The sequence below is a fragment of the Rhopalosiphum maidis genome, chromosome 3, assembly GCF_003676215.2.
Source record: "Rhopalosiphum maidis isolate BTI-1 chromosome 3, ASM367621v3, whole genome shotgun sequence".
Classification (NCBI taxonomy): Eukaryota; Metazoa; Arthropoda; class Insecta; order Hemiptera; family Aphididae; genus Rhopalosiphum; species Rhopalosiphum maidis.
Window position 1 is genome coordinate 42,672,435 of NC_040879.1, and position 72,089 is coordinate 42,744,523.

Below are 72,089 nucleotides of genomic sequence, written 5' to 3' on the forward strand. Positions count from 1 at the left end.
ACTTATTACCAAATATTATATTGAAGCAATTTTGGCTAGTGGTTTTCACTTTATTTATAAACTTTGATGATTATCAAAATCACTTGAACATGATTAACAACCATTAAAAAATATATGTATTATTGCTGCAGCAAAATATTTCAGTCTGGGTAATAATAATGATTACAGTAATTTAACTGGTATTGTAGACAATTTTGATAGTATTGTTATATTTTTAAATGAATCAGACAATAAGCACAAGCATACACATCATTTTAAATGCCATTATTTTTTTTCAATGACAAGAACAGGTATTTTTCTATGCTAGACCGTTATCCTATTGTAAACAAATTATTTATTCACTGATTTTATATATTTACCAACATGTTCTTATTAATTATTGATGCATGGCACTTGTAATTTGTTATTTTAAAAATGTAGTTTTTATATTTTGAAATATTGATAACATTAATCACAGAGTCTAAAACTTTGAAAATTAAATACACAGCTCCTTATTACTGTGTCAAAAATACATAGCTACAATTTTGTTTTCATCATTCAAAACTTAATTTAAAGACAAATTTTTTGCTATTGTATTACACCTTTAATAATTTCCCTAAAACCATGTTTTACCTTAAGAAAATTAGTAGGTTTTTTTTTGTTTGTGAGTTTTTAAATATGTTATTTTTTTAGTTTTGCACATTGTAAATAGTAGATCTAATTAAAAAATCTGTTAGGTAAGCAGTTATTTTAAGAAATCAATCATAATCTTTTAAGATATCTTTAATTAACATGTGTACTTAAAAAGCGTGAATAGTGTTTTGTTAGTGAAATGTATTAAAGTGTAAATTAGATAAAGTCAACTAACTAATGCATTTTGGTTGACCAGTTTTTATTTAAATTTAAAACTGTAAAAAAAATTGATAATATATCAAATCATTAACAAAAATATGGATGTAATACTTCATGTCAAATTTTAATTGTTCAAAAGCTGCCTGACATGTATACAGTATCTTTAAAAACAACATTTATAACAAAAATAAAAATGCAGCAATAAACATTGAATATCCACCAAAAAAATTGTTTTTATTGTGGATACAAATTGCAGATAATAGTAAAGAGATAATTCATTTTTGTATCTTTAAAAATAAATATCTCTATCTCTTGTAAGTATTGTACACACTTTTTTAATTGTTTAATGTCTAAAATTAAAACATTTTTCAAAAAGTAAATTATTCCTTGGCTGCTTTGGAGTTTAACTTAGTCACTAAAATTTTAGCCCCAGAAAATGTTTGTTTCTTCAACAAATTCATCATTGTTGTTGACATCAATGATTTTATATTTTCTAAAGCCAACTTGACTTCGGATTCAATCATTCTGAAATATTTTAATATATAATAAATATAAATTGCTTATATTATTAATTTATTATGTTATTACTCACGCAATAAGTAAAAAACAGGCACGGTTACATTGAACCCATGATTTTAATGTGTCAGTAGTAATTATAGATGACAATATTTCAGAAAATGTAGCTAAAAAAAAAAAAAATAATAATTATATATTGTTTAAAAAAAAAATTAACTATAAAATGTGTCATACTTTCGTTATTTTCCACTAAACTCTTATCATGACCTATTATCTTCCTTAATACCATATGAAGACCAGAGTGTTCATACACAGGAACTTTTACATCTTTATCTTCTACTTTATTGTTAGGATCAATTAAATAGTTTGCTATAGATGTCATTGCTTCTTTCAATTTTTCTCCTAAATAAACAAATAAAAATTGAAAGTTAATTATTAAATTAAAAAATAATAATAATTATCTTTGATCAAATAAAACAAAAACCCTTATACAAATATCTATAGATGAGAATTGCATTAAAAGAATTTGAGTGTCAACATTATATACAATGGTAGATCATGTCTTGACAGCAAATGTGCACGTTTATTATTATTATTATTGTAAAGTATAGACTAATGTATAATCACAAATATATATATATAATAATAGTAGTTGTCACCACTCTGAAACTAAATTACTTTTAATTGTAACAAATACTTTTAAAATATTCATGAATTGTTTGGTACTTAACTGACTTTTTTTTATGGTTTTTTAAATTTAAAATGTTATACAGCCATATTTAACAGATAAAAAGGCATTATTGAAGTGAAAACGTAAAAAAATTAATAATTGTTTAAAATAAATATTTTAAACTTTCAAAACATCAAAATTTAATGTTTATAACTATACTTATTATTTCAAAATTCAAATCGGACTTAATTTATATTAGATACCATCATGTTATTATGCAATATTAATAGGATAATTAAGTAAACATTGAAAAATGATGGCCAACATCAGCGTTTGATATTATGAAATAGTTATCTATTTTGAGTTTTATATCTGTACATGTACAAAATAAATAGATCTACTAATTACTAGACTTAAATAAATGACAACAATTGGTTGTAATAAAAGCCATAAATACATGGATGTAAAAATAAAAACTAATCAACTATTCAAAATTTAATAATTAACTGTATGCAATTACCCATTTAGCCACACTTATTAAATTTAATAAATCATTGCATTCAATGCTTACATCAAAAAATGTTTTGTATATTCTTCAAGTATAATAATAGTATAATGTGCATATTATGTATTCGTACTATGGTTATGTGATCAGGTTGGAAGATACACTATTCCAAGGCTGGGCAAGTTAACAATTTTTTTAACTCGTTAAGTTAAGTAATTTTGAAAATAATAAAGTTAAATTAAGTTAAAAGTTGCTCATATTTTTTTGCTAACTCGTTAAGTTGAAAATTAACTTTAAAAAAAAAATAACTTAACTTAAAGTTCAAAATTTTCTAATATGCAAAAATAAAAAATTCCATACATAATATTGTTTATTAGATAGTTTTTCTTTACTCTCATGAAAATTACCAGGGAAATTTAAAATGATACATCAAAGATCAACTAGCTATCCATAAAACCTGATTTTCTAAAGTAAATCCTAAAATTTTGAATTATTCTTCAGACAAAAATTAACTTAATTTAGAGTTTTGAATAAAATTAACTTGAAGTTAACACATTAATCTTAAAATAAAGTAACTTATTAAGTTAAAAATTAATTTAGAAAAAAAAGTAACGAGTTAATTAACTTAATTTTAATTTTTAATTCATTAATACCCAGCCTTGCACTATTCAACTAAATGGTAAACTGCGTGTCATAGACGGTGTATTGGTTAACTAGTAGCGCTAGTAGTCATTGGCCTGCTTTTGATATGTATATCATAGTAAATTATTGATTTTAATTTTCAACAATTTTTATAATTTTAAATTTACTTGAATAATAATTAATAATCAATTGGTTATAAAAATGACTAATATATTTTATTTTAAAGCTTGAAGTTATGTTTATAAAGAAAACAATAAGTTAATTTAATTCAAGTGTTGTAACAAGGTACTTCGTTTTCCTAGAGCAGTACATATTTTATGAGAATCCTAACTAAAAAACTTTTTTCATAGAAAATTATATAATTATAATATCATAAAAAAATTTCATTTATTGAAATAAACTTTTTGATTATATAAAATATGTTATTGTTGATCCCATATATTTTTAATTAAAATATAATTGATTAGTAATTATGGAATATTTAGTCATTGCAGTGATCTTTATCATTTTTTAAAATAACTTTTCTGCACATGTAATTGTAATGATTGACAAAGTTTGAGAAGAATGTTCGATTTATAACATTTCTATGATTTCTTTAATATATATATTTATAATATGTTCAGAAAAATAATATTTAATAAAGTTTTAATGATTATACTTTATATATTTATTTTCAAAAGCTTGCAGCTAATTTATTAAGTTAGTACTATACATTTGAAAGTAAATATCATAACAAAAGATTTTTATAACTACTCCATTTTAATCTTTATACTTAACAAATTTATTATTAATTAAATTTAAATTTGAACATAATATGCTAAAAACTAAATTATTCATAACAAAAAATCTTTATGACACTAAGTCAAAACCTTGTTAAAATAAGCCAAAATAAGGTTAATTTTGTAACCAGATTGTACAACTTACAACACAGAACTTTAAAATAATTAATTATATATTATTCAATAATTAATATTTGTAAATAATAATTATAAAAAGAAAAAATATTCAACGAGTATCAATGAATTGCTCTACATTTCATGAGTAGACAGTAGAATTAATGACTAACTGTGCTAGTAGTATACTTACCTAGAATAATCACTAGTACGAGCTATGTTACATAACTTGAGTAGATAACCATGCATGATTTATAAAAATATACAATTTACATTTATTTGATTACTTAATAAATGAAGTAAAAAATTACCACTGCCTGATTTTAGGATTCCTAATAACACCATTGCAATTGACCCACTACTTAACCAAAAGTTTGGATTATCTTGTATGTGCTGTAGAAAACGGTCGGAAACTGCATTTAAGAGTTCTTTTACTCGCACATCATCATCTTTTTTGCTGTTAATATTAAAAATAAAACAAAATTAAAATACCGAGTTAGAAGACAATATTAAAAGAATTTTTTTTAAATTCTAAATACAGTGGATTCTGCCTAAAGTGGGCACTGGTTAATATTAGCAAAATGGACTAAATGGTCTGGCCTTAATACAAATAATTAATACAACTAATTTCGGTTTTTATTGGCAACCGTTTAATGTGAGTAAACAGGACTGATCCTGACGTGCCCACATTAAGCGGAATTCACTGTATAAACACATAAATTAGTTAATTTCCAAACATATTAAGAAGTAAAATGAAATACAGTTACAATGTTTTTAGTGAAGAAAAATATTTTTTTAAATAGAAGAAGAGATGAAATTAGATTGTATTAATTGTAAAAAATGATACTATAATAATTGTTGTACCGAATTAATGTAAAATAGTATTAAACTAAATTGTTTAATTTATTTACTTTTTAAAAACTGCATTGCATTAATTTTCATTAATTTTCTATGATTGTAAATAAATATTAATAATAAACACATAAAAAGAATTACATTATAATAAGACATAAAAAAAAATGCCGAATTATATAATAAAATCTAATTATTAAATATAATTATAAATAAATAAATGTATAGTCCCTAAATTATGTAGTTTTGTGTTAGGCAAATATTTATATAAAAAATAATTAGTATAAGTTTAATTCATTGAATCTAAGATAAAAAGACTCTAAACTCATGTATATTGATATCATCTTACAAACATACAACATAGCAAAATTGTGTCTAATAGAACTAATTGTGTATTGTTAGTTTAAATATTAGAGTAAAATGACCTACTATCAAAATTAATAACATCTGTGCTTAAGTATTAGCTTTTTTTAAATGTTTTAATTTTTAAGCATGATATGAGCATTATAAATATTATAAGTAAAAAATGCTCATTTCTAGCTTAAAAATTAAAATATAAAAAAAAGCCAATGCTTAAGTACTATGATATTTTTACCTTTAACTTTAATAATAGATTAATTCACTATAATACTTAAAAAATATATCATATTACTATAAGAAAATATAATTTTTATCCCCACAATAAATGTTAACATTAGCAATCAAACTTAATATGGATGCACTTTGTACAGGCAACAAAGTGCACGGGCAGTTATTAATAAAATATTACCATTCTTTCATTGGTTCTCCTTTTTTTAATAGTTCAATATCCCGAGGATGAAAGTATGAAGAATCTCTCCAAGCTACCAATGATAATATAACCCTGCGGCCATATTCATCAGTTGCAATTGTATCAATATTATTTAAAATTTCAGGAATAATTGTCTGAAACCATAAAGTAGTTGTATTTAGTTTAAGTGTTTAAATCATTTCATAAATATTATTTTAAGACTGAAAAGAAATATCAGATTTTACCTTTTTTACTAGCACTGTGTCATCAACAGAATCGAAAAGAGCTAATAAAATTAAATATCCATATTCTGATGTAGCCAAATCACGTGTAGACGCAGTAGTCTTGATTTGTTTCAATATGACCTTTTTTTCCTAAAAATAATATTGCAATTTATAATCTAAGAAAAATTATTTTTTTAAATTTATTTTACCTTAGAGTTTGCAGACCATATAATGTACATAGCAAGAAGACAACCACTTTTTGATGTATAAAATAGTTCTATTGGAAATTCTTTAAGTGAAGTGAATAGTTCATCACAGTCCTTTCCAGAAGTATATAAAATGTATTCATATATTAAATTATGAACTAATGTTGTCTGCATAGAAGTCTTTTGTCTAAAATTACATACCACGCAATATTAATATACAGTTATATTAGATCTATCGAGGGTATTAAATTTAAATCAATTAATTCAATAATAATTATAGAAATATTAGTTTAATGCTAAATATTAATTAATTAATATGTTAAAAGTTAGGTTAAGTTCAACTTATTAAATTAACATTTAATGTTCTATTTAATTTAAGTTTAACACATTTGCCTTCACATAAATTAAAAATCAATATATAATTTGTTTCCAATTTAATTTAATAATTATGAATTATAAATATAATGAATTTTCATAGTATTCAATTAAAAAATTGTTTATTACAGTTTATAATTATAAATTTCTAAAATACAGTTTTTTTGAAAAAGGTTATATTTATATTAATTGATTAATAATACTATCTCAAGACTAATTCTTTGAATTAATTACTAATATAGGGGAAACATTAATCACCTCGATAAAGACTTTAATACCAATATGCTCACAAATAATATTCATAACACTAAGGTAATAATTAAAAATACGATTATCGTGAATTGTATAGAATTTAAAGTACCTATATATTATAATATAATGTTGTGTTATATATTTTTCTAGTTTTTTCATTTTGTAATCATTATATTACAGCAGTATTATTTATTATTCACTACTTAGTTCTTATTGTGAACAACTATTAAGCTACTCATTGTTAGGTATTTTGAATAAACTATAGTAGTTGTTTGTTTCAACATTTACTCTAAAAAAAATGTGAATAAATTGAATAGATCACACATAATGTGATTGTATTATTATCTATAAATTACATGTTTATAATGCAAAATAAATATTTGAGTTATTTATTAATTTTTTATATTTTATAAATGTTAAAGAATAAAATAAAATAATTTTCCAACTCTAGTCTAAAATATGAGTTTTATGAATAAATTTTTTTTAAATATATACAATATATGTTCACATTCATTATGTAGATATAAAATAACTGCAATTATCATTTTGCAACTTAATGCGATTTTTTTTTTTTATATTATCTTAATTTATTAACTAATATTAAATCAAAGGTATTTGTTAACTTAATTTATGTATTCAAAATGTTTATTAATTATATTGAAAAAATAATACAGTCATGCTAGCATAACAAAATTAAAAACTTCTAATCTTGCCTAGCTTTGAATCCTACTAGTGTTCGTTCCTGGCTGTTTTCTACAAACATATACCTATTTTACTGCCAGACCAAATATTTTAGTTTAATATAACTTCTGAAAACATTTGATTTATTTTTCATTTAACTACTTTTTTAATTTGTCAACATATGATAGGTATTTTATGAAATAATTTTGTTAAATTTTTGATAATAATTACTTTAAAACAAATTTCTTAATGTGATCTTTTGTCTTTGCAAGTATAATGTCCTTTGTGTTGGGCGAATTTTTCAATACTTCAGCAAATGATAATACATTGGGTGATTCGCATAAGATACTAGATGCACCGTATAACTCATGCATCATTGTATTCTGCTGTTCTGGTGTTGCATAAGTCGTGTAAATCAAATCCATGATCTTAGCAGAGTTCTGATAAATCATTTTTTCAAAATTAAAATATGTTTACAGCATTTATTTGTTACATGTATACTTACTGTATGTAATGTATATGTATAGACTTTTCCTTTCAAGGAATTAATTATAATTTTACGTTGTTCTGCATCACCTTGTTTCAACATATTTTTTACACATAAGCAAGCATACTTAGAAAGTAACATTTTAGGAACATGTTTTATTAGTTCATTTATGACTTGTGAACGAATCTCTGGTGTTCCTAGTTTCAACATCCATTGAACTATACGAGCAGTGTCATGTGAAAAAACCATCTATAAAATCATAAATAAACTTCTATGGAATCTAATACTTAAATTTAAAAAATATTGATCTTACTGTTTCTAAATGGGATTTGGAGAATTTAAAAAGTTCATTCAATAAGGTTTCTTTTTCATCTTTAGGACAATCATCACGACGCACACTTTCCCAGAGCTTCTTAGCTTTCACAACAGCTTCATAAAATGGACATTTTTGTGTTTTACGTTTAAGTCGAAGTTCTTGTTTTTCCTTTTTAAACTCTTTCCAATTAGGTTTTTCAGTAGGCTTATCATCTACAAGGAATAATAATAAAACAATTACAAATTTAAAAAATAACACTAAAATACACTCACCATTTTTAGTATTTGATTTTCCTTTAATTTTCTTGGATGATTTATTCTCTTTGTCAGTTTTAGGTACTTTTTTCTTATTTGCTTGAGTTTTTATTTGTACAGGATTATCAACATTATCTAATTCTTCAAATCCCGGGTCAATTGTTTCAGCATCTTCAGATGTTAATGATTTAGTATAGTCAATTGTATCTTCAGTATTAAGTTTTTGCTTTTTTTCAATATTTTTTTTTGTTGACAAAGTTCGTTTCATTGTCATTTTTTTTTTTGAGACTAAAAAATAATAAATTTATCAAATCTATCTTAAAGGTAATAAATATTTTACTTTTTGTCAATTTCATACCTTAACAAATATAAAATAAGTAGAGAACAAATTTTATTATAGTACAAAACTCAATATAAACCTCTGTTTATTAGTACCTCGAGAAGAATCCATTTTACTCTATTATTGTTAAGTGTTTGACCTATTAACAAGTGTAAAAATATGAATCTAAGACACCTTGCAAGCCTTTTTGATATTTTAATTTTGATAAAAGTTATTATAACAAAATATAAAATACCACCCTAAATCTTATCTTTAAATTTATTTTACTCTAATATTAAAAATAACAAAGTAAAATGGATTCTTCTCGACACAACACTTTCTATGTTATGCGCTAGTAAAATGGAGTCAACATACGTAGGAACAATATCCTTATAGTTTAAACTGCAATAAAAACTTAAAAATTTTATTTTCCCCATTAGGGAAAAAAATGTTGTCAATTTGTTTTCCATTTACTGATTCTCAACATAATAATAATATGTTTCATATTTACTGAATCCAATGGAGTAAATTTAATGACAAAAGTTTTGTCATTTAAGTAAAACCTTAATTATAGATATAAGCTTATTTTAATTGAAATAATCAAAATTGTGCACACTTAATGCACAAATCAAATATAAAAATATGTATTTATAACAAAAAATATTATTTTATTATAAGCAATAAGCTACTGATTGTATCATAAACGGCAACTATAAAAAGTGCCAACAATATAATACTATATTACTATAATAGGAAGATCTAAGATACTAGCAATGAAAACTTTATTTTTATTTTTTAATGATAATTAAATAATAATAATAATAGTAATACAATTGTGGATTCATCACTATTAGATGTGCAATTATTTTTAGTGGAAAATGATTGTAAGTGCATTTTAAGGAACTAGAATATTCTAAAATATTATCTATTAAAATTTCCAATTATAAATAATTAAAAATTGTTTCAATTAAATAACGTTTCTTGGACAATAAATTATAAATTTTGCTAATTAACTGTTTAGTAAATAAGTTATAGTTCAAGTGAAAAAAAATATATTTATAGGTTCTATAGGAGTTCCATGTATATTAGTTGTGGGAATGGGACATTTTAGTGAAATGGCAATTCAACAATGTCTGTTTCGGCTTCATGACAATGTAATTGTATTAACTATAAATAATTATAATATTTTGATTTATTTATGATATAAAATGAATGTAGTATTTATTATATTATATAATACAATTTTACATTATATTAGTTTTTTTTATTATTAATTTTCTTATTTGTATAAGTATTTATTAGATCAAAGATTCCGATTTAAGTTTATAAAAAGATGCAATTGCATTAAATGATAGTTTAGAATATTATAAAAACAATTTAGTTTAAGTAAATTAAATTTATTCCAATTGCTTCAATTCAAACTACCTATTAAGGAATTGATTTAACTTTAAATGTCAGTTCCATATTTAATAAAGTAATAAACCATAAATATTGACTTAAACAGAAAAATTTTCAGAAAAAAGAACTATTCAAACCTGTTAAAAAATGAGATCTTAGTATTTAAAAAAAAGTTATACTTTCTATTGTTACTACTGCGTGCTTTAACAATTTAAACTTACCAAGTAACAATAAATAAACATGTTATTTTCTATTTTATTGAAATTATAATGAATATAATTCTAACAATTCACAATTGTAAATAAAACTAAAACTAAGCATACAATAATAATATACATATGTATAATAAATTAATAATTAATCATTCTTCTTGTATACATAGTACATAGTTAATACAAGAAAACAAAGAAGTTAATATAAATAAACAAATAAAGTTGATTCTCGGTAACACTTTAGAAATATATAAGTGGTTTTAACAAATTCAAATCGCGCTTGATAAATCAAGTCTATTAAAAAAATTACAGTTCTATGTAATACAAATACATTACAAAAACATAATTTAGAAATTTATGTAGATGAATTTGGTGGAAAGCGAAAAGTGTTAATTGAAATTTTAAACTGTAAAATGAGAAGTACCTAATCACATTTTTATTGAGATAATTGAACTTGTAATTTGTAATGCATACAAAACTGAAAACACTCAGATAAATTGTATTAGATTACTTGGATATGTTACCAATTCAAACCATCTTTAACCAGTAGTTTATGTTAAGATAAAACGGACAAACGTCAAACAACAACATAGAAAAGTATTCAGCTACATACTAAATACGCGATCGATTCCGCTGTACACATATTAAATGCAAGACTCAATCTAAAGAATATTTCAACAAACAGCGAAGAGAAAAAACAGCACAGAAAAAATGGCCAAATACGGTCATGAGAGTACTGGGACGAGTTCATGACAGTATGCAACAGTGCCTTGAGCCTTCCACAAACTATCAATATTTCAATGGTGAGGTCATGCCTATACAGATCGTAAACATCTACAAATATCTTCAAGCATAACATTTTAAAACCTGTAGTTTATCAGAATTTAAAGTTAACGAATTCACCAATGAACGTAAATTCATACGGTTCTTACCTGAAAATCGAAGCGTAATTTGGTTTGCAATCTGACGATGAAAAGTGATGAAAAGAACGGCAAGTACAAGGAATCCAGTATTACAGTAACAAAATTGTTTATTCTTACGAATAAATAGAGCCGACCATGTGGATATGGATAATGTAGATAAAGTAGAAAACACGGACCATAACGTGTTTTGTGACGTTTTGTCGTTTCGTTTTTTGTGTTTATCATAAAAACGGTCTGATAAGAAACCGTGATAACTGATTCGGTATACCGGTGACCATTACCAATCGTATTGGTCGCATATACGTGGTCGAACTTCGTTTGTTCTGTGGTTTGTCGATTTCTACAAAATGTGTTATTATTATTATTAACAAATACGTCACTTCATGTACCTACTAACACAACTCGTTATCATAGCAAACGCACCGAGTCATTCCGGATTTGTGGACTGCCTATTGCTTGGCCATTTTAATTTTTAACAAAATGCTACTTGCTATTAAACCGTAATACTTATATAACAACGTACGACATTCGAACGATTAAACGCCATTATATTACCATAATAAATTATTACACTAGTTCAGTGAGAAAGATTAAAGATTGCGAATAATCCATCGTGTAAGGTATGTTGAATTCGATTTTATACGTGTTTACGTGCAGTGTAAATGACACTCCGTTATGTTATTAGTATTTCTTAATTTTATCGCGTCTCTGTTGTCACGTTAGTACTTTTCGAAAATATTTCGGTTTTCCGAGTATCTTTTTCCTTAGATGTAAACAATATATTAAAACATTAATCTGAAGTTATTGTTAAACGTAGTCTATAAGGTGTAGCCAGTTTAATGTTTGTGTCATAAGTCTTAGTCATATTATTTTGATGCTATTAAATATACCAGATCCTCGCGTCCACAGACGTCTTAACAGGGTCGGTGAGGAAATATTCAAGCTAATGTATGAGTACGGCTTTAATGGATAAGAAGACTTTTTGGTATTTTTCTGTTATTCCGACTACTGGCCGATGCTGCGACTACTGCTGGTCTAATTCTATTATATATTATCTAGACTATACATATTGATGACCGTCGTCTTCGGTCAATCTCTGTCGTCAGCACTATTAAATGATAATATTAGTTGTATCTAACTGACGTTCAAATTTATTATTTTAGTTATAATCTGGTATTTATTATTATGAATCTTTGAAATTTACCGAATAATGAAAAAGATGTTGAATTCTTTCAAGAGAAGGGTTTATTTACCATAAATTTAAAAATGGTCATAAATAAAATTATATTTCGTGAAGTTTTTTTGAAATGTTATATTAAGCCATGTCAACATAAAAGAAATATGCGTATTGGTAATTGGATTGAAAACAGTTGTTTGTCTTTTTTCACAATACTTACTTTGTTTTATATATTGCTGGAGTACAAAAATGACATCTATTAAATTTTGTAAACAACATTTGGTTTGAATATGAATCATGCTATAGTGAAACCTCTATTAACGGACACAATTTCTTGTCCTGGCATAGTCCCGTTGACAATAATGAATAATGCTTCTCTGAATAACAAACGCAGACAGGTTTAGGTATAGTCCGAAGTGTTAAATATATCTAAATAACAGATAGCTATCTAAGAAATACATACTTATTTTAGGTTTATTGTCATTAGTTACTCAACTCCAGTCTAATTTTGTATAATATATTTTGGTACATCTCAATTTCTACATAACTTGAATAAATTAATGATAAATCTAAGTAAAATATTTTTTAAAAAGTCAATAAAATTTAAATTCTCAAAGACAAATACATATATATTATTTTATTAATTTTTTCCCAATTGCGGACACCTTTCAATAGTGGTCAATTTTATTGGTCTTGTGAATGTCTGCTATTCAATGGTTTTATTGTATTATATTAATTATATAAATGAAAAATTCATGTTGGTCAAGACTTAGAGCAGGTAGTCGAGATAATGGAATTGAGACTTGTGGTATTTGGGATAACAGAAATGTATTGAACTTTTTGTATAGATAAATGACCCATCCTGTTTGACACTAATGATTTAGTTAATTTTCTGAGTAATATGCAATAATGATATTAGTTAGTATACTTTAGGTTCTATAGACGTCGTTTTCTATGGGTTAACAGAACCTATAAATTATGTAGATGCACTTTACCTTAGTAATATATTTTATCACAATTATAAATTACAGTTAAAATTTTTGGAAATAAATCAATGTTAGATTATAAATAGAAGTGTTAAAATTACTGTAGAGTATTATTGCAGAAGGTGTCATTCAACTAAACTGGTAAAATATACAGACATAATATGACGTAATCTTTAGTGAAAAATTTAATAACCTATAGACTATAGTTTTCATTGCAAAAAATGTTTAATATCTTTAGATTCTTTATGGCAGGGTTAGCAAATTTATGGCTAATACCAAAAACCTAATATATTTATTTTTCACCTTTTTTTATCATGTTTATAACTTACTTTTTAATGATTCAGCAATATTTTTACGGATGTTTTGACATTTTAAAATAAAAATAAGAAATGAATCATGAATATTGTTAACTTATACAGTGAAATTTCTATATAACGAAGTCGAATAAGCCACAAAAAGAATTCGAAATATGGAATTCGTTAAATAGAATTACGTATTTACTAACAATAAAGGTCATAGTTCTTAAAAATATTTTGTTAGACAATACATTTTGTAAAATGGAAGTTTCTCTATATTAGATTTATAGTAGGTAGTATCTGGATTACTAACCTAAGTGTTAATATACTATGTAAGTGCTTAACAAATATAATATCTAATATATTATTTGTATTAACTTTTACAAGATGGAAGACAAAAAAAAGTTGGCTCTACTTATTGTAAACCATTTGAAAACCCAACTAAGCAATGGGAGCTTCACTGATGAATCATTGGAAAGTATGGAAGTAGCAGTTCAGTGCATTGAGTCAGCTTATAATTTAAATCCAACCGAATCAGATGCCGTTGACGTTAAGTTGGAAAACATTGTGAAAGATTATTTTAAAGCTAAAGAACATAAGGTAAATAATTGATTATTAATTGTTTATGTATACATGAGATAAAATTTACATAGTTCATTAATTAAAACATTGTCTTAAATTATATTTATCACATCACTAATATATATTATTTATATAATATAGCTTATGTCTGTATGCAATTAAAATATTAATTTAGTGGATTATATCATGGTTATATTAATTTAAATATTTCTCATATTTTTATAAACTATATAATTTGAATTATTTATATTTAATTGTTCAAATATGTTAATTGAACTATATTATTTTATTTTAGGCAAACATTAAGGCAGAAATAAGTCAATCTCATAAAGATGAAGCTGAAAACTATAAGAAGTATGGAAATGATTTCATGAAAATTCAAGATAATGACAAGGCTATAGATGCTTACACTATGTATGTTAAAATAATAAAATATTATAATAAATTTCTTGGTTAATATTTTAATAATAGAAAGTAATTTGTAACTTAAAAATATTAATATTCATAAATAAAATGTTATTTTTCATTTTTAATGATGAGTGGGGATGTCTGGTGTAATTATTTAGTCTATTATTAATATATTATACTTTTTTTTTTAATATAACATGCTTCATTGAGTATGTCTATATCTTAGAAATAATCACAAAAATGCCAAAAAATTATTTTTTATTTTTTATTTGTGTATTATACTAAAATGAAAAGTAAATTAATTGTTTGTCACGATTAATATACTTTAATATAGAATAAAAAAAATGTTTTATTATTTATAATATAATAGGTAATAATCATTTGGCCGTTAATACAATTTTATGAAAAATGTTTCTATTAATTGAGAGAACCTGCGCTCTCTTCTATGTTGACTATCTAGTCTGATACCAGGACCCCCCGAGGGTGCAGTAAAGGTTAAATATTATCTAATACATATTGTTTAAAATTTGTTTTATTTCAGTACATAATTAATTTACAAATTTAAAGTAAATAATGAAATATAATATAAAATATAAATAATTAAAGTCTACTCGATATTTTTTATGTACAAATAATAATTTAATACTTTTTAACTATAATTCAAATAAAAGTATACTATTTAAAACATAAATTTTTACATATGATGCACTTTTAGGTGCCATTATATTTTTAACACTTTATAATTAATTACAATTTTATCAATGTAAATATTAATTTTAATTTCAGATCGATTAAATTAAATCCATTCAATCCAATTTATTATTGCAACAGAGCTGCTGCCTTTAATGCTATTGGCAAGTACAATAATGCTATTGAGGATTGCCAGAAAGCAATTGAACTTGACCCGACATATTGCAAAGCATATTGCCGTTTGGGGTGATTATAATTTTACTTTATTATATTTAATAACAACATTCATTGAAAATTAATTATAATAACACAACCATAGAATATTGGATTGAATTATTGTGTTACATATTATATTATTAATATAACACAAATACTTATTAGGTTACTAAAAAGGTAGTTAAATAGAATTATTCTTAGTGTCTATTGTATATCAGTTAAAAAATTCAAGTGGCTTTTGTCTGAATTTAACCCATTTTAAAATCTAAACTTCAAAAGTTTAAGCTATGATTACATTAACTTTGTTATACATTTAGGTTTAACTTATTAATTTTCTTAATCAATCTTTAAACTTATTTTTGCTATATCAATCTATGCATAGTACAGTACAATTAGAAAATGTTATTTAATAACTACTTAGTGTTCTATATAGCTATCAAAACTATTAATGTTTATCATATTAAATTATAAAAAATAAGCACTATTTCATGTTAGAAAATATGGTTTTAACTACTGATATAATTTATATTAAAATTTAGTAACTTTTTAGATGTTTCTCTTTATAAATTCAAAGTAATTTTGGTTTTTAACTTATTATATATTATATTTATAGGATAGATGTATTTTATCATAAGGTTTCTAATTTTTAGATTTAATTGTATTATTGAGTACTTATTTAAATATAAAGATACTAAATCATAGAATATTATAATAATTGTTATCAATATTTTTTTGTCTTACTAAGAGAATAATCTTTATATGTATTATGTATTTTATTTTTATAGATTAGCTTTTTCTTACTTGAAAGATTATCACAAAGCAGTGTCATGTTACAAAAAAGCTTGTGAATTAGATCCTGATAACCAGGGTTATCAACGGAACTATCAGCTTACTTTGAATAACTTGCAAACAAATTCTGGAGCTTCTTCACAGTCACCAAATGACCCTCCTATCATGGCAACTCCAAATTTAATGGAAACCGCTGCACGTATCATGACTGATAATCCAGAAGTATCTTCTGTGTATGCAATTGTTTTTACTAGATAATTTTATTAATGCCAAAGGCTAACATTTAAGAAATGAAAATCATTACTGTACGTTTTTTAGGATCAACAACATTTTGGGAGATGTAACTAATTCTGGCAGTGAAGGACTAGATAGACTGATGCAAGTGTGAGTATTTTTATAATACTAGAAATAAATGTGTATGTTTATTGTTATTATAGTGTAGTTTATGTGCTATTAGATATTTATCTATAAATTCTGTTTCAAAAAATTTATATAATATGAAAAAGCTAGAAATAAAAATTTGTTTTTATAATTATTATTTTGTTTTGTAGTGGACAAACTATAGTTACTCGCCTACAAACAGCTAATCCTAATCTGTTAGATGGATTACGGATGCAATTTCAGAATGCTCAAAATGAAGGACAACCACCACCACACAATGGATATCATGATGATGAACCTCAACCTTAAACTAACAAAATATAAGCTTTAATAACTTTAATTATTTTCCTTATTCATAAACATTGATATAATTATTGATTACCTTTTTTTTTAAATTCAATTAATTTAATCGGTGTTGTTTAAATATTTTTAGTCAGTAGAAGTTGTCAAACATATAAGTGGTTGGTGATCCCACCTAATATGAAGCAATACAGTACAAAATAACAATTACTGTTGTCAAGTTATTTGAAAACTATTTAACCTGTTTTTTACTACTGTTTTTATTTTTTTTATCAAATCTTTAATTCATTTGATTTTTACCAGTTATCTTTACCTTTGCTTTAAGTTAATATTATATTTAATAAACACATACACTTTAGTTGTATGAGAATGTTCTACAAATACTTATGATGATCGATTTTGACAACCACATATACGTTTGGCAACTATAATAGTTCTTTGAAGTACAGTATCAACTATCAATTCAATAATTTTGACCATGGTTTTCATAGTAAATTAAATCTAAATAAAATTAAAAATTAAGTCTGCATTTTCTGTATTTATACATATATATCGTATATTTGTTTATAAACATATTAAAAATAATGGTCATTTTTTTTTTTACTAGCACCCTTTTATTTGAACTGTTTTCATTCCTTATCGAACAATATCATCTTTCCCACGCCCCTTCCATAAATGTTTAACTATTGATATTCAACATTCATATTGTATTTGAATCCCAGTAACATTTAACACATATCTAGTGTCTAATGTTTGTAATACATTTTTAAATTCAAATATAATAATATTTATGTAACAATATTAAAATATTTTATTTATCATGACTCTAAAATCTATTTGGATTGACTACTGTGAAAATGGTTCAATACATGGTTTGAGGCATATTATTCAGAAAGACGAAAAACCATTGATGAGGTACCTAATTATTCTGACTGATGTGATAGATATATTATATAACTTATATTTTTTATGGTTTAAAATGATTTTAAATTGTACACAGATTTATATGGGTACTGTTGTTGATTGTAGCCAGCATTGCTATAGTTGTTTTGGTCTCAGCATCTTGGGAGAAGTATTCTTACTCCTCAATGGAAATCACTGTTGATGATCCTCGTTATCCACTCACCAAGATTGATTTTCCTGCAGTTACTATTTGTCCTATCAGCAAGATCGTATACCCAAAGGCTCTCGATTTAGTCCTTAAGTATATACAATTAATTTTTTAATTCTTTAAGTATTCCAAGCTCACATAAAATATAAATTATGTTTATCGAGTAAAGCTGAACAATAATTTATTTTGGTTGATAAAATACAACTGTAGATTAGAGTTGTGGAAAAATTATATAATTAAATAATATTTCAACTGCTAAAGTTAGAAGTAGAATGTATCGATTGGTACTTAAATAATAAATTTTATTTGTTCAAAAAAAAAAGGGAGTTAGCTATTAGTTGTATGTCTCCAAGTGCCCTAGAAAAGGAAATATTTTTAAAAATAGTTTTTTATTTTCTCAGGAATTTTATTATTTGTTAAAAAAAACCCATAAAATGGTGTTGAAAAATAGCATATTTGGTATCTATTATCTAAGCATTCTAAGCTCAACACAAAATAATATTTTTAGAGATTACTGATTTGATAATTAATTACTAATTTCAGATATATCTCTGTTTTGTATATTGGTGTTAGTTTTAAAATTGTTGTATTTTGAATAATTTATTGTAAGCATCATAAATTACACCAAATTATGAATTAAATATAAAGCAATTGTTTTGTTTATATTTTTAAATTATTATGAAAGAATATATTATCATATCTTAAAATTGAAATGTTTTTACTGAAATCGGAATAATATTAAATTAATTTTAAACTTCTTATTTCAATTTATATATCTATCTAGTGTAATATATTTGTATTATATGCCATTTGTATGTTTCTGAAAATTGCCATGGTTACCATTATATAATATACGATTTGATATCTACATAAAAAATAAATACTATTGACTAATGTCAATCAATTTTTGGCTAACCTTTAGCCTTACTACCTAATTATCAAATTAAACGTTATTTTTATGACTCATTACAATTATATAACATGTTAATATGGCATCATTGCAATACCCAGGTATTGATAATAAGCAAATTTCTAAACATAATTATTGTTAATAGTACTTATAAGTTAATAATATTTATTATATAATAATTTGTAAATATTTAACTTTTATTTAGATAATATTTTGGAAATTAATAAACAATGACAAATTATTACAATAAAATATATTAAGCTATTTAGCATTTTGAAATATTATAAAAGTAGATAGTTATATATAATGTATAAAAACAGGGCCTAAAATTGTGTGCAGTACACACTATGTGCAGTAGCAAATTTAAAAGTGTGCAATATGTTTTTTGGCTTTTATAAATTTTTATTTGATTAAAATTCAATATTGGTTGAAAATTACTATATAATTAACATATATTCATTTAAAATTGGTCCATTTCTACAGCCTCACTACAATGGAAATTCTCAATTTTTTTTTCCATTCGATTGTACTGTGTTAGTGTTGTTTGTTCTACTTCACTTCTACGTTAATACCGTCTGCCGATAACGACATTTTACCGCATAAAGTCTGGATGCTGTGGTACCAATCTATGTTAGCAGAACTGTTGTATAACTATCGTAGTCACAATGCTAATTGCTAACTATACTATCAAAGATAATATGACATATGAATATAATCTATGATATAGGTATATAAAACTGCCAATACCGGATAGCTGATAAATAGAGTTGTGAATTTTTAGGAAAATGCATTTTTTTTTTTTTTTTTTGGTAATTGTGAAACGTAGTTTTGTAAGTATATACAATGAGTTTTGCTTAATGTGATCACTGGTTTATAGAATCAACCGTTTATTGGAATCAAAATTAAAAATTCCAAACCATATCTTATGTTACTAATGGTTAAATTAACCTTTTATTAGAATCAACAAGTACCGGATAATTGAATCATTTTTAAGAACATTTTTATCATTTTAATGGTATTTCAAACTTTCACTAAAAAGAAACAAGAATTGTTTTAAAAAAGATAAAAAGGAGCTATTCAAAAATATGTCAAAAACGATACTTTTCAGTTCCAAAAGTTATAGGTACAATATGTACATACATTATTATTTATTTATTTTTAAGCAATTAAAAATCATGTATATATTATATTAATTTAATATGGATTTTAATTTCAGGCTTATATGAAAATGAAATTATATAGTAGATTCTCAAGTACAATCAAAAGTAGATAGTTTCTTCACTTGATTTTAAATTTATTTTATTTTAATCTAATTTTAAACATACGTATAAATATAAACAGGGATATGAACTCATCAACAAAAAAATGTTTTATGGAATCAACCGGTTAATAGAATCAAAATGCTCTGAATTAATGTGATCACATTAAGCGGTACTCAGTGTAATTTAAATTATGAAACAAAAATCCATTTACGAAACTTTTATTTTGCATTTTTTTACGTTTTTAATTTTTAGTTCATTTTTTGGTATTTTTAATTAAATTTCATTAATTAATATCTTTGAAAACCTCTTAAAAAATTATAAAAATGTTTCCGGCAAATAGCATTATTAAAGAATCAATAAATTTTAAAATCAAAATTCAAATTATTCAAATTTTATTAAATAAATGCATTTTTATGCATATAATAATATACTAATATCAATATAAATATAAAGATTAAAAACAATTTTAAGTGCATTTTACATTGGATTTTTTTAACATTTTAAATGCATTATTTAAGGTTTATTAGTACATTAAATTCACAGCCTTACTGATAAACACTAAACAGTAGGAAGTAACTTTTTAGCACATTATAATATGTATATCAACTCAAGCTATTTTGTTTTTAATTTTAAAATGTTTAGTCATATATGTATCAAGGACTTTTATAGAAAATTGTCTTATTATTACTAATTATTAATAAATATCAAAAATAATTATGCAACGAAGATATATGTGGCATGTGAATTGTGCACTAGGTCTGTGTTTATTATTTTAAAATATTTTAATGTGTAGAATAAGGTGTGCATTAGCAAAATACCCTAATTTTAGGCCTTGTATAAAAATATACTTATGTTATAGATTTAGAAATAGAGTTCTTCCATGTTGGTTGAGTTATTTATCTTCATTTATATTTATCTATTTTACTGTATCTTAAAGATACAAAATAATTAGAAAATAGATATAAGATAACCTAACCTATAATTATTAAATATATCTAAGTTAATTTTTGTCTGAAGAATAATTCTAAATTTTAGGATTTACCTTAGAAAATCAGGTTTTATGGGTAGCTAGTAGATCTTTGATGTATCATTTTAAATTTCCCTGGTAATTTTCTTGAGAGTAAAGAAAAACTATCTAATAAACAATATTATTATATTATTTTTTATTTTTGTAAATTAGAAAATTTTGAACTTTAGACTAAGTTAAGTTACTTTTTTTTTTAAAGTTAATTTTTAACTTAACGAGTTAGCAAAAAAAATATGAGTAACTTTTAACTTAATTTAACTTTATTATTTTCAAAATAACTTAACTTAACGAGTTAAAAATATTGTAAACTTGCCCAGCCTTGGAATAGTGTATCTTCCAACCTGATCACATAACCATAGTACAAATACATAATATGCACATTATACAATTATTATACTTGAAGAATAAACAAAACATTTTTTGATGTAAGCATTGAATGCAATGACTTATTGAATTTAATAAGTGTGGCTAAATGGGTAATTGCATACAGTTAATTATTAAATTTTGAATAGTTGATTAGTTTTTATTTTTACATCCATGTATTTATGGCTTTTATTACAACCAATTGTTATCATTTATTTAAGTCTAGTAATTAGTAGATCTATTTATTTTGTACATGTACAGATATAAAACTCAAAATAGATAACTATTTCATAATATCAAACGCTGATGTTGGCCATCATTTTTCAATGTTTACTTAATTATCCTATTAATATCGCATAATATGTCTCTATTTTATAGATGCAACAAATTATTTGGTTGCGATGATACTGAGAGGACGCTGCATCCATATTTGTTGTCTTCGTGATCCGTCTTATAAATGCGTAGCATAACAAATTTACGTTCAACAGTTCACGTTTATGTTAATAAATTTAAAAATATTAGAATGAATCGACCTATTAAAAACCTTATAGTAGAATGTAATCTATATTTGTATATTGGATTTTTATGTTAGATAATCATTGAATTATTGAGTTTTGCATAAATAAATACCTATATAAAATGTTGTCCATTTTCCCGTTTCCACTAAATGCTGATCTACGAGTATCGTAAAAAAAAACCAATGTATACAGATATATATATTTAGTAAATAAAATGCCTACTGTTATATTTCATATAATATGTAGATTCACTCTAAATTAAAATTAAATTATTGATGCTTAACGTAGGTAAACTGCCAAACGTAAATTTGATGTTATGCACTTTTAAGACGAATGCGACAAATGTGGGTGTATCATCCTTTTCATTTCTTTTTTTCTAATAAAGTACCTAATTATGTTCAAATAAATTATTATTCATTTGCTAGTTGGTAATAAATAATTAAAATTTATACAACAAAATTAATAAGCTGTGAAACTCAAACTTAAAATTCACAAGTAAAAAACGATTATCTTAGTTATTATAATATTTTTAATTTTAATATATGTAAACTAAAGTAATAAGTACCAATCTACTAATAAATATTTATATACAGTGTGATTCTTTTATCAAACTACACTAATTATTTCGAAATCTATATTTGTTTTACAAAATATTTTTTTTACATAATTTCCAGTCGAAATAAAACAACATTTTTTTAAACAAATTATATATTTTATCATTATAATTTTTAAGGTTTTTAACGACAACATACATTTTAGTTTGAAGCATTAGTATATTTCGAAGCAGGATATTATTTTAACTTTTAAGTAGGTACCTATTTTAATACATGAAAATCGAAATTCGAACGAGTAGTTTATGTCGTTTATGAGTTATATAAGTATTAATGAGCAGAGAGTTGAAGTAGGTATAGGAATACCCCGCAAAATGTTGGTCTACTACTTCGATTATCTAAACTTTAAATACTTCTAACTTATTAACTTTTACACTACTCATCCAAATTTTAATTTTTATGTATCGAAATATTCCGAAAAATATTCTGCTTCATAATATGAAACAAAAAATGTATACTATCATTAAAAAAGTAAAAACTTAAAAATTATAACGAAAAAAAACTTAATTTATTTAAACTAATATAAAAACTAATATATTTTGAAATAATGGGCGTCGTTTGATAAAGAAATAATACACACACACACACACACACACACATATATATATATAAAATATAATTATACTATGGGACGTATCGCGTATGTCATTTGTGCCAAAAACATCTAAAGAAAAATATATTTATGTAATTTGCGCTTCGTAAAACTAAATAAAAGGGCATTTTGTAATATGCTTAAATTTATGTTGTGGCGCAAAATACTATCTCCCACGCTATAAAATATTAATACGGAGTATTATAATAGCTAGGTACTTGAGTAATATCTGATGTACCTATTATGAAATAATATATCTAGATACATTTTATTCTTTTATATAGGTATTATAGATATCTGTCACCATTGATTATTAAATATTAATAATACCTAAATAATCAATTCTATCACAAGTGGGCTGTTGGTAAAATTAGGTACGTTACATACATCTATAGCGTTTACCTACGTTTTTATTTATTTTCAGTAAATATCCCAACGATTCCGACTTAAGAACCAGATGGACAAATTCGTTACAGGCACTTGGAAGGATAAAGTTTCCACACAACACAAATCTATATTATGTTCTACAAAATCTCCCTACAATCAAAATACCCCTAAACGAAATATCTGATCTCATGATAAAAGTAAGTCACACTAGGTTAAACACTTAAAAAAATACTCGTACATACCTATAAACAGTATTGCATTGGCGTACGCAGACATTTGTGGCAGGGTGGGATAAGTCAATAAAGATTAAGAAACCTGAACTCTGATGGAAGAAACAATTAAAATGTTACATACTTTCGCCACACTATTTAAGGCATAAATCATTCATATGATAAAAAAGATACATATTTTTTTAAAATTCAATAAGAAATATTTTAATAACCAACATAGTTTTAAATTTTAAATAAATACAAAATTTCGCAATCTGTAATGGTAATATGTTATCAATTTTTATTTTTAAAGACATTTAATTTATTATTATTTATTATCATTGAGTATCAATGTTATTTTCACCTACCTATTTAATGTTTTATGATTTAAAAAATCAAAAATCGTGATGTTCAGATCATGTATTACTATGTGTACAAATTTCGGTACGGCTCGCAGGGTGGGCCACGACCCACCCGGCCCCTCCTGTGCGCACACTTATACAGTATTGATAAGTATAGTCGGTATACACAAGTTAAGGTGGTCTTTAATTTACTTATGATGGCTATGAAATTGGTTCAAATATAAAAATTGGAAGAGACTATCCTATCCCTATGCCATAAAAGTATTGAAGTTTAACTGCCTTTAAGGTATTTATGGTTTATGGATTTGTAATAAATAATACATTTTTAGATTACGTATTTCATCAAAATTTAAACTTTAAATGCTTATGAAAAAATCATACCTATATATCTTTAATATTTTTTAACTGCAACTATAACAACATCTGACACTCATAAAAAGTTATTTTGGATTTATGCTTAACTTTTATAAATAATTCAAAAATAGTCGAAATAATTTGAAAATGATATAATAAACTTATAGATAATACTAATTTAAACATTCGGTGAACATTTCACGAATCTGTGGTTGTTATTTTTAGTTACATAAAAAAACAAAAATTACTTTTTTGAAATTGGTTTGCGTAAAAATTCCCGTTTTTTGTTTGTTTATCTCGATTAGTAAGAAAAATACTGGGAATTTTTTACATCTGACCCCTTAAAGAACCCTTATTTTACCTTTCTTTTAAGAAAAATTGCTGTAATTAAAAATCGAAACTTTTTACTGCCTTAAAAAAAAACATCTTTATAAAATCAATATATTCCTCAATCCGTTTAAAATCTAAAAATATTGAACAATAACATTTTTCAAATAGATAAGTCTATAGGTACATCGATCACGATCCGATAAAATACATTAATATATTTTTATCCATGTCCCTTGAGCCTTAGCCCAACAGGCTATTTTTATTTTTGCAGGGGGCGCACGTTTTGTGTTATTCCATTGCAAATAGTAGATTATAGATCGTAGATGTAAATTATTATTTTAGTTATTTTCATTATATTTTCGTTTGATTTTTAATCTTTTGATGAGTTTGTTCCTACACATTGAAAATAAATCATGATATTTAGTTGGCACCATCCATAGAAGACATATTTCAAAAATGTTTTTGGAGAGGCATATCGTACAAATGCAAGGATATTCTGCGGTTTCAACGTACCGAAGAAGGATTTTGTTATTCGTTCAACAGCCAAACAGCCGAGAGGAGTATAAAGTAGGTACACACCCTACTGACACAAGTAGATACTAGAGAGCCTTTATTATAACATATTTTAGCTTTTATTATCAAGAATTTCTAGTTACAGCCACACGGGACGATTATAAACCCAATATAATATATTGTATGTAGCTATGGATTGAACAAATGTCCATTTGTCTATGTTCTATTATAGGACAAGCAAAATGTAATCATAATATAGCAATAATTTAAGTTGTGCACAATATGGTATTCATACTACTGATAGTCTGATACATTAAAATTATAAAGCCGGGTTCACACCTACGTCGTACGTTTATCGTGTTGTGTCCAAAAATTGAACTAGGCTCAACTCACAATCAATCACGGTCAGTGAATATCACTATTATAACAGCCAATCTGAATACAATATATGGAAGTGATGGAACTACTAACTAGACGCAATTATAGCTATGAACCTGGCTTAATAACATATAAGTATAATAATAGCTTTAAAATATAATATGACGAATATTATTATAGTTAATAGTTATTGTAGAAACTAAATAAATAGAATCAAACTATAATTATTATTATAGTAGACTTTTCAATCACATTATACCGTGTTTTACAAAGTATCTGTTCTATCGTTATATATAGGTACTTAGCTGTTTTTCATATAGATAGATATGTACACGCTTAGATCATATATATACATAATCTAATGGTACATTTGAAACCATTAAAAACTGTATTTTTATAAAAGAAAAAACTTTTCGTTGAAATGTTTAATGTATGAAAACAAAAATATGCATAAATAAATCTACATATTTCTACAGATTTATGAAACAAAAAGTTGTTTTATAAATCTGTGATATTTTTCTTCCAACTTTATAATAAAATGTTTACTATTGTCGCACCTACCTGATCTAACTACCTACGTGAAAAAGTGTAGATACGATTATTTTTAGCAATATATTATCACGTTATATAAATAGGGTTAACAATTTTAAATGGTACCTAATATGACTTTTTTTTATTTTATTAATCATTTATTTTCCTATAAGTTTGTGAATTATGACTATCGTTTAGTATATTCTTGTATAATATAATATATTATTATAGTGATGAAAGCAAAATTAACCCACCATTTATCGGATCGGATGGAATACTTATTCCACTTAGAAACAACGCCGCGGGCAAAGAGACCGGACTCAAATTAATAATGAGCAATATGAGCAATAAATTTTTCCCAAATGACGATCGCAGAAGAGGCTATAACGTAAGTAAATAGGTACTTACAATATATATTTGTGATTGTTGTATGTATACTGATATTGAAGCCTAACGTCTATTTAAATATTATTCACTTCATAAAAAATAGCCATTTTCAGTATCGTTATATACAGTTATATATTATATAGTTCATATCAACAGAAAAATAATTAATTATTAATATATTAATAATAACATAAAAAGAGTCAAAATATTTTGAAAATTATGATATTATGCTTAGAAAATGCTAAACTGCTAATATTAATATTTGGTGAAAATTTTAAGTATACATCATTTTAATTTTTAAAACCAATAAATCAATTTCTCCGCTTAGAATTTATAAATCTAATTGTTAGGTATTTATTTTTATTACGAGTATATCAATAAATATAATTTATTTAAATGTGTTTATACTGAAATTATTTAATTTTAATTTAATATGGAAGTCAGTTTCAATATAAAACTAAATCCTATTCCGAATATAATTAAATAAAGTTATATTCGACTTAATTACTTAATTATAAACGTTATATTATGTTTGTATGAGCTTTGCATCAGTAGTGTTCTTAAACCATTTTATCCAATATATGTTTTGTTATAAAGTCATCAACTTATATACATGTAAAATAATGGTATAATCATTTAAAATTGGAATTATTACAGAATACAGAGTGTATCTACCTACTACTAATAGTCTACTATTATAAATGAATCTTTATACTACGTATTAGTACTTATTTTTCATATCAAAAATATTTTCGTTAAAAAATGTATATTATAATTTATCCGTAAAAATATTTTTGATAACATAAACGCCTATAAGTGCGCATGTAACCATAATAATAAATTAATAATTGTAAGTCTATTTTTTAAAAAAAGTACTTAGAAGTAGACACTTTATAGAGGTAGAGTTAACCGTAATTTATTCCTTACAGGTGATGGTACACACCCCTGACTCCTTTCCAGACGTGGCGACCGCCTATAAGGTGCACGCCATACGTGATCGCATCTCGCTGATATCAGTGAGCGTGGCCCAGGTGGAGGCGGATGAGTCGCTCGACCGTCTCGACAGTGAGAACAGTCAATGTTACCTGTACAAAGCAAAGGCAAAGAACCTTAGCTCACTGTTACATAAGAGCAGCAACGAGGACACGTGTTACATCAAGTGTAGGATGAGGGCCATCCACAAGGCATGCAACTGTACGCAATACTTTTTCAAATTGTACAAAGGTGCAGTGAGTCGTAACAATTTTTAAATGTATATCGGATATGTCATAAAAACATATTTATAAATTATAGTAAAAAAAATTGGCATGATTTAGAAATTACGATAAATGTAACAAACAGCCACGGGGAATCTACATTCTACATGGTTGTTATATTTATATAATATGTTACAATGAATGATGTAAGCATAGTAATGGCAAATGATGTTATTTAGCTAAAAATTGGTAAATGTTTTAAATGTAGACATTCCCCGGTTATTGACGTCAATTATCAGCTTAGTTGGAGATTGATATTCAATTCATTTATATCGGTGTGAACGACATTTAAGAACGTTCAGTGTCAAGTGTATAGATACGCAACAAAGCTTCGTTTAATGTTTAAATATCATAACATTCATAACGAAAGCATATAGTCGAGCGAAAACCCAATTACCTAGCTATAACCCGAGTAATAATATGAAATGGTTTATTAGTTTATTAGTTAGTATCTTCGCTTATATTCTGGTGAATTTAAAGATAGGGAAATAAATAAATAACTCTACGCAGGATAAAGAATAGCTGGTATCGATGTAACTATAAAAAATATTGTAACACTAAATAATGTGCTTGCAATGCAACGGAAATATTATAGTAATCTTAATTGTAAATAAAACCAATAAATAATATATTGTGTACTTACTTTATGAATTTCAATTAACCTAATACAGTAATACTTTTTATTAGATGAAGTAGTAAGACAATCAAATAAGTAATAAAATAATTAGTGTTTTATTTTAGATTTAATATTATTGACCACTTATCTTGGTAAATGATGCCAATGACCAGTAAAAATGTACATTTAAGTTTAAAACGTGGTTTTTATAAAATTTAACTGCACGATTAAATCATTTTGGTAAAATACGTCATTGACTGGAGAATGGTGTTATTTACCAATTTTCGTCTTATATATTTATATATTATGTATAGATTTATTTCAGCTTGCTACAATATAAGCAAATAAAATATATATTTTTTTGTAGTTGTATGTTATATAAAATAATTTTTCATAATTGTATCAATGTTGTTTTATAGGCCTCGGAAGTCATTGCGGAATTGAACACATACCTTGTTTGATAGCGAACGATAGTAAGGCTGTGTATTTTACGATATTATATATTAAATATTATTATAGTATTATCTATTATAATTATATGCTGTATGGATTTACCTATGTTACAACCACTTACAAGTTACAAGTTTACAACTCAAATTATTTTAATCAAACGATTAAAACATTAATTATAATGTGCTGAATTCATACCCATAAATAAATAATTTATAACTTCTAAGTTTTAATTATATATTATTGGAAAAGACTTGTTAAAATGTTAGGCCAATTTTGAATATAATATACATATAACTTAAATGGTACATTGCCAATCCTCTTATTAGAAACGCATAAATTAAAATTAACATTTAATTTGTGCAATTAAAAAAATATATAACCTATAATACCTATTTGTATTTATCGTTTAGAATTTTTAAATAATAATATAGTATCGATTTTAGTTGCACGTGACTTAAAAAATACGTCAAATCTATTTGACAGTTATATTTTGTTTTAAGTTCCTTCCATGTGAAATACTTGTACGATCGAAAATTGTATGTACATAGGTACGGCTAGTATCGCAAAACGTATTTCTAAAAAATGAACATTTATATATAATATAACTAAATAACTTTTATATTGGCGCACTATAATATTATATTATTCGTTATTTAGTACTTCAACGCAACTCCCAAGTTTCAGAAGACGAACCAGGGTTTCCTAAATGGAGCATGCCATTTGCTATGAACTGCAGTTGCCGACCGCCTTGTTCGTTTATGACGTATACTACTGAGCTTCGGTATGAAAATAGGTAAGTACATCACTGTGAAATACTTCGATACTTCATTACTACTGACAATTGATATGGCTACGTTATAGAGAATGAGATACATTAGAAACGTGTATGTACGAATTATGTCTTGAAAATATTGAACTCTAGTATTCTACAAAACTGTCACAATCTATAATATGTGCACATCTATATTTTTTCAAGATTATCAAAATAATCAATATAGTAAGCTCAAATAATTTTTTATTTATTTTCTATAAATAACGATAAAAAAATATTCATTGGGTAAAAATTCTTAAAAATGTAATACTAAATCCCACATAATTTGATCTTATATCTATATAAAAATATTAAGAATATATAGGCATGATCATTAATGTATGCATCTTAAATTTTTGTAGCTAATTAGCTAAGGTATTAGAAAATTTAATACAAAATTTCACGTAAATAATATACAATCAAAACTATTCTTCATAGATATTTTAAGTTCAAATTTGAACGAAATTATATAGTTTACTAATGAATGACGATTTTAATTATTTTGTTATAATTCAGAATCATTAATCGTGGTCTCGCGGGGACTTAAAACATTCACGCATACGGCATACCTGTATTTTGAATTTGACTACACGCTTTAACATTTTCAAAATATGAAGAATAATTTTAAGATATTTTATACTTTAAAACTTTTGACACTGTTTGACGGTATTTACTGTAAGGTTTTATTAAATAAAAAGTTAATAGCAATAATATAACCTAACCTAACAATGTGTTATAAATATTTATTATTATAATAATTAAATATTTAAATACTATTAGTATAATAAATGTAATGTTTTCCTCTAAAATTAAATCAACTTATCGTATTATTAATAGTACAATAAATTACTTTAATAGTTATTCCAAAAACTATTTTGAAAAATAAACTTATTATAGGGATAAGTTGACAGACTGTCTCCGCTCAGAATTCTTTTTTTCATTCACAATAAATTCAAATTTAGCACTTGTCTTATTCCATTGTCATTTTTACTCGAAACCTAATGTATAGAAAATCAGTACCCATTTGCCCACTTTCTTATGAGTATAAGCAACAATATTATTTAAAATTTTAATAATGGCTTTTCTTAAAATAAATATTGTATACAGTTTCTATAAAAAAAATTTCATACTTGATACGGCAGCTAATTTGCCTTTTATAGGTCTCTCTGAATATTCTGAATAGATAAAATTGATTAAAAATTTAAAACAAATTATTTTCGTGCTATTTATTAAAAAAATTTAATTTTAATATGGTCCCATTTGTGATAGTAAATTTGAGTTTTTTTTTTATTATATTAGTATTATTTTACTAAATGCGGATCTAACGTAACACGTAATATTTGTCAGTATAAACGTAATCGATCAAATAACATTATTATTTTTAGGCAATTTGTTAACAACGAACAGTCATCTTCGAGATACGATGTATACTTGGAAGTCAATTATAGAGAACTTTATGCTACAAGCTATCGACGATCCATGAGATATACTACTCAAGATTTATTGGGTAGGTTTATTACTATATTTTTTCATAATATGAAATCACACATTAAATAACCTCAAAATTGCTTGACGCTTTTTCTTACACTTATAGAGAACCAGTTGAAAAATTTAAAAAAATGTTTCTTTATTCTTACTCTTTATAAAAGTACCTAATATAACATTTATATATTAATTATACCTTATACGCTATACATTATATTCAAAATCTACCCAACCTCCTGTGTTTGAAGATTCTAAGTTAAAATATCTGAGTAATTCTTCTATAAATTATTTAATTTGTATAGAATTTGGAACGCATAATTTAGGTCTAAAAATGGTTTGCACTGTGATATCACCGTCAATCCCGATAAATATTTACATCATGGTTTTTTAAAACTAAAACTTTTTAATACCTTATGTAAGACTTATGTATCGAAATCGGCCCGTTATGATATAATAATATTGAATAATTTTACGTCCAACAGTGTCGTTCGGTGGAGTAGCTAGCCTGTTTCTTGGTTGTAGCTTGGTAAGTATAGTGGAAATCCTTTACGTCATCTACAAGTCATTCTTGGTAATTGTGCAAATCCTCTACAACAAATACAACTGAAACACCAGTCAACAACCCATCACGATGAGATGTAACATCGGTTAAGCGATTTTATTAAGGGCTTAGATTTATAAACACTAAAAATCACGGAAATATATTTTTTTAAATATGCTTGAAGGCACCAAAAATTTCTAAATATGCTCGACGTTTAAAAAAAAATGATTTTAAATACAATTGATAAATACAAAACAAGTTATAGAAATGTTTATGTATTCATTTATTATTGCATACCTAACAACCTAACTAATAATTAAATTTATTATATTATACTAGTACCTATTACTGGTTGGTAAATGATAATATTATAATTTCTGAAAAAATTAAAGAAAACGCAGAAAAATTTTTTATTGAATAGGTTGTCTTTACTCTTTATTAAAATCTTCATTTTTATTTTCTCGAAAAACTGAACTAAAGATAAAGAGTATTGCAGCATGCTATAACAAGACCAAATATGATATTAAAATAGTAAATATACTTTAAAAACTATAAAATTATAGAATATGCTCAAATATATGTTTTAAAAGAAATCGTATTTTAATCATACACTTTCTTATATAATATTGACTGTGCTGTGCATATTTTTGCATGTTTCTCAAAAATATTGAGAATTTATATACTTATTATCAGTAAGTACACATATGACATATGAATTTATAAAACTGTAAGAAAACCACAAGAATCAACATTTAAGACGAAAACAGTAAAAAATAGTGTACTTCCGCGAGTATGCGACTATAATTTATGAGTAGTGAATTATTATGCTGGATTAAAAATAAAAGAATATAATATTAAATTATAAAAATAACTTGTTATTGATTATTATTTATATTTCATTTAATTATTAGAATTATTGTCTAGAATGCCTATTATTTATATAATATATATATACATGACCTGCAATATGTTTTGAAATAGCAACAGTATGATGAGGTGCAGACAGATTATTATCGAACAGTTTAATTAATGTATGCAAATAATACAGAAATAAACTCATATTCTTTTTAAAAAGTATTTATTTTATTATTCAAATGTTTTTTAATCGACATTTGTATCAAAAATATTATTATAGATGCTATATCCTATATATACTACGATTTACCTACCATCATAATTTGCGCATTTTTGAATTTTTTTTTTTTTTTTGGTAGTGAGTGTTTGAAATGACGTATGTTAGCCAATGCCTTATTCCTAATAAGTACTTTAATTTAATGCAATTTGCTAATAATGGTTTTAATTCTTCAAATTACACGTAAACAAATCGATGAAATTATATTATCTAACATACGAGTAGTAACACTAGTAACATTACAATAATTCACTGTAGTTTTGATAAAAAGAATTTACAACGTATAAATTGATTAATTAGATAGTATGCCACTGTCCAGTATTATAGACACTTTTACATAACATAGAATATTTAATTTTTTTATCCTGTTTTCTGGATTATCACTAGATTACATATACCTAGTGTATTATTAATATTCTTAAAAAATATAATACATGATACTAAGTTTATTTAGATTATTTTTCAAATGTTTTTTTGAAAATTAAAATTGTCTTCAGTTCTTTTCATTTTCATCTCTACGGCCAGTATAAAATTTGCATATTTCAAATAATAAATAAAAAATTATTGAAATATGAGAGTTTTTCCTAAGAGAAAAATGATTGTACTAAAAACGTGCTGGCTCCGGAACTTTTAATTATTAAATTAGCTTACTTTACAGACTTACAGTCTTACAAATGTGCAACGGGCTACAGAAACATTGATACTAATTAATAGGGTCCAACCGCAAAACTATGTGTAAAATCATATAAATATCATTTTGTTTGGTACTGCGTAGTATGTAGGTATACCTGCACACATATGATATACATATAAATTGTTTGTTTTTAAACAATATACAAGAATTTTTTTTCCCCGTAGAAAATGTACCTACCTAAAGAGTCAATAAAACTTAAAAAATAAAAAATAAAATCATAACATTATGTCATTATGATTCGAATATGTAATATTTTACCACATACTTGAGCGTTGATCAACTACTTTGTTTGCTTTAGATATAAATGCGCATTGAATAATGTAAACATAAAATCTATTTAAATAATAATTTGTATTTATATTTTAACGAATAAGGCGAGAACTATATAGTTCGTGATTGACGATTGTATGAACAAAAAAACTACATAAATAAATGACAAACAAACGAAAGACATGAAAACCTTCTATATATGCATAACTACGTCATTTTTTAATATTATATTGTACTATTCATTTACTTTCGTAATATAAAATAGTACGAATAATATTAATATAATGAAAGTTGGATAGCTATATATTTATATGTATAATGTTGGGAGGTTTATGTATACGTAAAATACACCTTTATTAATATTGAATCAACTGTTTAAAAAATTAACGATAGCTTTTCTATTGATAGAAAAATTTATTGTAAATTATTAATTCGATGTTTATTGAAAAATTGTCTTTTTTTATGAACAGTTTACACATAATATTCATAATAATATAAAAAATATTATACAGGTATTTATTATTTTAACCAAGACGTCAAACAAATATACAAATCCGAACCGTAAAAACGGTTTAGATTTATTATACTACCGTAAGCAATAAACATATCAGATTCAAACGAAAAACACCTACACACAGAACTGCGAAATTGTTTGAATATTGGTATTTGGTTTACGCCTCCATTTCATTGGATTAAAATCGACCGTATTTGAAATAATTGCTAAAGGTAATAATAATTCAAGTATAGTATAGTCATATCTGATCTTAATATTTGTTTATATTGCATAGTATAATCGTCATACATTATATTTTCTTTATAAAATATAAAACATAGTTTTTAAATAAAAATATGAATTAATAATAAATTTAATGTAATACGGCCTACGGGCATGACCTTTGTTTGTGTAACATATTGACCGTCACTATTTCGTTTCTAATATAATGGTCCGCGACCAGCGGTGATATTTGTATTTACTAGTACCTACTTAGTAACTGTACTTATACCTATAAATAATGTTTAGGTTCGAATCATTATAAAATATACAATTTATCAATAGGTACACCTTTTTATACTAACGATTCTATCCTACCGCCATGAAATCTGTAAAAACATTCTGGACCGATTATTGCGAAAAGAGTTCATTGCATGGTCTCCGGTACGTCGTCCACAAGGAAGCAGCTCCTTGGGAAAGGTAAAAACTACAATTTAACCCTTTCCGTACTGAATTATTTTTTCCCAGTTCACAGCGCTGTGCTGGGATTAAATTTTAAATATTTTTTTTCGTATTATTTTAAATATTGTTATAGTTCAAATAATAACTATCAATAAAAAAAAATTTTCTAGTAACATTTTTAGCAGATATTAGTTAATTAAGTTAGTGATTGGTTCCCAAATAGTCGATAATGAACTACTATTTCAGTTTATCAAATAATGAAAATTTGGGAACCCTGGAAGATCAAATAAATTATTTTACTTATAACTTTTTTAATATTTATCATATATTTTTTTTTTTATTGTCTCTTTGAATTTGTCTAGTTATTTACCATTTAATGATATTATCACATTATCGATAACAGCTTTTCTTGATTTTTAAAATGATAGGACGCATATGTGTGTCCATAGCAGTGAAAGGGTTAATAATAACTATCTCTGTCCGAAATCCGAATTAACAATTAATTCAGTCTATTCATATACCTAACTAATCGACAATTCGACATTATACGACTATTACGAGGTATAGTATATTATATGCGCATGGTTGGACTGGTCTATTAACAAGCCTGTTACAAAATTTAAAAGCTATTTTCTTATACAAAAATTTGTTTAACAAATCAATGAATTTCTTCCAAAATTCAAATTAATCGAGTCATTGCTATTTTAAATATGATATCTTATTTTGCATATATTTTCGATGTTGTATATAGTTATATATATATTATCCGTGATAGTATCTAAGTATAGTAGTCCAATAGTTAATATCTATATATATTAATATATTATACCATTTATACCTATACAACAGTTTTTAGAAATGCTTTTATTATATTTATGTCGTGTCTATTATGGAAATGTATTGACAATTAAGCCTATAAATTGCAATGATATTATGGATAATTGCACAATCTTACAGATTATAGGAGACAATATTCACAATCCATAAAATTTGTGTAGCTATTGTATATTTTTTATTATAAACTTATTAATACAATGAAAACAAATGCCGCGTGAGATGTGTACCCAATGGTGTCATTGTCCTATATACATATATTATTTATTTATACAAGGCAGTCTAAAAATCGTTAAGAAAATTATTTTAAATATTAATTTTAATTGAAAATTGTAAATTTGAGTTATAAATTTATTACGAAATAATTTTTTTCTTTATTTAATTTAACATTATTAACAATTTTTCTAATTTTATTTATAATATCTTGTAATAGATTATTGTGGGCAGTGTTGATGGCAGTCGCTAGTGTCACTATACTTGTTCATCTGTACGCTTCGTGGAAAACTTTCTCGTATTCGTCGATGCAAATCGTAGTGGATGATCCTCGATTTCCCCTTAGCAAAATCGACTTTCCGGCAGTAACAATTTGTTCCATAAACAAAATTCTTTATTCGAAGGCTAAAAGATTGATTTTAAGGTATGAATTGAACTTTTTATTGATATTTTAATATAAGTAACAGATGCTTATGGGTACTTGAGTACTGTACTATATCTTAACATACGTTACTGACATAAAACAATTGTAAATTTTAAAATAAAATTAGTTTTATCAGTCAGTTTTGTCAGTCATCATTTTATAAATTTTTTTCATTTATTCATGTAATTTATTGATTTTGGTACCAACATATATGACTTTATATAAACTTCTAAAACTTAATTAACGATTACTATAATTGTAAATATAGGATGAGAATGTTAAATTCCTCACAAAACACGAACGTCACGAACATAAAAGGGATAATAAATTTACTTATGCTCCTATATAAGATATTTAAGTTATAAGGGATAGGCAATTGATGAATTAAAAAGTCAAGTTATACGCTTATTTAAGTTTTTAAATTTTTAAAAGTATCTTTTAATGTAATGACTTAAAACTCGTTCCAATATATGCAGTTACTAGAAAGTTGTTAATTTTATAATCATGTAGTTAAATTAATTTTTGTTTTTAATAGAAATCACAAAAATTTTAAATATATTTTGTTTTATATTATTTATTATTTTTATAAAATTATAAAAGTTATTTATAAATAATGTTACAATATGTTTAATACATTTTAGAATGACAAAGTATTGAATGCACTAGATATTTTTAGATTTCAATAGAATTAGAATCAAAATAACCTATTTAATTAATACAACTTAATATAAATTTCCATAAAAATACAGTCTTCCCAAAAATATCAACTTAATTGTAGATATTTCAATTTTTACCAAATTTTTGAAATAGCATTTTCAATAAATTGTATTTATTATTTTCAAACTATTTTTATATCGAACTATATTTATGGATATTTGAAATTTTATGATTTTTTGAAAAAAATTTTCTTTTATAAATTTTGATAAGCTTGTATGAGGAACATCATTGTATTCAATTTTTAAAACTTAACTATAAAAATCGACATTTTCATAATTTTTTAACTTTAAAATATAAGAGCTTAAATAAAAAAAATCATACATGTGTATAATTAATATTTAAAAAAAAATGCTATAATTAAAATGTTTGATGGATTTTGAATTACATTCTCAAGCTTTTTATCAGAACAAATAAAAGTTTATCGGGTTTTACAGAAAAAAAGTAAAGATGGTCTAAATTTTTGGTAACCAAGGTTATTAAATATCAAACAATTATATTTTAATCAAAATTATTATTACAAATATTCATATAAGATTATGAATAAAAAATGAGTGATGAATTTATTGATTTTAAAATGATGACAGATGTGTATTTTTTGTGTGTACCGCGTGAGTCTAAACTCTGATGGCACTTTTCTCGATCTAGAACAAATTGACATAATATATAGCTATTTAGACATGAAGATAATTGGGTGTAAAAAAAAAATTAATCAATAAAAACATTAGTAGTAAAAAATATATTATTTTAAACGTTCAATAGATCAGTATTAAAATGTATTAGAAAAAATTAAAAACTAATAATTTAATTAATTAAATATTTTGGACGCTTCTATACGTAAAAATTATGTTTTACATTTTTGGTTTATATATTAGACATAAATTATAAAACCTTAAACCATTGATATTATTTTCATATAATACAGCTAATGCTATTGTATCGTACCTTATTGAATATTATTTATTACCTATATATCGAACTTTATCGTTTCGACGTACCTATTATAACAAGACTGTTTATATCACACTTATTTATCGTAACACGATAATACTCAATGCATAATATATTCATAATATTGTGTTAATTATGTACAAGTATACAAGTAAAATGGTGTTAATTAACTTAAATCACGACGGTGAATATTTTTCGAATGATGATTTTATGTACTTATTTGACGCTTTTGGTTCAAACGGTTTAAAATTTAAAATACCAAAATGGTTTTGGCGATATATACACAAAAAATATGTATTACAACTATAACTTTTAAACGCGCTTTTCTATAAATACGCTTTTGTAAATAATAGTTATATTTATGTTTATGACAACAAAGTTATAATTATTGCACAGCATGTCTATAATATAATAGACTTTAATGACTAATATTCTATATTATACAAACATAAAATTAAATAATAATAACTACACTGTATCGCCTGCATGGTTTGTTTTTAGTAAATACGAAAACGAACCAGAATTGAAAAAAAAATACGAAAACTCGTTATACGTTATGGAAATTTTACAATATCCATACTATAAAGATCTTATAGACTTCGCTGAAACTAACGCTGTTTTGATTGATTTTCCATCAGAGAATATCTCCGATCTCATGTTGAAAGTAATACTTATAGTTATATCTTATATATTATATGCAGTATAATTCGCAAATATATATTTAACACCATTATCTACTATTATTAATTTTATAATTATATCATCCATTGTCGCGATGCGTTCTAGCTTATGCCCACTGTTGACGAGGTATTTGATACGTGTTACTGGAGAGGCACCGGTTTCAATTGTTCGGATATATTACGACTGCAAAGAACCGAAGAAGGATTTTGTTATTCGTTCAACAGCAAGACGTCGGAAAGAATGGCAAAGTAAATACTAAATAATAACATCATAATTTATCAAAATATGTATTACTCTGTCTTGTTTCAATTCATCCGTTATTCTTTTGATACGTTTGATTTGTCAATATTCAATCAATGAGCTAATACTATGTTTTTATATATATATAGGTAGTACTCTTAGTTTAATATATTATTTCTGTATTATATAGGTAGTTAAATTAATAACCTGTACTATCGTGAAATATTTGCAAAAATAATATTTCCTTAAAGGGTTTTAGAAATTAATATTCAGTTTAGAAATGTTTCACTAAACTGGATAGTTAATTTAGCATCGACTCAGCAATTATTTAGTACTATTGTCTATTATAGTATTAATATAGACAATATAGTGTTATATTATACCTATGTCTATTGTTTATTCGTATTTAGTAAAGCAGTATAATACCAGTATGCCATGTATGATATAATAGCAATGTACGTGTACGGTATTGGTAATGGTAAATATAAGTATAATTATAAATTTATAACACCGTTCTTAAATTGCTATAGGCTATAGCTGACAGGTGTACGTATACACTACACAATATACATATTACGTATATGATATATTCAATGTATCAAAACTCTATAACAGCAATACTTTAACACAATTATTATATTGATATATCAAGTAAAACATAAAAGTAAAAAACAATTTAACAAGTAGGTTCTTATTATAAAAAAGCCTCTGTGAAATTTGAACCCGTATTTTTTTTAATGACAATATTGGCAATTGGCTTTACTATTAATGTTCCCGAATTTCCATATGGCATAATTCTAAATAATGTGCATACTGAATAATAATATGCCAACATCCAGCCACCAAAAATAGTATATAGGCATGTGTTTTTTGGCATCAACAGACAACAACTGATGAGCATTTTACAACGAAAATACTAAAATTGTACCTACTGCATATACTCAATTTATATTAGAATTTAGCACAGAAATCAACGGTTATAATATTATAATATATTCTAATGAAACTTGGTATTTTCAATCGATGACAATATAAATTATTTATAATGAATTGCAAATTACAATAAATTAAAATACATCTTTATAGTTCATAATCGTATCGGGCATTATTATATATTATACTTTACTGTTATGCGACGAGGCGCCTTTAGGTATATTTATTATGATTTAAAAGAGCAACTTTTATTTAAAGTCATTAATAAAATACAGAATTTACAAAGTTACAACACATTTAAGTTGTGCCGTATGTAACCGTAAAATCAGTCATTCCTGCTATATAGTCCTACTAATATTAATTTTTTATTACCAGTTACCACGGCCCGATCATCATAATTTAACAATGAAATTTCTAATACACGAACTATTACGAAAAAAGTTAAAAAAAATATTAATACCTAGTATACCAATACAATGTTAACATTAATTTTAAAAATATTAACTGAAAATATTTCGATAGCATAAAGTATGGGTTATAGCCTATAGATATAAGTTATTAGTACAAATATACGGTATTAACATTAAAATTATCTAAAGTTGCTAATACGATTTGGTTAAACACTTATAGTTGAAACAGTAATACTTACGTATTATATTTGTATTATAAAATTAAAAAAATAACGACCATTTTAACTAAAATAAATAATTAAACCCGTTATTCACAATTAACAGCTATAATATAAATTAAATTAAATTAAATTAAAGTATTAAATATAGTTTTAAATAGTTGTTTATTTTGATTATAATATATATAAATTATATAAATATCATATATAATATATACTAAAAAAATGTATCATTCGCTCCTATGATTTAGAAGTATAAAGGATGTTAAAATTATATAGCAATTAAATCACTTTTTAAACATGTATAGACAATAGACATTATACAATATACAGTATTACATTACGTAAAAAGTCCAAAATGTTTTTATTTAGAAAAATACACAGTATAAGGGTTATAATAAAGAAGACATAATGTTAAATATACGATATTCCAGAAATTCTTGTTTTATTTTCATTTTATTAAATGATAATTCAGAGTATTCTTTAGTTAATTACCTATCTAATAATATGATGTACACTTACGTTATACCTGAAATCTGTTTTTAATTCGGGTTTTTATATCAAAATAATAGTTACAATGATGTATATTTTTTTAAATATTTATTTTAAATTTTGAAGGAACTAAATTTCATTATATTATATAGTATCTATGATCGTTTTGTGGTTTTCACTATTTTCAGTGACAGCGAATTCAACCCACCGATTGCCAAACCAAACGGCAAGCTGTTACCGCTCAAAAACAATGTTGCGGGCAAGATGACCGGACTCGAGTTGATCATGAAGAGTTTGATCACTGAATACTTTCCGAACGACAAGCGATCCAAAGGATATAACGTAATACTGCATGGTCGCGTTATCGAAACTCGGGGACGCTATAGCCTATATATAATGGGCAAAACATTACATTTTTATGTGCATATAATAAAACTAGTTTCATCTAGATTTGTGCAGTTGTACACATTCATCACCTAATAGTGTATGTGTGTGTGTGTGTGTGTGATTATTGTAAAAAAAAAAAACGGCGAAATTCATATTTTATATTTTATATACTTACACATACGCACTCAAATTTATCAATAATCAACGCCTAATATTTGATGTTAAAAAGCATGTACTTATGCTTACTTTTTGTACGCATCATATTAGTTAAGTCAGTAATACGAAAAGAAAACATGGGTATTTAGTTCTTTATGAACTTATAACTTGAGATTGATTGAACCACTTTATGTTTGTTTTTTTTTTTCAAAAATTTTGTAGTTATATACGTGATCACGGTTTAAATGTTTTCAATTTTTATTTTAATTAACTTAGGTATCGATTTGCTTGCAGATCATGATACATACGCCCGAGGACTTCCCAGACATTTCAAGCAGCTACAAGGTGTACAGCGAACTGAACCAATCGTCGCGGATATCGGTGAGCGTGAGTCACATACGGGCAGACGATTCACTACATCGACTCGACGAAAAGGATCGTAAATGTTTCTTTTACGAGACGAGGACGACGAAAACGAAGAACTTCCCGTCGTCCAGGAGCAACGCCGAGACAACTGTTTCAGCGAGTGCCGACTAAAGAATACTTATAAAATGTGCAATTGCACGCCGTACTACTTTGACATGGGAGGTATAAATATAACAATACGTTAATTGAATAATAATTATAGACATGGCTTATTTTTACATATTAATAACTATTATATTATAAAAATATAATATAGAAATATATTATAATTTAAATCATAATATTCCAAACAGGTTAATTTTAAGCTTTTATCGAACAGATGTACATTTCTTGTTCTCTTCGTCTTCACCCAAATGACGACACTTACGTATCGTATTATCGTAGATTATTACTTGCTGAAATATACAATGTACCTTTTTCAATATATTGTATTACTCAAACACTTCGTAAGCCAAAAGACATCATATCCCTATAATAGCGGTCGCTGGTCTAGCCCCTAAGTATTTTTTAAATTTTAAATCAAGTTAGAAAGTGATCCTTCTAGTGTTTCTAATAAACGATCTATAGCTACATTTTTAAAATATCAATCATAACAAATTAATTAATTTAAATTTTATTATTTAAATTGTAAGACTTGTAAGCAAATTTCAGTATTCCAGTATTAACTTTCAAATATATATATACATATACATATATGATAAACAACAACAAATAATAATAATAATAATAAAAAAATTGCATTTATAGTTATTTAGATTTTAAATTGCATCGCCTACCTACTACTGCTACAACAGTTATAAGGGCTCGGGAATTATTGCATTGAAAACCGTGAAAATATGGAAATATAAAACTATAACTACTTATATTCAATATTCACTAACAAATAATGAAAGGCAATACCTAACGTCCAAACCTACGTTAACCTATGCATATTTGCATGCAATTAAATTTGTACTTGCGGGTACCTAAATGGCTAAATATATAAAAAACTTTATAAAATTCTATTAAAACATAATATGTTATTATATAAGTATGAAACGTAATATTTTTTACGTTTTAACAATAAAATGTACGTGAAATTCGCCCTCACGTAGCAACAGTGGATCTAAGGCTAATAAAGCAAATTACGAATTTATTATACGTTAAAAATCCTAGCAATTTGATCACTTTTATCGTTGTCCTATGCTATATCGTTATTTTCAAAAGTAGTATTTTCTTCACGACATTTCAAATCAGGGCTGATCGTGTTGTCATATTCTTCAGTAAGAACTTATACAATGATTATAAATAATTATTTCCCTGGGCAACACTTACGGTTTGTAATCAAGTATTGAATCAAATTGTCATCTCTTTTTTCATAAGTCATGATAAATTGTACGTTGTCTATCTTCCAGCAGAAATTTGTTTCTTCAAGTCATGTAAAAGACAAAGATCACCCTTATTCGATTTTCTTTTTGTGCTTTTTATAGAAACTCTTTTCGTATTTGGCTTAGTTTTACTTGTATATGTTATACTACCAAATTTAGACGTCGTCAAAGGCGCAATGCATGCCTTTGTTGAATTGTTGAATTGTCTTTTTTCAGTTCCAGCTAACGAAATTGGAAAAGTCTAAAATAAATGCCAAAGTCTTAATGAATATATCTAATTGCCGTAGGGTCACAAGCCACTGGTTTATTTTTATGGCATTTGTTATACCCGAAAAAGCAGATAAATAACTTTACAATCCAAATTCAGTATTTTGTATTTCTTGTGGTTACTGGGAAAATTATACAACCAAAAAAACGTTTGTTGGTAAGCTACTAGGCTATACTTGAAATTATGAGTATGTCTATGTTATTTTAAATTTTTTAAGCAAATTTAAATCAACAACAATTATAACGTTAAGAACGTATACAAGCAGATACGTATATAGGGGGGAGGATCAACCCCCCCACCGAATTTTTTTTTGTATACGTTCCCGTATACAAGTAAAGCTCGTACTGAAATAATCAATGTTATTTTAATTTTAAGTTAATCTAAAAATATTGATGTCATAGGCGTGCACAGAGTTTCAAGTCGGGGGCAGCGAATATTTTACCGGCCCATACATGAGTATTAAATTAACATTTTTAAGCTCAAATTTAAAGTTTAAACACAGAAAAGATTAGCTTGGTAGCAATACACTTTTTGGATAATTAACTTATTTTGTATTGAGCATTGCCAGTGTGGCGGCCCAGCTTGTACCAGTTCGGCCCTTACAAATATATTCAAACCGTCCAGAGGCAGCAAGAGCACACTTTGCTGCCCCTGTGCGCACGGCTATGATTGATGTTTATAACGAATTGCCATGCGATATATATTTGTTAAGTTGAGTCATGTACTTTTTACCTAACGAGAGTAAAGTACTAAAGAAACTAAATTTAACGAAATAAAAAAATAATAAAATAGACTATTTTAATCATAAATTAGTTTTAACTTTAGCATGTATATTTTATCTATACTAAATTTAAATTAAATAAGATATTTAAATAATAGAATTAGAATACCTACATAATAATTTAACATTAATGTTTTATTACTCTAAGTTATTAAAATTAAAATTTAACAATATTTACATCATTAATATAATATGTAATAACAGGTACTTACTACTAAGTATTGATGTATTAAATTTTAATATTTTATAGTAGTAATTTAATACTTCTTTATACATTTTGGTATTAATTAATCATTCATAATATGTAAATATGTAATATATATGTTATGTATATAGTAATATCAGACATATTAGATTAATAATATGTATTTATGTTAAATATTCAAAATATGTTATACCTATATGGCTATACATGCAAAACTCAAATCACAATTACTAACATCAGTAACATCCTACTTACTCAATATATAAGTAAGTACAGACTTAATAGTTAATAAGTATCTATTGTAGTATAGTCTAACTTCTAACAAGTTATAAATTTACTCTGTTCTTCAAAATATGTAATGTAAGGTTTTTTTTTATAAATTAATAGACAGTTTTACAGAAGTAATTATTTATTATATTTTATTATAAGGATACGTACGTACATTATCCTAATTCTAATTATTTCCATACACCATGGATCGAATCAATGCATCAACATAAATAGTAAAAATCAATTTAAAAACTAAAATACAATAAAAATATGTAACACAATATTTGTTTATAACCAATGTAATTTAAAGTTGTAATCATGATTGATAGTATACCAATATTGATAAATGTAAATATAAAAATTAAAATATTTAAAATACAATTTAATTTTAATTATATTTATAATCGTGCATTCATCAGGGTGTTGGCCAATTGGAACTATTTTAAAAGTAAAGGATACAACCACACACCCTGATCCTCTCCTCCAAATAATGCCCCTGATAAATATACGTTTCAAGGTTCCGAGCCCTTACTATAACTATGTACCTAAACAGTCCTAAAGTAAAAAATGAAAAATAAATCACTAAATCATTGTAATTTGGTAATGATTTCAAAGTAGTCTGCAAATATTTTGGTACCAACAATTACAAAATTGAAATGACGTGACTAGACTCAATATTCAATTTCTGTGGTTATAGAGAGCAAGCAACAATGTGGAATTGAACACATACAATGTCTCAGCAAAATAAAAGGTATCTATTTAATACTTTTAATATTATTAATTATTATCTATATGATTTATGATTAACGATGAGTTAGATACACACAAATTATATTGTTTATAAATGAGAGTTCTATAACATTTATTAATAAGTACCTATCGGAATAAGTGGACAAGTGGGTATCGTTCTGATGTTCTTTGGGCGTCGAATGGGTTTATGTAATTTATTTTATAAATTTAAATTCAATGAGATGTTATTACATACGAATAAGGAATAACGTTTCTAAGCGGAGGCGGACCGTCAACTTATATCACTAAATATGATATGCTCGCAGTGGCGTACGGTAATATTTTATATAGTGTAAGCGCCAAAATAAAAATTTTTTAAAACTTTAAAAAAAAAGTATTTTATTGGTAAAAATCAGTATTCAGTCTATATATATATATATAAATAGAAACGGCAAATAAAACTCGATTCTTCCTAATTACCTATAATAATTATCTACATTCTATAATATTATGCTGTAAGAATTTATTATAATATTATTATTATATACATATACATTTAAATTTGTTTTGTAGATCGTCAATGGTTGATAACAAAATAATATTGTCATTTTTTAATGCACTCGTGTAATATTATAAAAGTGTATTAATAATGAAAATAATCCGAAATGCAACGGCAAAATATTGAAATTACGTTTTAAAAAATATCTATATGCACAGCGCTTTTAACCGCTATATAAAAACGGGGATATTCTCTTTGTCCGCTACCGGTCATTCCTATAATAACGATATGTACCAAGCAATCTAAAATACGAGCGCTTCTGTAAAGAAATTGTCTATATCTACGCTATACGAAAAAAATTAATTTAATTTCTTTCGAAGAAACCTGATAAATGTATTATAATTATAATTTGAATGTACAAGTCGCATTGTTTAATTGTTATTTAACATGATAAATTAATAAATGTTAAACTATTTATATAAATCATTAAAAAAACCATAAAATGAATTAACAAACTTAATAGCTGTTGATCGCGTTTTATAGTGCTTCAACACAACGCTCGGGAATCGGAAGAAGAATTTGGATTTCTTAAATGGAGTGCACAGGATTTCATGAATTGCAGCTGCCCACACCCGTGTTCGTTTGTTGGATACACGACAGAAATCCGTAACTATGCAAAGTAGGTACCTACATAAATTGGTAACCGTGTGTCAAGGTAAGCAAGATATAGGTTGTGGTAATGTAGGCTCTATGTTTATAATTTTAATTCATCTTGTGAATACAATATTATTTACCATGCATTGCTTTCAAAACTATCACTCTCAGATTTATTGTTTATAGTCTTGGTGATCAGGAATTGTTGTTTTGTTTCAATTTGGTCGATACAAGAAATTAGAAAATACAGAAAAAATGTTAATATTTATAATCTATAAATCTATATAATGCATAAACATGTTTTGTGATACTGCTGTGTATAAATCATAGTTCTTTTAGGGACTTCTTGGCTTATACAACCTTTCCACATGCTTATACACACATAGAAGTACATTACAAAGAAAGATTTGCTATCAGTTACCTAAGGTCCATGAAATACACTACACAAGATTTATTAGGTAAGTTTAACCAGTTTCATAATTCTAAAATTGGTGTTTACATATCTTAGGCTTAAATTGATTAAGTCAAAGTTGATTTACTAATTTACAATCTCTAATTAATATTATTTGAATATCGTATTTGATCAATAATTGTCATTATACAAGTATAGTATTTAATAACATATTATATATTATATTGCACAATTTTATGCACCAACATTAAGAAATGTGTCCAAAAATTAATGTTAAATTCATATTTTGCATTTTATTAGTGACATTTGGTGGGATGGCAAGTCTATTTCTTGGTTGCAGTTTGGTCAGCGTGGTAGAGCTCATTTATGTTATCTACAAATCATTAATTATGTTTAAACATAGATATACCAAAGTCCATACACCTTCAAAACATGAACAGCAACTCGTTTTATATCGCCGCCAACGTAATGCATTTCATTTTTGCAAACCTGTGTACAAGCCACCAGGCATCACATTACCAGAATTCTATGAGAAAGTCAAATATTAAGTAATGTAATAGGCGACATATTTTGTACATTTATACACTTAAAAATACAAACAAAATATCACTGTCATTTGCATGTATACATAGCATAATAATACTGATGATTTATATTTTTAAAATAAGTATTGTTTAACAAATAAATTAAAACTAATATCAATTATTTTAAAATATAATATTACACTATTGTATTTTATCACACGGTAAATTTGGCATTGCAGTAATATAACTTTATAATATATAAAAAAAAAACAAACAAACAAACAATAACTTAACTTAACAAAATATTTGGAGATTAATTGTCTGAATTATTTTCTCTGCTATCATTGTCTCTGAATAAAATGTTTTCAAGTACTAAAAATTAAATTATAAAATGTATATTTAATTATAAAAAGGAAAAAGTTAAAACTAAAGTTCTAAAAATTAGGTGATTTTATAATCATATTTCACTTTATGTAAAAAATAAATCTCATACATCCTAATACTGTTTATTTTTTCATCATAAGAATTATTTCTAAATCAAAGATTTAAATTGATTTAAAAAGCTATTAAGATTTAAGAAACTTATTTCCATGTAATATTATTATATTTGATAATTTTAGGCACATTAGTTTATACTATTCACACATAAATTATATACTACATAATATTTTTGGATGAATTTTGTGATTTTTTTTTTTATGATAAAACAAAAATTTAATTAACATTTTGTTTATAAAGAGTTTTTTTTCTATACTCTAAACTAACTAGTCTTTATTTTTCTTTTGATTTTGAAATAAAATAATAAAATAGTATATTCAACTTGATAATAATATTAATAATTATTAACACAATAAGTTATGAATTTATAAAGAAGCAACCTATTGAATGAACCATGTATGTAAAAGAAAATGAACTGTGCATATATGAAGATCCTATATCAAAATATAAAAAATTGAGGATAATGACTAGGAAAAAATAACTTTGTCTACTCACACTTAGCCATAGCCTCGAATTTAAGTTTGCATAATTATTATTATACATTCCAATCAAGTATCACTAATAACGACTCTCAAGTAACCTCAATAAGTCTACAACTTCATATTCTCATTCTAGCTCATATATATTTTTATTTAACTTGATTAATTCTTACTTCTGAATATATTATCAACACAGTTAATATTGGTTGCCGAGACTGACATACCCCATGATTTCATTGGAATATGTAACGAATCATCCATTATATCTATACTTGCAATACCCCTAGTAAGTATTATATCATCATATTCTGGTAACTCTTTTCTAAAAAAATAATAATATTATTGCCCATTATTTTAAATGTTATGATCATATTATCAATGATTTATGTATTACAAACCTTATTCTCTTCATAAGTTCAATACCACGTTTTTTGGCTTTATATGATAACTGAACCATATCTAAGGTATCTTTGTCGTCAAATAAAGCATCTGGCTGAAAATTTAAATGCAATGTAAACACTAATATTTATACAAATGTTGAGTTATTCTTTACCATTGAACTGACATCAAGAGAAGAACTTGTAGAGCTATTAAATGCAGACAATGATTTATGCAAAAATGTAGGGGAGCCATTATGTGCCGATATCTACATTAACATAAAATACAATAAAATATTTTAATACTTTAAAAAATGTATACAAAATATTATTAACTGACCAGAGTAGGCAACATAGCCAGTGATGAATTTGCTGATGAAGAAAGATTTTCGTTTTTAGATGGTGGAGGTGAATGATCTCTGGATGTCTAAATTATTAACAAAAATTAACCACCAGGCAGTAATATTAAGTTGATAAAAAGTTTAATAAAATTTGCTCACAGCAGGCGGTTGTGGTAATTTATGCCAATCATCAACATGATCATAGAAATGTAAACTCTTTTGTTCCCAACCATCACTATCATCTTCTTGAGAAAACCCGTCTCGACCATGAAAAGATGCTGACCTCAATACCGGATTACCAGAGTTTTCAACACTTTTTCTAAATTTAAAATTAATTTTATAAAAATATTCACAAAAAATACAAAATAAATATATTACTAACTCCTTGGAAGATGACGGTTTTTGATGATCTTTTTTCTTTCCTTGAGCAGCCGCTTTTAATGGGTCATAGTTTTTACGTCGCTTCCAATTTTCCAATTCTGTTTCTTTATTTGGAGTTTGAACTTTGTTGCAAAGTATACTCGAGTTCCACTTTTTTTTTGATGATAAATTTTTACGAGCAGACAACAATGGTGACTAAAATAATATAAAATTAATTCTTTTTAATTTTATAATGTTTCAATATAAGTATAACTCTGCATACTGAATTTGGTTGAGGCACTCTGGATGTTCTTAAACTATAACGTCCACAGTCAACTCTCGACAAAGATGAACTTAAATTTTGGCTTGAAGGCTTGTATAAGTTAGATTTATCATTGACAGTCTTGGAATCTACAATTTTTTTATTTGTATCTTGTTGCAATTTTGCAAATCTATCACGACGCAAGCTAAAATTATTTAATACTTAATTAAAATTTGAAAATTTACTAAAATAAATTAATAGATCATACTTAAAAGTTCGATTATATTGAATAGCAGTGTGACCAGTTTTTTCAACTTTAGCTTCTAGCATAGAAACACAGTTCTCAGCATCTTTTAAAAATAATCTGGTATCGTCATCACTGTTAATACTCTTAGCACTATTTTCCTATAACAATCAGATATTATAAAATTATTTATCGTTGAATGAATTATTTACTAACAAGCAAGTATTAATATAAATTTATTCATTCAAATTATTGTAAAAAACCATACACTTAAGTCTTTTATACTAGATGCATTTGGCAACGGGATATTTGATTTCCTCATATGTTTCATTAAAATTGGTGAATTAGGTTTGATGTCTAAGAAAAGAAAATTTTTTTCATAAATTATTATTGAGACAAATTTAATTAAATTTAAACAGTACTCTCACCTGATTTTAGTAAAGGTTTTGGGCTTGAAAGAGATGATTTATTTTGATTCAATTTTGAATGCCATTCATTGACCCAACTAGACCGTAATTTCTAAAAAAAGAATTATAAATATAAATTAAATTTAACTGATAAATCAAAAATTATATTTATTAAAAAATAACTAAATTACCTTAACCATTGAATTTGACTTTTTAAAATCATCAACACTACCGTCATAATCGGGTGATTGTTCAGATTTGTTATCATTAGATGTATCATTTCTTTCAATAATGTAAGTACCTGTACTACCAGTATCACTATTAGAAGAGGAATCATCACAGTCATTGGATTCTAGGTAATTGTTGTGAACTGGACTAGAATAAGATACTCCGTTGCCTAGAAAAAAAAATTATATTTTATTAATTGTCCTTAAATTCATATATGATGTAAACAAAACCAAACAAATTAATATGAAGATTAATATTAATTAAAATTAGATTTAAAGTACTCAAGTTTATAGATTATCAACCTATTTAATAATTTTAAATTATTTATATATAATGGTATATAGTATTAATGTTTTTTTATACATTATTTCAATATTTTAAAGCAATACAGTTTTAAATGTTGTTAAATAAATACTGTATACAAAATTAAAATAAAATCTTTGCAATTTAATTAAGAGGATGTTATACCCGCATGTGTTGTCTCTCTCTTACTAATGTAGATCATAGCAAATTTGCGTTCAGCAGAACACATTTTATAATGTTAGCTTTAATATTAGAGTAAATTTACCTATTAAACTTAAAGGTAATATTATCTAGGGCATCTCATAGGCTTTTATTGATATTTTAATTTTTAAGTGAGTTATAGTTATGTAAAATATTAAAACTTTAAAATGCTCGTTATTTGTTTAAAAATTAAGATATCAATAAAAGCCTATGAGATGCCCTAGATAATATTATTACCTTTAAGTTTGATAATAGGTAAATTGACTCTAATATTAAATTTAAAATCACAAAATGTGTTCTTCTGAACGCAAATTTGCTATGATCTACATTATCTACATTAATAAGACAGAGACAACATATGAGGGTATAAAATCTTCTCAATACATCTATTGAAATAAACTCACCTTTAGAATTAGACATTGTAGTTAAAGATACAGTATCAGCTTTTGTCTAAAATAAAAAAATTTGAATTAAATAAGTAAAAGTATATATTTTAGTAATTTATAATATACAATAATACATTACCGTTGTTGACTGAAAAACATTGTTGACGGGTAATGATAGATTGCGTTGATGTTTGCGAACAAAGTTATTAATGTTTGGTTCATTTTCACCAGAATCTCTTATTTTTTGGCCATTCAGTCTTGATGATGCTTGTGTTGTTTGCTCTCTCCACTTATAATCTGAATTCATATTTTTTTTTCATAAAATCTATAAAAGAAATCATTAAATTTAATAAAATACCATTGATATATAATATTATATAAGTTTATATATTTATTACTAACAAAATTTTTATGTTTAAAATTAAAATATACAACTATTTAGTTAGAATGTGTTGGAAAAATGAGTGTTATAAAATATTATCATAGAAATCAACAAATAAATATCATATTTTTTTTGATTTTTTTTTTTTAAATGCCACAAGAAAAAATCTAAACATTAAAAAAAACTGTAGTGCTTTTGCAGTTAAATTAGGTCTAGGTAAATAATAATAAATCCAAAGTGGGATGCTACTATGTGAAGTATATTCCTCAACTACTTTTTAATGTAGTATTTATATTTCTAGAAATGTTCCTATCATTAATTTATTTGTATAAAGCCTAAATCAAAACTATTTGACCATTTGGCAAATAATTATTATGATTATGGTAATAATTAGTAACAGTGAATCTTGAGTCTATATAGATCAATTATTATAAATTAAAACCATAATAATATTGATAATACCTAGTACATAGGTAGAAGACAGTAAACAACAAACAATTTTAGTAAAATATTTGTATAAAATGTGTAAATAGTAATTAATGTACTAAATTTTTTGAACCTACAAGTTGATTTCAATTAATGTAGAATTTGTTCAAACCATTAAATAGACATTGAGTTTTACTTTCCTTAATATCTAATACCTACTGTTCTATTTATTTAAGAATAAATAAAACTACATTTATTATGAATTGGCTACCAAAACTTCTAAATAATTATTATTAAACATAAAATTAAATACACAATGCTAAGAAAATTTCATTTAAATGTGTTTTTTATATCAAACATTCCAATAACAGTCCCTAAAATATGTGAAACTATGCAAACTTAAACATTTTTAAAGTGTATCTAGTTCATTTTATTCATTAAATTTTGGGGCATTTAAATAAATATTTTTTATTGGTGAAAAATTAAAAATAAATAATAGTATATTTAAATTTAGAAAAAATAACTCACAATAATTATTTGTGAGTGATTTTTGATTACACTGTTGATTGTTAGACTACATTATTAATATTATTTATTTGTTTTGAACTAAAACAAAGTTTACTGATGTGAAACAGGAAACCATAGAATGGTATAACCGACAAATTTAATTAAGAAAAATGATACATTTTATGTATGTACGGAACTAATTATTATTATTGTTGTTAAACTAAATACAGAAAAAAACAAATAAATAATTCTATTAACCACATATTTCACTAAAAAAAAATGTTATTAATTAGTATTATTTACTTTAAAACAGTAACTTTCACTTCCTATTCCCCTAGATTAATTTTTATGAATGCATTTTATACTAAATTATATGTTCTCTAATGTATGCTTCTTTAAAATATGAATAAATTAATTATAAATTCAACCTAAATATTGCAATAAATGTAATTAACATGACAATTACATTTGTAAGAATATATATATATACCACATAGCACTTATAAGTTGTGATATTCAACCAAATACTATATCTATAACTAATTATATTACCTAACTTACTTAATTATTCCTTAGAAAATAAAAAATTGTGTAAAATGTAAATTATGTATGTCAAATAAATATAAACCAAGTGTGTATAATTCAATTGAAAAATAATTTAATATTTTTACCCTAAAAACCAAATGAAAAATTACTATTTTTTTGTTTAAAACAATTTTAGTACCTAAATTCTACCTATACATAATTAATTACAAATTAGAATTTAAATAAGATAATTGGTAACAAAAACTTCACAGGTTTCTAAGTTTTTACCTCATGGTCTAAAAATATATATACCTATAAAAGCTACAAATCTTAATCTTTACCCAATAAATTGAAATATCTACAAATAAAATATTATTTTAATACACGGAACAAAAAAAAAAACAGTACATATTTAATTATTCATATGTCAATATATTATCATATGATTGATGTACTTAAATAGATACTACTAATATTTTGGTCATACTTGATTTTTGATTTAATATTTAATATTTTTTTTTATCGATACCAGCATTAATTATCAGTAGACATCTAATTTAAAACTTTAGAACTTTATCAAAACAACAAATCGTCTATGTTTTTTTTATGAAAAACTAGATACTTTTTAGTTATAAAGAAAACATTAGATAAAATTACGAGTAAAATTATTTGAAAAATGTATTATTATGAATAAGAAATAAAGAATACCAGTGGGTAACATTTAAATAAAAATATTACTAACTGCACATTAGTTAGATGCCTAGTAAAGATTTTTATTTTACATTCTAAACTTAATAATTATCAATATTTGTAAAAATGAAAAATGTTTAAACAAATTAAGATTCTTTTAAATATGGAAAAATACATAAATAATTTAGATATGTAAGTGTTACGAACCATATACCAATGTAAAATTGAAATACCTAGATAATAAACTATGAAAAATTAGTACATGTCAAAATAATCTACATATTTAAACATATTATTAAAATGGTATCTATGACATACAAAAACTTGCTTATCAGCACGTTACCACTGAGTAGATAATTAATAATTTTTTTTATGTATATTAGGTAAATATACTTATTATTTTTTAATAAAAAGTAATAAATCTATAATTTAATCAGTTGATGAACAGCAAAATGGAAATTAAATTTATTATTTAAAAAAAATAAAAAAAAAAAAAGGAAATAGTCAATGACTATCCTATTCATTCGCATCTAATTGGAAGAGGTTGTTTTATTTTTCTTCGGAAAAATGCAAGTAGGAACCTTCAAACAATATTCTACACTCACTTTATTACTTCATGCGTATCTGAAGTATCCTTTTAAAAGTTTAAGACCATAACATATATTCTATTCTTTGCATAGAAAGATACGAGTTGTTTAGATCAATGAATATTTAAATAAGTAGCATTGTCAATAATAATCATAAAAAAAAAAAAAATAGCCAATTTTGTTTTCCACATTTTGTGGAGTAGATGAAAGTATTTAATAGGTATAACAACACACGAAACGACGCTCCGCGAGTGTCTGTTGGAAAACAACGCGGTTCCTGGCAACAAAACTATAAAGCTTATCGAATCGGGCCAGATGTGAATGGAATACGGGTCAAGTTCGACCGGGTCTAACGACGCTAATAGGTATGTTTTGTTTTAAATATAAACGCTATTTCAGTATCAACGCGTACGCGACATAGGCTCGTGTGGAATTCATCGTGCGTGGGACCGAAGGGCGGGGAGCAGCGAATGGGCAAAATAGTACGGAAATAGTCTCGGCCGCCGGCGTTTCGGACGTTACTGACGGACGTCGGCCAAATACCTCCGGCACGACGGTCGAGACCAACTTACCGGAATCACAGGCAACTCTTCCGCGCGGTTCTGGGCCGCGTCATGGTCTTGGAACGACGCAGATCGTGGCGGGTACTCGACTGAGGTTCCTGGGCGACTGCGATGTTTTACGAGAGCAGCGGGAGACCGAGTCGCTGTTTAAAAAATCGAAACGGTGTTCGAAAATATTTACGGTGATAATACTACTACTAATGCCTACGCCTCGGAAACTGACGGTACGCGTATAGTAGACAGTGTCGTAGTCGTCGTCATTTTATCAGCGAATGACCACCAACTCTGGCGTAGATCGCTTATCACGACGAGAGCGCGCGCGCGCCAGGTCGGCAGCCGCATTGCTGCCGCGGTGGTGGTGCCGCGCGGCTGATTGTTATTGTTTTGTTTTTGTGTGTTGTTATCGTAGCCGAAGTCGACGTGGTGTATTTTGCCGTGGCGGTATTCCGTGGTTGATAACGTCAGACTCACTCGCCCGTCGCGCACCACGACGAGGTAGTAGGCAGTACTGCTGTTGTAGCGTTGTAGAGTTGTAGGAGTAGGCGTACTGATGATAAGTCATTGGTGTTCGTCTAGGTATAGACTGTGCGCAGATACCTTAAATTTTATTTAAAATAAATGAACAACTAGAAATTAGCTTAAATATTTTAAAAACTGCAACGGAATGTTCAGTGGCGGCGCCAGGGACGGGCAAAGTAAGGCCATGGCCCTAGTGCCCTACCGGCTACCACTGGCCCAACCTAACACTTAAGAGTCTAAGACATAATAATATGCCTACTCATTTTTAATTTTTTTTTACATTATTTGAGATGAGACATCTTTGTATTACACTTGAATAGGTATTTAATTTCGTCAAAAATTAAACTTCATGTGCTCAAAAAATAATTTTGAAATTAATTATGCACGAATTGTTTTCTTACAATTGTAAACAAAACTTATATGGAACCTTGTTTTTTTACATTTTTAAATACTAGGTACCTATAACATATAAAATATACATTGAAAATTTAAAACATTAATAATATCGAAAATGTATTTTACATTAATTTTTACATTTTATGAATAATGTAGGTACACCACAAATTTCGTATTTACTTCAAACTCTCATAAAGAAATATAGAGACTATGAAGGACATTTTTCAATTTTAAAGCATTTTTATAATCATAAATCAATGAAAAACTTGAAAAAAGTAGACAATTTTAAATATGTAGATAAGTATCGATTTTTAATAAATAACACAAAAATAGCTAAAATATTTTATTAAATTTTTAAGTAGATAATGGCTAATAATATTCATTGAAAATCCTAAGTCCACATTTATGGATTTGAAAATTAAAATAACTAGTAAAAAAATACATCAATATGTACATGATATATTACTTTATGAGTTTAATGGATAGTCAATATTATTCATACATTAAAAATACTTAATATTTACAAATAATTCCATTTGTATTAAGTATAAGTAATATATTTATAATTAATAGGTATAATTAATATTATAATATGAAGAAATTATTTTATTAAACAATAATAATAAAACAAAAATTTTAAAATAGCTCTTTATTTTTTTACTCATAATATAATTTTATAGTAATAATATATATTATAAAACTTTTTAGATTATATTAAAAATATGTTATAATAACTTAAAATAAATAAATTATTGAATTAATGAATAATATTTGAATTATAATAATAAAATACACTTGCAGATATCAGATGTCTCTAAGGTTTTGAAAAAAAAATATAGTGAAAATTATACTAGTAATTAATTATTTATAACTTTATAAGCAAATGTGATAATTAAGTAGGTATTCGAGTATAAAAAGATAGTATAATAGTCACTCGATAATTCGAAATTCAGGGGACCGAGTTAAAAATTCGATTTATAGAGGTTTTCGATTTACCGAGTGTTCGAATAATCGAGGGAAAAAAATTAACTCGAATTAAAGAGAGGTGAAAAATTGTATATATATACATATGTATATATTACGTTTATTTTGACATTTACTTATGACATATAAATATAATTATATTTTAAAATTATTAATTGATATTTGTTTATTATACATTTATACATACATACATATTATTATATTTTACATATTATGTATTAAAGAAATCTATTATTTTGTATTGTTTATAGCGTAGAAGATGGGATACCAAAATGTAGAGCAACATCTTTTTTTTCACCTGCTTCAACTGCTGCGATCACTTTTTTTTGTCGGCTATCCACAAACACTTGTACTTTACGGGACCAATATTGCGACTAACTATGTTTTATTCAATTTCAATAACAGTTTACCCATTGCAGAGGTTTATTTTTGTAAAATGATACAATTAAAGTTTAGACTTTAAATTAGGTACAGGGACGTACACAAGGGGATGTTTTGGGTGTTCAAAAAACCCCCCGAAATATTTGGTTTTTGTATAGTTATTTTCTTATTCTATTTTAATGTTAATTGCCATAATTATTATTATACTTTGATAGACAGGTATGATATTATAGGTAGGTAAATTGAGTCCGAAATACCGTTTTTGTGGTAAACTGAGTCTCGGATTTGAAAAGGTTTAAGGTAAACGGAGTCCCTGGTTATAATAGGAATAGTACTATCTGTTATATTAAAAATGTACTTTTTTTACTTTTAATATCTAATATTATTCACAACGTTGTACATAAAATCACAATTAATTATGTATATAACTGGCGTGGTTAAAAATGTGCTTTTTGTTTTTAATATCTAATATAATTCACAACGTCGTACATAAAAATCACAATTAATTAAATATATAATATACAAATTCAAGTCAATTTTTTTTATTATTATTACTATTTATTGTTATTATGTACATGGTAAAAATGTATTTGATATGTTTTTAAAGAATTCAAATCTTAAAATATTTTTATTTTCATATTTCAACATTTTCTTGTCTCAAAAAAAATTTTTTCTGTTGTTATTTTTTTTCATTTTAAATACCTCTTTGCCAAGTATTTTTATATATGTATCTATTTGAATGTAATATTTAAGTAAGCAAATCGATAATCATTAATTGGTGTCTAGTCACTATACAGTACTCATTGAATGTATCGACTTTTTATTTTTAAGTATAGGTACATCGTTGTTATTTATAAATTATTCTTTCGAAAAACGTTATTACTCAGAACTCAGTTTACCTAGCACGTTAAAGTGTTAACACATTGTGTTTGTGAAAAACCGGTTAGAGCAAAATAAAAATTTAATATTGACTAATTAAAATAAATAATATATTTTGAATAAGAATAAAAATACTTAAACAGGATTTATAAATAAAATAAAATTATACCTTTTGTGTATTTACGTAACAAAACTGGCGATGAAAGATAAGATGAATTAGTATTGTTAAATGTACATAGAGACATAGCCACATAGGTGTTAACTGTGAAGATATTCTTAATATAATGGCTAAAACTTTGAGAAAATTAGATTTAATATTGTAATTTTTTATTTATATCAATATTTATACTTAAAAGAGTAGGTATTGTACTTAAGTAGGAATAGTTAGTTTTCACAAAAAATTTTGTATGTTTTTTAAAAAAAAGTTCTACTTTTCAAAAACACACCCAAAAACTTTTTTCTGCGTACGTCCCTGATTAGGTAGATAAGATACTGATAACATTTATAAACTACGATAATATTTAACCATCGTCATTATTAGTTTCATTACGAGTACGTTAAATAGATTGTACATAATCTTTATACATATGAACTTACATATAAATTCGAATTATAGAGGTTCGTGGAAAAAAAAATTCGAATTGTAGAGTATGCCTCACCGACAGACATTTTGAATTATCGAGAGGACCAGAATTCATGTATTTTTTTCTAATTATAGAGGTTTTTCTCAGGGGACTTAGCGTTTAGTTTTTCGAATTATCGAGTGACTATTGTATTTTAGAAATTATGGTATACCTATTATTCTATATATATTTTTTAATAAAAATATTGCTATGTATCCATACTATCTCTAGTATTCTCTACCTATAGGTACTTATTTTATGAGAAGCATTAAATTTAATTTTGATGTTAAAATATGTAATTATATTGCCTATTTTCAACAAGTTATACTTGGGTACAATTATGAATTATTTATTAAAAAGAAAAAATAGATAGTTAATATTTAATGTACAAAAATAAATTTTATTTTATAACTGCTTGTCAAAAAATGCAAATCAACTACTCAAGTGACATTTAAAATAAAAATATAATGTACTAATATTTTATAATTAACAAAATATTATAATATTATAAAATATCTTAATATTTTAATAAGAACTTTTCTTAAAACAGAAAACCTCATGACAAGTTGTCAATAACATTATCAGTAAGTATCTACCAGCTTATATTAGATTAAATTCTCATTAAGTCTTCGAGGTGATCACAGACCAAATTAAAACAAATCCTTTAACTATTAATTTGAGATTTGAGAAAATCTATCATGGTGATGCAGTAAAATTTGGTATTTAAACTTCAATTTATAGATTCTAAATAAATTTGTAATAAAATTATACACCCCATTATTAATAGAAATTTTATGTTTTTAAAATACCTACTTAATATGTAATAATATTTCATGTACTATTACTAGCTGTTATAGTGTTTTTTATTTATTTTATTAGCTTACAATATCTAAATTACTATACCTCAACAATTACAACTATATACATATAAATAAAAAACATGTAATTGAACATATACACATATAAAAAAGAATGTTATAATATTATTAGCCTTGAACATTGTAGAACAGTGTTAATATATTTATGGAATATTAAAATAAATAGCATAACATTATAAAAATGTAGTAGCCAGTAGGTAATGATACGTTTCAAGTCTTAAAGAATAATATATTTTGAAGTAGGTACCTACAATTTACACCAAAATATTAAATAATTATAATTTACAAATTTTAGTGATTTTAAATAATTGTTCTCAACATTTGAAATTTAAATGCATATGTGATAGGTATAACAAAATTATGCTTATGTATTTTTTTCGAAAAAATTCAAATTCATATAAATAGTTTAAAATTAGTCTACATTTTAGATTCTCAGTGAAGTAATAAATATATTGATTTATGTGCGAGTTCTATGTGTGTATGTTGTGTGTGTTTGTATTCTGTATAAACGAAACGTATTCGAAAAAATGGATCGATTTTCAATTTAAATGGTCGTTATGGATAGTAAATTTAATCTAGTTCATACTTTAGAGAGGTCAAAATTAAATATTGCCAGATTTTTTTTAAATGATCTGGTATAACAAATAATTTTTTTTTAAAAAAACGGGAATATTAACGCTAAACCTGTTTAGTAAATAAGTAAAAATGTTTGAAAATTTAATACAAGATTCCTAATAAGCTGTTAATTTTCTATTTCAAAAATTTCGAAAATTTATAGCCACGATTTATTATAAGCATTTAAATTTAAATTTTGACAAAATTCATCAAAATCTTGAAAATTTTAAATTATTTATGAGAAGATAGTACATATGGTTAAATAAATTAAGAAATTTATGAAAAAAATTATTTTTATATCAAAGATATTAAGATTTATACAATATTTCTCATTAGTTTTGCTATCGGTAACACAAATAAAAAGTTAACTGAAAAGACACATTCATTTTTTATGAATACTTGAAGCTATTCCATTTTTACGGCTGGATATATTCACTCGTATAATAAATAATAATTAGGTATGTTTACAAACGATTTTTGTTTCTTGTTGTAATTCATAATCGGATAACCGTAGATAATTAAATTTTTCACAAAATGATTATAGTATTATTTTTTTATCTATGATATAAATTTTAGATTTTTTTAGTTATTTTTCTATAAATGACGATAAAAAATTTATTGATGGGTCAAATTTCTTGAATATTTAATTATAGATCCCACATATATTGTTCTTATGTTTATATAATATAATAAAGATATATAATCAACATAGGTATATTTTATATCCATGTTAAGTTCAAATTTTTACAAAATTGTTTAAATCACAAAAACTTTAACTATAAGTAGGTATTTTGTAGTAAATAATTTATAAAATCTTTATTTTTTAATTTTTATAGTAAGATTTGAAAATTTAATTTAATTCTTCGTAAGTATTTCATACTGGAACTATTTTCAACAGATGTTTGAAATTGCGAATTTGCGAAAATTATATTGTATTTAAAAATTAAAAAATGTTTAATTTTATTCATACCTAACTTTTAGAGTGTAATCCAATTAATACAACTATACAAGGCTTCTCAAAAGTTTGTTTTAGCAGTATTAAAAATAAAGTTTACCATAAAGTGCAAATGCATTTTGTTTGAGTAGTCAAAAATATAAGATAACGCCAAATAACGGTTTATTATAAATTACAAACTCAATAAAAACAAAATATTAAATATTATTAATTTTTATAGCAATACTAAATATACGTATTTATAGCTTTATAGGTTACTAGAATTGGATCTAATTCAAAGAAAATCTTATTCATTGGCATAAGGAATCAGTACTGCTGTAGGTAAATGCTATAGAACAAAAAATAAGAAAAATGACCCACTTTGATATTTAATGAAATCAGTTCATGGGATAGTAGAAAGGTTTAAAATCAAAATTTTTTGTAAGTTTAAGGAAATTTAAAAAGTTAGTGATAATCACGGTAATAATGGTATGTATTAAATAGATACTTTTATATTATACTTGACAGTTGTACACTTTAATTTACTCATTAAAATATTTTTAATTACTATAAATTTTAATATTGAACTGAAAAAAGGATAATATTAATAGTTTTTGTTATATTTTAATATAGTAGTAAATTCAAGACTGATTTTTGCCAGAGGCCAAAAGTCTAAATTTATTGTTAATAGTTTATTCGGAATTTATTTTAGAATTGGATCTAATTGTGAGTCTTGTAATTTAATGCTGAGTTTGTTAATGAATGTAAACAAGGACAGCATTAAACATGTGTGTGGAAAAAGAGTAAAATTCTTACAAAGAAAATCTTATAATGTGAGAGCGAAAGCTGTGCCGTTTCATCAAATTATGTTTTTGGAAAAATATAGGCGAGATATTCCTGAGAATTTAGTCAACGATATAAGTCTGGTAAGTAGTAATACTTACATATAGTTTTTTTTAAATACTTATCGACATAATATTTATAGTCATTTAGGTATGTAATAATAAATAATAGAAACAGGAGAAGTAATTATAATCAGTAAAAAATATTAATGTAGCCAATGTAGGTAAAAGATAAATATTTTGTAAACATTTTTTTTTTGTTATTCCATTTTAAATTTTAAAAAAAATTGATTATATCAAAAGCCGGTGTTTCAAAACACGTTTTTATGCTCGATTATTTTGAAAACAACTGGGAATTGTTTTTTTTTTTGACAAAACAAAGCAAAAAATAATAAATAAAAAACACAAATCATTGTAAAGCTAATATATATAATAATTTGATCAGAATTTAAAATAAAATATTATGTTAGTTGTTCACTGATAGATGATAAAAATATACTTTGAAGCAAAAACAGAAAAAAATGCTTTACACTATAGAAAGGCATCTTAGATTTTAGTCAAATTGTTTTTTTTGAAAAATAAAAAATATTTTACTTGACTATTGCAGGATTATGGGTTAATTAACTGAACTTTTCGAGAATAATATTATCTCTTCAGAAGAATTTAAGAATAATGGGTGTTTTTTTTTTTATTTTTGTGTCTGTCGTCATGTTTTGGAGTAGTAATAATGCTTCGATTTTCGACTTCAGCCCCTCTTTGAAAAGTAAAATTTATCAATTTGGTACTTTGAGGGGGGGGGGGTCAAAAATAAAAATATTCCAGTAGTTTTCAAAAACGTCCGGAAAAACCATGAAAAAAATAACGGAAAAACGGGAATTTTTACGCATAACTACTTTTCGACAAAATTGATATCTTGATTTTGCTGTAATTCAAAAACGAATCATTGTAAATAATTTAAATTTTCACCAAATGTTTATATTATGGTTATCTATTTACGATAAAATTTTCAAAATATTTTGACCTTATTTAGACTACTTATAGACAATTGAAATTTTCGACTTTTCTAAGTTTTTTTCTTAAAATGCCGAGAAACAAAAATTTGGCTGTCCAAAAAATCTTTAAAATTTAATACAAGATTTATTATAAGTTGTATTTATTGTAGTAAAAAAAAAAAAATCAAAAATCGTTAGCCACAATTTTTGTTTATAAGCATTTAAAGTTCAAATGTTTACAAACTATATCAAAATTGCGAAAATTTGCAAGAAATTTTGAAGTTGAAAATTCATAAAATTTTTGTGATTTATACTTAAGGTTCAAAAATCCAATACAAGGTTATCCATAAGTTTTCCTTCAAGTAACTGTAGAAAAAAATTCCAGCGTCAATATAGAAAACATTTTACGAGCGTATATTAAATTTAATTTTTTACGAAATCACGTAAAATAACGATATTATATTACAATTTAAATATAGGTAATAATATAATACATCCAACTAATTATCATTAACTGACAAATCATTTCCGTTCAGAATCGTTTTTCGTATACAATGATACCCGTCATTGCCTTCAAATTTAACACATCCATTATAGTGACCAGTGACCTACACTCCATCTCTACTATACAGCAGAGAGTTACCCACTTGCCCACTTTTTTTAGATACACATAAATATTATTTTAAGAGTTACATTTAATCTTTAATTATTATTTTTAGTTACCATGGTCACTAAAAATGCATATTGTCAAACTGTTAATAATACAATGGAACAGAAAATTTACAGTAATTGTCAATAGAGCCGGATTAACGTGGGGGGGGGGGGGTTGACGAAGCCTCCGCAAGATTCAATTAATAAGAGAGACCTCTTTAAAATAAGTACTTTAAGCAATACATTTTGTCGTGTTTTTTTTAATTTCCTTAATTATTTGCTAAAAATATATTTTATTTTTTTATTAGTTTCACAAGTCTTAAGTGAGTAAATGAATCATTAGATTGATATTGATAATTTTTTTACCATTCCTGTTTAATTATAAGTAGAATTACATTTATCTACAAAACACAAACTAAAGATACATGTTAAAAACGTTGTAAAAATTACAAAATTCATTAAAAAATGTATCAGATGAAGTATTTAATTTAATTTAAATTATTGTTTAATTAAATAATATATCTTACTATACTAAATAATCGTAGTAAAAGTTGGTAATACAATTTTTAAATATATATTATACAGTCTTCTATTATATCTATAATACATTTTGTTATTTATATTAAAACTATGTATAACATCAAAATATTACAATTTATTATAAATATTACATAATTAAAATCTATAATATTTCTCAAATGTTCTTTCCCGTAGCCGTATTTTATGTTTTGCCGATAATATTAAACTATACACTGCCACAATGGTATAGATCACTCTATTGTCTCTACTGATGACTGTATCATGCTCCAGAAAGATTTTAACCGTTTTACTGAAATACTGAATAGTTCAATTTAATATAATTATTATTTATCCCTCAATTGTTTTAAGTGTAAAAATATGGATTTTACCAGGATCCAGTCTCCTATTGTATTTTCTTATCATTAGCTTCTATTCTTTCATGTTCTGATAATAGCTGCAGTTTTATAGATCTCAGATTTATTCTAGTAGTAACCTTAATCCTAGTACCCATATTGAACATGTTTGTTATAAATCATTTAAAACCCTTGAGTTTGCCCATAACGTATGAAAGCTGATTATTAATGCTTTGCAATTACAGGTAAATTTGTGATATTGATTATTTTGATACTCCGAACGTATGCATTAAAGAATGATATGAATCAACAGTAGATAATAATTGCAATATTTCATTGTTAAACGCACTGACAGCTATTTTTTGTGCGTATCATTTCCGAATTGTCATGGCCAACAAATCGGGAAATCAGGGGATGCATCATGCATGTAATCTAATAGGAACAAGAGTGAGTCCTCGTCTGAACCAATATACGCTCTGGTACCTAATTCTCGAAGCCACCATCATCTAGTATCTCAGTACCTGACCAGATTTACCCTGTTCTTGGCGGTAACTATTATTTGTGTAATTGACCAGATGCGGGCCGTCGTCACGTATGACATAAAAATATCAGGCTGTGGACGACAGTGTCTTGGAGCTTTCTACTCCATTGACAGAGGCCACTTGTCTTATGTGTGGTATCAGTCTCATTAATACCATCGCGGATTTGGCAACCCTCAATATAACTATCTCGTTATGCCTGTGGAGAGAGAGCTTACTATCTAGAATAACTTTTAGGTACCTTATGTGATCTTTCAATATTTAGGATAATCGGTTGACCCCCAAATAAATTGTGGTGTATAATTTCTTTTTTATTTTTATTTTATTAAATGAAGGGACGTGAGTCCTATTACAATTTTTAAACAATGTGTACAGAAAATACAAATAAATTAATGTACAATATTATAAATATAAATCTATTAAGTATTTACTTAATAATAAAAAAAATGAATATAATAACAAAAACTATAAAATATGTTATAAATACAATAGAGATAATAGAAAAGTTAAATTAAATCAAAAATATATTATGCATTATCAGCAACCATCGGGAGGTTTTCAGAGAAATTTAAAACATAATTTATATTTGAAAATATACGGTAAAATGTTCAACCACCCTCAAAAAAAAAAAAAAAATTCTAGGCACATCCCTGGAGCCTAGTAATAATTTATGGAGAAATTTAGATAGTAAAAGCATTCAACGTTCATTAAGTGATAAAAAATTAAGAAAGAGTATAATATTATTATAAGAACTGTAGGGAGGTTTATGAATATTAAATTTAAAGGAAACAAAAAAGTTCTTTTGAACATATTCTATTTTTTTTTTTATGTATTTATATATTCAAATAAGGTGGCATCATTCTAAGTGGGAACGAACAAAGGAGAAATAATTATAGAATTTTTAAAGGAATAGGATCTACAAATGTGCCACGAATGCGCTTAATAAAACCTAAGTTACAGTTATCGCTGGGAATGTGCATAAACATAGTACTCATATTATGTTTATTAAAATGTTAAAATATGTTTCTCTCTAACAAAGTTACGAAAAAAAAGAATAATTGTATTTTTTCACTTAATTTTCTAATGATGTTGGTGATTACGGATAGCCAAAAGAATACCTAGACTACATATATTTGACACGAGGCTGCATCCTAATTAGTTCCCATACTTGAAAATTAATATACAAATTGGTTCTCAGTAAAGACTTTCCATAAAAGCAAAATATGATTTAATATTATCATAACATATTCAAGGGTGGATCCAGCATGTATTTGTCGGGGCACTTTATAGGAAAATTATATAATATAGATATAGCCCCCCCCCACCAAAAAACAACAATATGATAAAAATGTATGTTTTTTAATATTATTTTTTTCCAACGAGAGTGGTACTTGCCCCCCGTGCCCCTCCCTTGAATCTGCCTTGAACATATTTCCCATCAATATATAAATACATATGAAATAGAAAAATCTAAAAATGAGGAAACATTTATAAATCCAAAAATAATGAAATGAATAGATTTAAATGTATAAAAATGTTTATTACAAATTTTTACCTAAATAATATTATTTATACCTACATCATATTTATAAAAAAGGAGTACCTAATAGATGAATTTAAAAAAAGATATTATGTTTATTATTATTTATTTTATAATTTTTAATTAAAAATAAAAATTATATATATGACAAAAACTACATTTCCTTAATTTGGATATACCCTTTGTAACAACCAATTCGGACGTGCCAACGTGCCGTGACACGTATATGACTAATTAAAGAGTACAAAAAGTTATTTTCTCTCAGTTTCTGTATTAACCGTGACAAGCTTATTAATTACCGGCCGGGACATCGGGATATGCCGTTAAAACCGGGATAAATGGCCACCCTATTTATGGGCCTTGAATATCTTAAAAATGCGTAAACGTAGCTATTTTTCTAGAACTTACAAACCTACCACGCGGTTAGCGGTCGTTATTATACAGTTGTAACATTATTAATTTGATATTTATATTTTTAGTTTTTAATTTTAATTTGTTTTTAGAATTAAACATTCCAAAACTGTTCTCGTATGCCGTTTACATTATTCAAGAGCTGCTCGTCAAAGGGCTAATCAATTAATCAAATTATTTAAAATTTGCAGTTTTTTTTTTATATAGTTGAAAGTAATATACCAATAAAGTCAATATATTGTAGAGAAATATACTATACAATATAATGAATAATTAATAAACTTACACCGATCGCCCCTCAACTTTACACAAAAAGATCCACCGGAATAAATCGGTCGACAACGAAAAACAATCCAAACAGAACTAATCGTACCCGTCTCGAAACACGATGTCGTTGGTGGATTTGACTATTGTCTACCGACAAGTACCGATATCGTATGGTCGGTTATCTGATCGATGATGAGATGGTCTACGGGAGTGTATAATGATGTGACCAGACGCGTCTTGCAACCACCATCCACCCCATCGCTATAAATCAATGAGCCACCCGTGGGCCGCATACAATAATAATGCGCATGTTCCCCAGGCACATACATGGAATAAAAAGTGAACAACATTAAATCTTTTCAACAAAAAAATTGTCAAGATAATATCATCTTGATATATTAAGTTTATTCAGTCTAGCGACAAACAGCCAGTGAGCAGCAGCCATTATATTCACTAAGCCATCCTGCGTATCCACCATCCACAGCGGCAACAGGCTACAAAACGCAAATCACTATATAAATTACCTCCAAATATACTTTTCTATGGTCAACCACTAACGACGCCATTATCTATATCGTTTTTCACGTCATCAAACTAAATCCATAAGTTTTGACAGCATTTCTAATAGACCCTAGTCTGTGCACCGACATCGACGTAATTACCTACGATTCAAAAGTGATGAACTTTGCAGAGCTGGTATAAATCATCGTTGATTTTTGCAGTTTACAAGTGAGTTTTACACCTATCGTATAATATACTAATAGACTATGTATGAGCGTACCCTGTCAATGTGTCGAGTATTCATCCACGACTACACGAATTAATAGCGTAGATACATTGTAGCCGCTTCTGACAACATGATATATTTTGTACTTTCATCGTGTAGTTTTTATACTTGCCGTCTATCGTTTAACAGTGGTGTATTTACGGGGGGAGGGAGAGATTAGGGAGATATATCTCCACCCTTGACCCACCTTTTTTTTTTTAGCAATTTTTATATGGTTATAGTTGTGTTTTTTTCTATTTATCACTCTAACAGTAGGTAACACAATTTTGAGCCGTTTGGCATTGACAATTTTAATTATATCTCCTACCATAAAGAAATCCTAAATACGTCACTGTCGTTTAATCTCTACCTATTGAAAAAATTGAAAAACATAATATATTATAAATTATTAAAATACAAGATCGATATTATAGTGTTGAAGCTATATTGACTAAGATAATTTTGTATGAGATCGAAAAAAAAAATAAAAATAAACAAATTGGAATTTTTTTATTTTAGGTATTGTTACACTAGTGACATCTTATATAGATTGTAATTTGTAAGTACTTTGTACCTACATATATTGTTATTATAAATATAATAGTTTTTAATAGGTCTACGTCATCTGTGATTAAATGAAACTAATACTCCATTATATTTATATAATATAGGTATTGAATAAAAATGACTTAAATTACTATGAAACAATGTACGATTGTTACTGGTTATCACCAACTGTGTTCTATGTCTTGGGTATGTGCATTGTGCACTGGAATACGAGGAAAAATTAATTAATTTTATTATTTATGTACACATTGTTTGAAACTTTCCCAACAATTTAATTTGATCATCTATTCAAGTTTTATGAATTTGAATTTATGGGCGTAGCGAGGGTGGGGAGGGTGGGGAGGGTGTGTCCTCCCCTTGCACTTCAAACTAAATTTAATTTCTTACACCTTATAAATTGAGTTTTAATTATTTAAAATTGACTACGCCATTGCCCCCCCCCTGATTGAAATTTTATCTACGTCCATGAATTTGATGATAATTGGTATAATTGGTTAGCTTTTTCAAGAACACTTAACATTCAATTATTGAATGAAAAATACATCCTAGCATCAACTGTTGTAGAAGAATATGTCCATAGTTTTCTTTTATTATACATTGATTTCCATCATACCAACTTATAAATTGATTTATTGATCAACGATTGATTAATACTTACGGAATATGGATAGGTAGTTCAATAGCTCATCAAGTAATAAATAATACATACAAAATAAAAATAATAATTTCAACATAATTCTTTCGGATATTTTAGGTATATAATTAAAAAACAGTTGTGTAATTATAATAAATATCTACTATAAATTATAGTGCAATAAAACACTAATATCTTTAGGCTTGGTTAAAAAGTGACTGTTATTAATAGATTAAACAAAAATCTTAAAATAAAAAATTGCGTTTTTACATTGATTAGATATGTACCCAATCATTAATAATTGTTCTAGAATTTATAATATCATTATATTATGTACAATAAAATATAAAATTGAGTACCTATCCTTACACACAACTTTTATCCACAACACATTTATTATGCATTAAAATATTAAATTTTTATTACACCATATTATTTTATAACAAATTAGAAAAATTTGATTTCAATTAATTTCCAGGACGAAAGCGGCAAATGTTAAATGTCAAAAAATCATTACATCTGTTTTGTAATTTAATATACTTTTTGTTTTCAGGATAAAACTTATCATGAGGAATTACAGGAAAATTGAAATAACAGACAGTAAAGAAAGTAATGCACAAAGTATGATTCAGGTAAATTTTAATTTTACCTATATCTTGTAATACTATGAATGTTGAATCACAGTTAACTTCATAGCAAAAAAAAAATTCTATATTGTAAGGAAAATTAATTTATGAATTAATATTAATTAAATAATAAAAAATATCTGTAAATTATAACAATCATGATATTCAAGTATATTGTACCTATCATATACATTTTCAAAATAAATAAAATTTACAGTTTATTAAATATTACATTAGTATAATATCAATAATATTCCTTCGATCTTCACTTCAGAATTACTGAGTAACAATTAAAATGTTTTATTCTATGTCGTAGCCATTTCGTGAAATCGATCTTTTCACGAAATGGTCACTCAAATCGTGTAATTCTTTTCACAATGTGGTCGTTCAGTATTCACTTTGTGTACTGAAAAACAATATTTAACGGAAACGTCAAATATGATTAGATTTATTATTAGTGATTTCATGTACTCGTATTTATTAAGGGCTTATTTATAACTTCTACAACTTATTCGACTCGCCTAAATTTAACTTTTAAATTATTATGCTTAATAATATAGTATATTTGTATTATATTAATTTATTAACAATATTATAATTATTTTTTATTTTTTAGAGCAGGAAAATGAATTGTGACAGCGGCTGAACGACTGTTACATTTTAAGCTACCTACTTTTAAAACAAACACATCTTTTAGTTTGATAAGCACTTTTACATGAATAACTTAAGAATACTTGACTTCCAGATACAACTTGGACAGTGGGACAGTCATGCAAGGTTAATTATTTTTGTTTGTCAACCTGTTCAGCTAAAATAATTTGCAGTGGAATGCTACATATTTCCAGAATTGGTGCATCCTTTGATTAGACCATGTGTAGTTATTATTGTGTACATCTTATTTTTTCTTCAATAATGACAGGCAACAGCAATCGTGCGAATCACAACGCATTTTCGTAGGTACACAAAGTGAACACCCACTTTTGTCCGAATTGTATCTTGAGGTCAGAGATTCCTAAGTTGTTCGTGTAAAAGTGCTTGTCAAGACGAAATATGTGTTTGTTTTAAAAGTAATAAATAGTAGTAAATACACTTTATTATTATAAAAAATAATTATTATATTGTTTCTGTAAAATGTTAGTACATGTACAATGTTATTGTACCTATACTCACATGTGTTATGTCTCTGTCTTAC

At 25.4% G+C, this 72,089-nt stretch overlaps 6 protein-coding genes across 6 annotated transcripts; 4 read left to right on the plus strand and 2 right to left on the minus strand.

Annotated features, from left to right (window-relative positions):
• Positions 1–1,046: 1,046 nt before the first annotated feature.
• Positions 1,047–11,485, minus strand: LOC113556732 (pumilio homolog 3). The gene is made up of 12 exons (XM_026961856.1): positions 11,335–11,485; positions 8,492–8,761; positions 8,217–8,431; positions 7,922–8,152; positions 7,648–7,856; positions 6,112–6,295; positions 5,924–6,052; positions 5,679–5,833; positions 4,369–4,514; positions 1,582–1,749; positions 1,424–1,514; positions 1,047–1,356 (listed from the first exon to the last, which is right to left on the minus strand). The coding sequence occupies exons 2-12, from the start codon at positions 8,745–8,747 to the stop codon at positions 1,212–1,214; spliced, it is 1,929 nt and encodes a 642-aa protein (XP_026817657.1). The 5' UTR covers positions 8,748–8,761; positions 11,335–11,485; the 3' UTR covers positions 1,047–1,211.
• A 237-nt stretch (positions 11,486–11,722) lies between these two features.
• LOC113556565 (small glutamine-rich tetratricopeptide repeat-containing protein alpha) lies at positions 11,723–17,735 on the plus strand. Its single transcript, XM_026961594.2, has 7 exons — positions 11,723–11,945; positions 14,172–14,384; positions 14,662–14,780; positions 15,561–15,710; positions 16,466–16,702; positions 16,788–16,853; positions 17,021–17,735. Exons 2-7 carry the CDS (start codon positions 14,172–14,174, stop codon positions 17,157–17,159), a joined length of 924 nt encoding a protein of 307 aa, XP_026817395.1. The 5' UTR covers positions 11,723–11,945; the 3' UTR covers positions 17,160–17,735.
• A 152-nt stretch (positions 17,736–17,887) lies between these two features.
• LOC113556564 (pickpocket protein 19-like) lies at positions 17,888–32,230 on the plus strand. The gene is made up of 10 exons (XM_026961593.2): positions 17,888–18,065; positions 18,151–18,354; positions 23,969–24,128; positions 25,611–25,753; positions 26,840–26,996; positions 27,925–28,219; positions 29,287–29,340; positions 29,978–30,113; positions 31,517–31,638; positions 32,099–32,230. The coding sequence occupies exons 1-10, from the start codon at positions 17,971–17,973 to the stop codon at positions 32,221–32,223; spliced, it is 1,491 nt and encodes a 496-aa protein (XP_026817394.1). The 5' UTR covers positions 17,888–17,970; the 3' UTR covers positions 32,224–32,230.
• A 3,117-nt stretch (positions 32,231–35,347) lies between these two features.
• LOC113555744 (sodium channel protein Nach-like) lies at positions 35,348–42,617 on the plus strand. Its single transcript, XM_026960266.1, has 6 exons — positions 35,348–35,445; positions 36,695–36,898; positions 39,065–39,227; positions 39,350–39,492; positions 41,726–41,879; positions 42,375–42,617. Exons 1-6 carry the CDS (start codon positions 35,348–35,350, stop codon positions 42,615–42,617), a joined length of 1,005 nt encoding a protein of 334 aa, XP_026816067.1.
• Positions 42,618–42,632: 15 nt separating this feature from the next.
• On the plus strand, positions 42,633–48,245 carry LOC113558799 (pickpocket protein 11-like). The gene is made up of 5 exons (XM_026964349.1): positions 42,633–42,668; positions 46,095–46,148; positions 47,169–47,304; positions 47,619–47,737; positions 47,992–48,245. The coding sequence occupies exons 1-5, from the start codon at positions 42,662–42,664 to the stop codon at positions 48,237–48,239; spliced, it is 564 nt and encodes a 187-aa protein (XP_026820150.1). The 5' UTR covers positions 42,633–42,661; the 3' UTR covers positions 48,240–48,245.
• Positions 48,246–48,406: 161 nt separating this feature from the next.
• On the minus strand, positions 48,407–56,259 carry LOC113557109. Its single transcript, XM_026962421.2, has 15 exons — positions 55,991–56,259; positions 52,441–52,626; positions 52,320–52,365; positions 51,375–51,580; positions 51,205–51,295; positions 51,045–51,133; positions 50,801–50,937; positions 50,554–50,737; positions 50,293–50,486; positions 50,070–50,229; positions 49,910–49,996; positions 49,746–49,838; positions 49,591–49,685; positions 49,366–49,514; positions 48,407–48,587 (listed from the first exon to the last, which is right to left on the minus strand). Exons 2-15 carry the CDS (start codon positions 52,606–52,608, stop codon positions 48,529–48,531), a joined length of 1,758 nt encoding a protein of 585 aa, XP_026818222.1. The 5' UTR covers positions 52,609–52,626; positions 55,991–56,259; the 3' UTR covers positions 48,407–48,528.
• Between the last annotated feature and the right edge of the window lie 15,830 nt (positions 56,260–72,089).

Excerpts from the sequence above, each read along its gene's own strand:
- LOC113556732 (XM_026961856.1), bottom strand. The coding sequence starts at position 8,747 with ATGACAATGAAACGAACTTTGTCAACAAAAAAAAATATTGAAAAAAAG. Across the intron at positions 8,432-8,491 it reads AAAATCAAATACTAAAAATG|ATGATAAGCCTACTGAAAAA; the intron begins GTGAGTGTATTT and ends TATTCCTTGTAG. Across the intron at positions 7,857-7,921 it reads ATACATATACATTACATACA|AACTCTGCTAAGATCATGGA; the intron begins GTAAGTATACAT and ends ATGATTTATCAG.
- LOC113556565 (XM_026961594.2), top strand. The coding sequence starts at position 14,172 with ATGGAAGACAAAAAAAAGTTGGCTCTACTTATTGTAAACCATTTGAAA. Across the intron at positions 14,385-14,661 it reads TTAAAGCTAAAGAACATAAG|GCAAACATTAAGGCAGAAAT; the intron begins GTAAATAATTGA and ends ATTTTATTTTAG. Across the intron at positions 14,781-15,560 it reads GCTATAGATGCTTACACTAT|ATCGATTAAATTAAATCCAT; the intron begins GTATGTTAAAAT and ends TTTTAATTTCAG.
- LOC113556564 (XM_026961593.2), top strand. The coding sequence starts at position 17,971 with ATGACTCTAAAATCTATTTGGATTGACTACTGTGAAAATGGTTCAATA. Across the intron at positions 24,129-25,610 it reads TATCTGATCTCATGATAAAA|TTGGCACCATCCATAGAAGA; the intron begins GTAAGTCACACT and ends CATGATATTTAG. Across the intron at positions 25,754-26,839 it reads ACAGCCGAGAGGAGTATAAA|TGATGAAAGCAAAATTAACC; the intron begins GTAGGTACACAC and ends ATATTATTATAG.
- LOC113555744 (XM_026960266.1), top strand. The coding sequence starts at position 35,348 with ATGAAATCTGTAAAAACATTCTGGACCGATTATTGCGAAAAGAGTTCA. Across the intron at positions 36,899-39,064 it reads GCTAAAAGATTGATTTTAAG|TAAATACGAAAACGAACCAG; the intron begins GTATGAATTGAA and ends GTTTGTTTTTAG. Across the intron at positions 39,228-39,349 it reads TCTCCGATCTCATGTTGAAA|CTTATGCCCACTGTTGACGA; the intron begins GTAATACTTATA and ends GATGCGTTCTAG.
- LOC113558799 (XM_026964349.1), top strand. Across the intron at positions 47,305-47,618 it reads GAAATCCGTAACTATGCAAA|GGACTTCTTGGCTTATACAA; the intron begins GTAGGTACCTAC and ends TAGTTCTTTTAG. Across the intron at positions 47,738-47,991 it reads CACTACACAAGATTTATTAG|TGACATTTGGTGGGATGGCA; the intron begins GTAAGTTTAACC and ends GCATTTTATTAG.
- LOC113557109 (XM_026962421.2), bottom strand. The coding sequence starts at position 52,608 with ATGAATTCAGATTATAAGTGGAGAGAGCAAACAACACAAGCATCATCA. Across the intron at positions 51,581-52,319 it reads TACAATGTCTAATTCTAAAG|GCAACGGAGTATCTTATTCT; the intron begins GTGAGTTTATTT and ends TTTTTTTTCTAG. Across the intron at positions 49,515-49,590 it reads GAACTTATGAAGAGAATAAG|AAAAGAGTTACCAGAATATG; the intron begins GTTTGTAATACA and ends TTATTTTTTTAG.